The following is a 72,089-nucleotide window of genomic DNA, read 5'->3' as shown; positions in this document are numbered from 1 at the left end:
GACATCAGTATATTTAAGATGATTCTGAGTTCTGATATAATACATGTTAGCCCAAACACCCCTAATTCCACAAATCACTAAATATTATGGAAAAGTAGCTGACAGCAAATTTGACAATCACTACGGAGTTTTGAATGTGTTGGCACAAATTGTCCTGATTCGAATTGATTCTTGTGGTACTCTATATGGCAAGCAGATTGTATATTTATGCTTTCCTTATTCGAAGAGGTTGCATGACTCACTCAAGCTCACTTACAGCTGCCAACTGCGGAAACTAGACTCTAACTCACACTAACTCATGTCTTCAGATTGAAACTTTCAGGAAGTCATTACAGAAGACACTGTTTTCTGATGTCTCTTGTCTGTCTTTTTCTCCTTCCCTCTCCACCCCTGCCCCCAACCCTCTCTTCTCCCCACATTGCAATATTTTTTACTTCTCCACAAAGCAGTTAGGTTAGTGCCTGGAATCCAGAGCACATGCTGTATTTGTTAATGAATAAAAGTAAGACTTTTCATATTGGCTTGAAAAAATAGGACTCTGGGTCTCCTTTATGAAAAAGTTGTGGTCATTTACCTTTTCAGAAAAAAAAAAAAATCCACTCAAAACTTTTCCTTGATTAAAAAATTTTTTTTTCTAATAATTACCTCACTTGCATGTGAACAACAGGATATATTTCTGTTCACAATAACAGAGGCCCATGTGCCTCTCATTCCATTTCTGTCAGTCATGCTGCCCAAAACCAGACAGAAGTCAGGTAGTGATTGGCCGTTGTACAAGGTACACTCAGCAATCCCATGTACTTTGACGCTAGCATCACGGCAGCAGGCCTTCAAAATTGGCCCTGTCACTTTAAATATAACAGGCAATAAATCATCCCTCTGAGACAGCCCCTAAGGAAAACAGGGGAAAAATAGAAATAGCATTTAAAAGCCCTTTTCTATTACAGTGCCTCTAGGGAGCTTTTAAAATGGGAGCTTTTTAAAAGTGAATTTTATGCTTTTGGGGGCTTTTAAAAGTGTTTCTAGAATCAACCTTGAAATTCTATGACCAATTCTTCCATCAGATCCGTTAATTTAGGTCTTTGTTACGCTAGTCTTGTCATATGTGCTCAGCTTGTTTCCTCAATGCTTTCCATACTCTATGTATTTCCTGCTCCAGCCTCTTTGTCCTTCGGCCAGTATTTCTTGTTTGGTCTTCCTTTCTTCCTTTTCTTTTTTCTTTCATCAAATACACTTCTAGTTCCCTCTCCTCTAGGATAACCTTTGGTCTCTTTGTAACTCGGACACAGATAATCCTAACTAGACGACCATGTGGATGATGCAGAACTTTTCCAGTTGGCAGGATGGAGCCACGATCCTCCACCTATAGCAGAATTTTCCAAGGCACAACTGAACCCCATTCATCCCTTCCTCATAAGCCTCCTCCCCTCTTATGCCTGTGGCTCTTTCTAGTTGATAAGAGAAGAACATCAAGATAACAAAGAAATCTGACTTCATTTGGTAAAGAATCTTAATCAAATCCCGACAGGAATACATAGGAAATATACATAGAAGCATAGCATTATAATGAAGGGTCAGGGTTTACATTAAGAATAAGTGATCCATGGGACACCTGGGTGGCTCAGTCATTAAGTGTCTGCCTTCGGCTCAGGCCATGATCCTTGGGTCCTGGGATCGAGTCCCGTGTCAGACTCCCTGCTCAGTGGGGAGTCTGCTTCTCCCTCTCCCACTCCCTTGTGCTCTCTCTTTCTCACTCTCTCTCTCTGAAATAAAATAAATAAAATCTTAAAAAAAAAATAAGTGATCCAAAATCACAGCCTCATCCTGGTGTAACCAGTACTCAGTTACAACGACTCAAGCAAGTCCATGCAGCATGATGGCCCAATAAAACAGTATGGATCCCTGGCCTTTATCAATCTTATAAATTAAAAATCTGTACTGAATAAGACACAGTTCATCTTAATATTGAAAAACATACACGCTCAAGTAACAACTGACACTAATATGATATGCCTTCTTAGACCCTCTGCTATATGAAGAAAGGGAGGAGAAATCCAACTCAATACTGAGCTGGTACCTTTTGATAAATTGGGGAGGCTGAAGTATGACGTGAAAAGCAGTGAGAAAAGATTATTCTGACACCTTTTGGATTTATAGACTTCCCAGGCTCCTTAATGACCATTCATCTCACCTGGCCAGCCAGAGTCACTCCAGCCACCCTCTGGGTGAGTGCTTATTACCTACAAAGCAGCAATCAAATTATTGTAGGGAATTTACTGAGTGAGATAAATAAAAGCTGCCTCAGTCAGTGTTTCTCACAGTGCTTTCTCTGGAACATAAGTCTCAGGAGAAGCTCTAAAAATGTCCCCCAGACCATAAGTGTGGTCAACACTACATGCCCTAACACCTCTACAGAGTCCTCTAGCGTAGTAAAAGCCCTGAGAAGTGCTACCAGAAAGAAAGCTGCTTAGTTTTGTTTCCCTCAGCATTTAACCAGAGTCCATGGCATTCTTACTTTAACTAAAATTGATCATTCTTTGAAAACTTTAGAAAACCTAGACTAGGCCCTTGCCTAGGAGAAGATCTCATCCAGGAGACTATTTTGGAATTTGAAACTTGGTAATGATCATTAAACCAAGTGATTAGATGAAGAAAAACAGTTAAGAAGGAATGCTGCAGGTTTGAATTAATGATTTCCCCCACTAAAAGAGAGAGAAATGTACCAGCAGATCACAGTCATTAAAGATGACCCATCAGTGGACAGCATTACATACTGGGGAACCAATGTTGGAGAAAAATCAAAGAGGTGGAGGTCATGTTTTATTTCACTTGTAGCCCTTTTCAAATTCAGTCCTAACCAAACCTGATTAAAGTAAATCCCTTTTTTACAGCCTGTGGAGTCCATAAGATTATGGTGTTAATGGAAGTGTGATTCGATCCGTCAGTAATGGTGCATGTCGGGACCCTGGCGCCTCTGACAACTCCATTTTTTAAGACGTATTTATTGTTTTGTTTTTTTTTTTTTTCTCCCTTCTGTTCTCTGCATTGCGGGGTTTAATTGAACAGTTTAAAGTGATTCTTCTTCAAGGCCCATTAATTGATTTTATTTGTGTATTCTCTAGGGGTCAAGGAAAAGGGGGAAAAAAACAATAAAATTACAGCTCTGGCTTTCACTGTCATACTCTCCCTGGCAATTCATAGCTCTAATTTTTTTGTTTCTTTTCTCTGCCTCCATCTTTTTTCTTATGGTTTTCACAAAGTGCGATTTTATAGGTTTGTTTTGCTGCATATCACGAGTTTATTCAATCCTGATAGGGGTACACCCTGAAGAAAATAATAAAATGCACCCAGATTTGATATACCATGTGATATCTAGGAGTTCTTCAAGATAAATCCTAACGAAAGGGGACGTTTTCATTGAAACAGTCATTAAACCTTATAGGCTTACGGTGCAACAAAGCACCATACATCTTCTTTCTGTCATAATAGGACAGTCTCTTGAACTTGAGGTCATGACCTATGTATACATATATGCACAGTGTTCATATTTACTCACAGAACCCACCACTAGACCTGAATGGCTCTAGGTCTGTTAAGTAGGAATGAAGTATGATATATGGATTGCAAAATAGTATACTCAGAAAGTGGACATAGTAGATCGAAACTGCAATTCTGCCAAGGGCAGAAGCTATAACAACACGTCATAACATCATACCTCAAGAGACTTTGCCCTATTATGACACAATGTTTTATATCACACAAAATGACCTGTACCATTTTGGATGTCTCTATCAAAGAGTAGCTAATCCTTACACTGATGCTATGAAGTAAGTATTACTAGCACCATTTAATCATCAAAGTGTGAGACTCAGAGATATTAAGTAATCTGCCAAAGATATAGATGGGGTTTAAATATGGATCTCATTTGCTCCAATGCCTGTATTTTCCCATTATTTGTATATACAATTGTCTTGGAAGCTTCTTTGCAATGGCTTTTATTTCATTAAAAATGGAAGTATAATAAAGCCATATAGAGAGATGGCTTTATTTTTTTTCACACTGCCTCCCCAGCACAGGTCATAAACAAACACCAGTTGAATGCCTGAATAAGATGCCTATCCCATCACTATCATATTGCTTCTGCTTTGAGTCTCACTCCAAGACCAGTCCTTTGTGGGAATCATTCCTACAAGGCTGGCATAGAAGACAGGAAAGTGACAGGACAAGTAAACACCAACCCATACCCCAAAATTTGATGGACAACCTACCTCCAAGCCTCTTGGCCATCTGTGTGTTCCTTCCCCCATAGGCTTCTCTCTGCTCAATTCCCATCTGTTTATCCTAGTTCTTTGGATGACATTCTAAAAGATTCTTCAGCTTAGGTCTTTCATTAAAATGTAGGTCAAATTTATCTTCAACATAGACTAGTAAGAATATGCCATTGGCTTCTGGTTCCCAATTATCTTCCCCTGAACATTTTGAGATTGAGTGTTTAAGACTGACTGACATTGAGAGAAAGGTGGGGTTTGGGGAAGACGGGGTTATATAGGAGATAATATATAGGAAGACTTTTTTATTTTTTACTTGTTTTAGTTTTTCGGTAGGGAAAAGGGAAAGTGAAAAGTTCTAAAATCACTTCCAGAATATCAACAGAACATCTTCAAATAAGAGGAATGTATATTTGCGAATGTACTGGTAAACTGGAAACCTCAGAAGCACAGCCCTCATGTTGAAGGGGCGCACTCTATGCTCTTGATGGTCCTATAGTCCAGACAAAACACTGTCTTCTTTCTCATCTCTACACTTCCAAGTCCCTTCTCTCTTTCCTCTGCCTAGGACATCATCTTCCTGGAAACCCTTTATATCCATTCACCTTTGACAACTTCCACGAACTTATGAGACTCTTGTTATCACCTCCACAATTTTGTCTGTTTTCTAATAGATATTGGCAGTGAAATCCTTCAAAGGGCCAGGCAAGCAAGTGGTGCTAAGAACTCAACCCCCCCTGAAGCCAGGTGTGATGAATAGGGATTGTTGGAAGGGGTGTTTACATAATCTTGAAGGGGTAGTGCCAGGTGATGACCACCACGGAGGGAAAGAAAGCAGGTTTGCTTTTTGCAAATTGCTGCAACAAAAGAGAACATATTTGCAAATATGTTCTCCTCCTATGAAATGGACAGACTGTTGTACAGAAAGATCCATGCTCCTGGACGTGTGCTCTTTTCCGGTTCTCTGTAACCTGCCAATGCCCCCATCAAAATACATATCACATTCTACCATAAGCTATGGTTTGCCTGGATCTCCCCTCAAAATGGAATCAAGTCATGTTCATCACTATATTCCTAGTGATGAACTGGTATATAAGAGATGCTTAAATATCTGGTATATAAGAGATGCTCCATAAATACATTCTAGCACAAATAAAAGAATGAATAAGAAGAAATTCCTTTCTAAGCACTACTATACATTGTGAAGAAAACACAATTCTTGGTGATAGTGGGGCAAAAAACCCAGTGAGGGTCAAGAACTGGCCTAATATGGAGCTATGGATGAATTTTGAACTTTTATTATTAAGGTTAAATGAAACTCCTGGTGACAGAAAAACAGCGTTTACGTGGGAATTTATTTCAAATTCCAAAGGACGAGTTTACAAAAGAAGCTTTAGAAAGCAACCTGCACTGCTCATGTGCAAATATCCATCAGTACAGAGGGCTGATAAGCACAAATGAACATTCACCTCCATGGGGTAGCCCTAAGGATCCTGATCCGGAGATAACTAGCTCTTGCATGTTCTTCACTCTTGGAAGTGCCTATCACAGTTGTTCCACACTTGAAACAACTGTTTTGAGTGTGTGTGTGTGTGTGTGTGTGTGTGTGTGTGTACAGTGGATTGGAGGGAGGAGAAAACTGTGTCATCAAAAGGTCTTTTACAAAATGTACATATTTTACTTGGGAGAATGTAAATATTGAACCAATACATTTTTCTCATTAATACATTAGCAGAGAGTACCATCTTCATTTTCATCAGAATGCTAAATTGTCAGGTGGTTAGAGTAGAGCAGATTCTTTTCAACATGAGGGTAATAGAGAAAATGCTGCCTTCCACTTCTGAGGCTGCCTACAAACTCACTTTGAATCGAAGATTCAAACTTTGCACACACCATCTGTCTTTATTTTTATTTTTCTAATTGTCTCCTGAGATACTAATATGATAGTAGAAGATAACCTTCCTAGAAGAAATCCGACCCCAGGAAAAGCGCTTACAGGCATACACATGCATACAAAAATAACCAAACTCGTTTTCATCTAAGAAGAAAGGTTCTCTACTGGCATTACTTTGACCTGATACTATGATCAGTTTCCACTGAAACCTTCCCTTATTACAGAAGTATGTAATCTCTGCAGCCTAGATTTTCAGTGGCAAAGGAATTTGGATAACAGATTATTTACGTGCATTTACTGGTAATGTCAGTAAACATAATCTTCTTCCTGTCTTGTACCTCGTCTCCCTAAATGGTCAAGTTTACAAGCAGACCGAGCATCTAAACTTTCTTCTCCAGATTAAAGAATTCCTTTCATATATTCATTAACATCCAATTTTGTTCTAAAACCCTATGTGAGGGTCCACTTTCATCTGCTCAAATTGATCAGCCTTCATTTTAGCTTCCAATTAAGTAATTTCAACCCAACTACATCTATTCAATGCAACAAAACCAAGCATTCATTTTTCCAGTACTTTCTGCCATACAAAAATGCAGCACAGTCTTTTAAACGAATATACTGTTATGAAATCATACATGCACACACTCAGCAAAATTAGACCTCCTTCATAATAGAGTGGATGCTAAGGTATCTGCATCCCAACTTCATTTTGCTGCTCTAAGTAAAAAGCAGGCAACATCACTAGTGGCTAAATCAATATCAACTCTATTAATAAGAGCAAAATGAACACGTGTCCCTGGATATTTCTCTTTCAGTCACTGTAGGTCCAAAGCTCTCTAGTTTTAGCTTTAGTCTTGGATGACCATCAAAGACATTGTGCTTGAAGAGGGTCACTGCCAAGCAAACATGTGTGGGACCAGATCAGAAGAAATTGCCCAACAGACTTGTGGGGCTTGTCAGGGCCTGGTGGAAGTCAGGCAGTTATATTTGCATTGCATAATTGGTGGAGCCCATCCCAACACTGCTGGAGCCTGCAGCTGCTCTCTGCTGAGAACTGATTCCACCTGATCTCTCTAATAGCATAATGAATTTAATCTTCTCCACATTCAACCGGAAACCAAAGAGCACAGTTTATGGCTAAACCTGCATTTGCGGAGAGATGACGAGAAACCTCTCTGGTGATAAGAATTAATTTAGAGAAGGGTGCTGAGAGAGTCACTCAATCCTTCATTTGGTTGAGGTACTTTCCCTCTTCCAGGGAGCAGGGGTTTGTATGGTCTGAATTTCCCCTTCTCTCCTCAAGAAGAACTCCAGGAGATGAGAAGCAGATGTAGAGATTGGTATGGGCTGAACTGCATCCCCCAAATGCAAATTCATATGTTGAAGCCTTACTCCCCTTACCTCAGAATATGGCTGTCATTGGAGACAGAGTCTTTAAAGAGGTCATGACGTGGAAATGAGGCTCTTGGAGAGAGTTGTAACCCAAACTAACTGGTCTCCTTAAAAGGAGAAATTTGGACACACAGAGACACCAGGGTTGCATGCATGGAGGAGAGACTACGTGGGCACACAGGAAGAAGGCACCCACCTACAAGGCAAAGAGAGAGGCCTTAGAAGAAACCAAACTTACTGACACCCTAATCTTGGGCTTCTAGTCTCCAGAACCATGAAAAAATAAATTGTGGGTGAGTAAGCCACCCAATCTGTGGTATTTTATTACGGCAGACCTAGCACACTAATACAGATACTATTATCTAGCATAACCCAAGGTAAGATTTTCTCTACAGAATCCCTTAGGTTTTCATAGAATAGAGCCAGGAGGAAGGGACACCTCTCTAACACAAGGCAACTGATTGCACCTAAAAGCGGGTCATTTTGTTAGGAAGTTCTGTGTACTGAGGCAGGATGATCCTCCTTATGACTGCCATGCCACTGTCCAAATTCTGTTTTCTTGGTTTAGAACCAAACCAAATGTCTTACTGGGCAGCTCTTCAATTACGTGAAGGCAGCCATAGTGCCTCCATGTGCCTTTCTTAAATCATCGCTTTCAAGTTGAACCTTTCTTAATACTTTCAAATACTCCCCACACGCCACTGTTCCGAGTGCATTATATAGAATGTCTGTCCTCCTTTAAATCCCTTCCACTGGGTCATTGCTTCTTTTCAAATAAGATATGCCTGAAGTTATTAACTCAGATGTTATCCAGCAGTGTGAAGGGCTTTAGGATTATTCTTCTGTTTTCACCACCATATTTCAGAATCCTTTCCATTAGGAAAGGATGAAACACAGAGATCTTTAAGTCCCAGAATGGAACGGACATGTGGTAAAGGTCCTGAGGGGACCATGACAACTTCCAAATGTGACAAAAGGGAACTGAGGGCTACTGACTAACTTTCCATCAGCTGAATATGTTTAGAACACATTATTTTAAATATTGTTAGGATATACTCCCAGTAGTATATTTTATTGATATATAGTTTGATGTGTGAGATATATATATATATACATATCCAGGTTCAAGTAGCTTTACTCATATGGGTTCATATTACTGTAAAAATATGAACATATTGGGGTGCCTGGATGGGTCAGTCAGTTAAGCATCTACCTTCGGCTCAAGTCATGATCTCAGGGTCCTGGGATCGAGCCCTGCGTCAGGCTCCCTGCTTAGTGAGGAGTCTGCTTCTCCATCTCCCTCTGCTGCTCTCTCTCAAATAAATAAAATCTTTAAACTTATATAAAGTATTTTTCCCAAAGATTCAGAAATCCCAAAATCAAAAACAAAAGCCTCAGTATTACAATGGTGTCCACAGGAGTGAACAAGTTTCCATAGCACACTAAAGAGTAAGATTACTGTAAATAGCCATTAAAGTTCAAAATGCCACTCAGTTGAATCTGCAATTTGCAGCTTAGGAGGAAATGGTCAGAAATGATGGCGCCCCCAGGCATTAGTGCATGAACAGAGTTACAAAAATAGAATAACAGTGTATATTTTCGGTTTCAATTTGCTGATCTATGTATACTGTAAAGCACTATCCAACTTCAAAGACTTTTCATGCTTGCCCAACAGGTGTTGAAAACAGAACATAATTAAAACCTTTCTTCCCTAAACACTACATGCCTCCTTAAAATGTTGAACATAAAATCCACCCAACACGGAAATAGGATACAGGTATACTGCCGTCTATTGTATCAATTTTCAACAGTTTTCCTATTATATAAACATATCAAAAATACTTGGAGGCTAAGGCAGGGCTATAAAAATGGCACATGCAAGAGAATTTGAGAGCTAGCTTAGAGGCACAGTAAATAACAGAAACATTAGTTATTTCAGTTACTGGAAAAAGGGTAACCAATGTCTTATTCTCCCATAGCAACTATTTTCTCTATTCCATTCTTGGCATAATAATCTCTCTAGAAAATTACGAGCCCTGATATACTTGAGGAACTTCCTCAAAAATGTACTAACAATATGGAAATACCTTTCAAATTCCATCCTAAAGAGAGGGGTCTGCTTTGCTATTGTTGTTCACTACTGCACAAGACTCCCCTTAATCCCAAATTATTTTGCATTTAGCATTTGAGCTGCCAGAAGGTAATGTCAAAAAAGACAGACCGCTTAATGGAAAAGAAAAGTTAATGAACTAACAAGGGAGCCATAATCACTCCACAAATCAAGGGTAAGATGGAATGGCTTCCAAGGGGAAATGGATGTATCAAAATGTTTTTCCTAGAAACTCAAAGCACTTCTGTTTTAAAGTCTAAATTTTAGGGGGCAAAGATGTAATGTCTGATTATCACATTACTACTGATAACCTTGGAACCATAATATCCCATTGTTTTCCTGACTAGAGGAAAAGTGACAGAAAAAAAGAAGAAAGGAGATCTAGTCTTTTCCATCAGGCGAATGGCTTTTCTACCATATGGCATTAGCTGATACAAAAATGATGCCAGTGACGGGGGTCCATTGTGTGGGCCTTTGGATGAAGCATGCGTGCCTGCCTGACACACCTGTCACACAGCCCAAACACCCAAGATGGCATATGTACATCTAAATTAGAACAATTTAACCGTCATTAGCCCCTACCTATGTTGATGACGGGTACAAAGACTTACTTACAGTTTGGGGGTGGGTGGTGATGGGGCCTTGATTTTAGACTTGGTGGAATTTCTGTGAGTAGACCAAGTACTGCTCTGTCATACCTCCATGCTGTCAGGCTTTATGCCCAGAACTCCATTTATTTGGACACTTGGAACCTGAAGTCAAGGATACCTCATGCTCTAGTGTTTTCAGTAGAAAAATAGGATGAACTGTCAATTGACTGATTTTTTTATAAAAATGAACAGTCTAGGATTTATGGGGCAAATAAATATTGTTCCAGGAGAGCTGGCAAGCGTGAGTAAGAGCACAAACTGCTGGTATGCTATCTGCGACCTCCCACACACATACTGTGAGCTGCAACTCAATAAGTGGATGATTATAGAGGTTATAAGAAAAGTAGAAATAAATACAACGAAGTTTAAAGAACACCTGGTATGAAAGATACCTTGGTTTCCAGCAGAAACCTTCGTCTCTTGGGAAGCAATTTAAGAGTAGTGGTTAAGAGGGCAGGCTCTGAAGATAGCTGGCCTGGGCTTATAATTGGTTCATAGCGTGGGACTGGACCTGGTCATGAAAACTCGCTAAGCCTCAGTTTCCTTGTATATACAAAAAGTTTACACTGTTGCCTGCCTTGTAAGGTTATAGAGAAGAAACAAATGAATTACTCCTCCTAAAGCCCTTATTATATATAGTGCCTGACTCATGATATGTGCTTAATAAATGCTAGATGTTAATATTACCTTTAATATAGTGCATATGATCTGGCATATTCTGATTTACAATGCCACTATTTTCTTGTCCCCAATACTACCTATTTTAATTGAAAGCAGAAATGCAGCAGCTTCTCAAGTTGGAGCCCATGCAGAAGAGTTATAGAATATACTATACTTTGAGATTTATTAATACTCCCGGTGAACATATTTCTTTGCAAAAAGATAATCATGTTCATGGAATGGTCTAAACATTGCTTTATTTCCAGAGATGAATGAATTGGATCTTACATATATTTTTGAAAACGGTACACACACAAAAAGGATAGTTAAGCTAATCTGATTTATTTACTTTCATTAACCTTTTATGTGTGGTCCCAATGGAGTCATGCTTTGTCCTAGGTCTGTGTGAAAATTGCATTGCTGACTTGAACTTTCAGAAAAGGAGAAAGCATTCTGTTAAGAAAATGTGAGTTAAGTCATTAGCTTAAGTGCTGTGAAGAAATTTACACAGATTCATATACACATCAATTAACTTAATAAAGCATATTAAGAAAACCACATCTAGTGATCTAGTTTTAGCCAATAGCTCAAAAGCACCATAAGTTCAGTGTCCCAAATTATATTGCTTCCCACCGGTGTCTAGCACACACTCTGCTCCAATGTAAATGCTCCATACTAACTGATAAATTGAGGAGTTATCTGTGTGTGTATGATATTTAGATTCCATTTACAAAGTTCACTCCATTATATTTAGGATATGTTCCACTAATTACAGCTCCTATTCTGATGAAATACCTTATGCCAGACCCTTTAAAGATACTATTCCTAATCTGTCTTTACATATGAAGAAATTTAAAGCTCAAATGTGTCAGAGCTGGTTGAGTTCAAGCCTAGTAAGTGCTAGAATCAGACCTGATCAACATTCCAATCTCTGTTCATCCTGTGATACTTTCCACCTCGTTCACATGTCAGCTCCTCTGTGCCTAGATATGTGGTATGAGTTCAGACATAATTATCCCTTCTATGTTCTCTTTTTATCCCTATGAGAAAATTAGTTATGCAACAGGGAGCACTAATTATTCCCTTTCATACCCCCCAATCAAATAAAGATTTATGCTAGTATGCAGCAAGGATAATTCTCCTTTAATGAAATAAGCTTTTTATATTCAATGAGTTCCAAGGAATAAATTTACTATTTCATATACATTTGGTTTTACTATTTGCATAGTCCTTCATTCAGCAATGTTAGCTTCACCAAAACAGCTAAACCTTGCTCACCCATGCTGTCTCAGTATCTACTGTGAAAGACAAAGGTTTTCAGCTACAATGGGTGTTTGTTTTTATAATCTTTTATCACTCTAAGGAATATTATTAATAAATCACTATTTCTCTATGTTGGAAGAAGGCCAGCATTCTTTTGGATGTGCACAGGTAAACATTCTTGGGTTTAAGATGTAAGTAAGGAGGGCTTTACCCACCCTTTTAATTATAAGGAAATGTGGAATTTAGTGGTGCAGAAAACCCATTTGCAGTCTTGCCCAAAGGGGATTCTTTTAGGTTATTTTGTTAAACCTGGATCAGACAGTAAAATCTCATTCATTTTTGGTCACAGCAAGGCCAGACTGAAGTCTGTTTTCTGAAAATAGTCACATAGTTAAAATTCTAATGGTAATAGTAACATTCAATGAAACTACAACTTTTCTGGAAAAGTGTCTCACCTTAAAATATGAAACATAGCAATAGTTTCTCAGTATAAGAATTAATGAACTAGTGATCCCCCATAAAATAAACTAGGTTTCCAAGTGATTGGCTTCATTTAAATAATCAACATATATATTTCAGGAAAAAAAAAACTTGCCATTACTGAAAAATTAAATAATGAGTTCAACAACAGTAAGAGTAATTATTATATTTTCAATTTATTGGTAGGTTACTGTGTGTCCAATCCTCTGCTGCGTAATTTACACTTATTAACTCAGTTATCTATACTTCAATTCTATAAGGCAAATACTTCTCATACCCTCAAATTATGCTGTTTCATATTAAAACAGACTAGAATTAGCAAGGAAGAGCAACCTGACTAAGGTCTAAGGGTTAGTTTGTGACACTCAAATGGGACTGACTCCGGGGCATAAACTCTTAACCTTCATGCATATTCAGTGGTATAGGTCAGTGGGTCGGTTTCCAAACTCCAATGTGAGGACAGGTGCTAATTCTTAAACTTTGAGCAGTCTTCAAGGTAAATGAGAAAAATAAGCATTAGAAGGAAACATTTCAAAAAGCTGACTTTTTCAGTTACGAAGGAATATATTTTTCCATGTTTTTTGAAAGAATCATAATTGCACATGGTAATCTAGTTTTATTTTGCTTTTATATATCCTTATTTGGAAAAATTAAAATGTTGGCAAATAAGCACTATTCTTACACATTAAAAAATAAAACACACTTTTAGGAGTTGAAGGAAAAAAAAAAAACTTTCAAGCCATTTCTGTGTACTGGATAGGTTTGAGCTGTTGCCTGAATGAGGACTCCCTTACTTGGATGCTCAAGGGTGACGGTGTTAAAGATCAGCAAGAAGAGTAGATGGAGAAAGGTAACCATGTGAATAATGGCAGGGATGTGGGAAATACTGAGAGGAAGCAGAAACAGTAAAAATTGTTATGAGCCTAAATGATTTGGAAAATTCAGAGAAATAGAAAACTCTGGGGGAGACGGTGCTATATTATATGGGGACATGGTGAGTTGACTATTAACTTGCTCCTGAACATGTTGAGTTTGTGGTGATGGATTCAGAAGGGGAAATAATCTGGCAAGCAATACAAGGAAAACTGCCGGTTTCCAGATCAGATAAAAACTGCATTCTTCAAGGTAAGAAATGTGGTCAGTCTCTATAATAGGTTTAAGGGTGGAAAATGGTTAATCTCTCATGCTTGACACCTGTTCCTGTGATTCATCTCCCCCTTGGAGATTTATCTTAAGTGAATATTGCCACTACTGCATTGGCTTGGAGTGGGGCCATCCTTTCTTGAACATCCTCACCTGAGCCTATCCCTTCTCTTAATTTTCCAATTCAGAATTGAGATCAGGTTGGTATATTCCCCAATGGTTAAAGGCTCAGAGTAACAAAATGGAAATTAACACAAAGTATGTAACATATAATTAGGTCAGTGACTTTTAACCTCCTTGGGTACCTCTGAGAATTTGATGAACCTCCCCATAAATACACAATTTCGCACTGCCATGGAGAAACTCCTCCAACATACCTAGATTCCTCAAATCTCAAACCCAGGAGAGAAAAAGAGACGTGAGAGATGTAGGAAGGAACTCTTTCTCTGGTTGGTTAAGGCCCATTTTCATCTGCAGATGATTGGCCTGGGGAATATACATTCCCTTCAGTGATATTTAACCTGTCTCCCTCCTCTGACGTAGGGGTCGAATCTTAGTTTATGTCTCCCAAAGGTCAACCATATAAAATGCAACACAATAAATTCAACATGGGTACAAGAGATACACATGTGCAGTACAAGAGTGTACTTCCATCACAGAAATAACCTTAATAAAACAGGGCTTAGTAACCCCACAATCCCAAATGCCGTATCAACTCAGGACGCATTGAAACTAAACACCAATCCACAAATCTACTTCCAGAACCCTGACTAGTACTATATTTCTATACTGAAATTTTTTTATGGAGGGAACAAGAAAGAATAGATTATACTGACAAACACATACAGAGCAAAGATGTCTTTAAATCCCTCCTTCCCCACATCTCTCTTCCCAAAGCTTCATGCATCCCGGCATTTGCTTGAATTTGTTCAAAACATTAGTCTCTGCCCCTTTTGTCTTTCTCATTTCTCAGTGTACTCTCTTTCTTCACTTATGTTGCCTCCTCCAGGCTCACCCTTGTTCTTTCCTTGGTGGGTCTCTCCGTGCCCTATCCTAAGGAGAAATATCTATTTCCCTCTGAAGACAAGCAGCTGTAAGAGCTGCACACAAGACTCTTTGGAGGAGTGGACAGAGGACACATTAGTCAAGCTGAGATCTATGAAAAAAGAAATTATATTTGTTTTTTGCATTCAATTGTAGTCTGAATGCCTCCCACAGTGCCTGACGCTTTATTTTTCAGTATATTTGTTGAAGGAATCGAGAAGTTCTGTTTGGATTTCAGTTAGAGTTCAGCATTAGAAATCTTGACTTGCAGAAGTTCACTGAATGTCAAAATTCGAATGGGCCATATGCATAAGAATGAAACCTTAATAAGCTATAACTAAAGAAAAGTCATCAGAAGAACATCATAGAGGAAAAGAGAATACAGTGTCCCAGAAGTGGATCTTGGAGAGAGGAAGGAAAAAAAGAAAATGAGGAATTAGCAAATGAAAGATCATTTTAAAAGAGAGAGAGAGAGACCATAGGAGAAACAAGAATGCATCATCATGAATCCATGAGAGAGAGTTACAGAAGAAAAATTCAAGGTCAACAACACATCACTGAGGAGAACCCAAATAGCATAATCCCTCACATCAGTGTGCAATTTAATCATCAGGAAGAATTTTCTTTTGACCTTCTTAATCAAAGTTTCTTGATCTGGTGTGCTTGCAAAAAGGTTGGTAGCATCACTAAATTAGTATCTGAAACTCTGGCTGATGAAGGAAAAACAATGAAAAATAACCTGGATTTGCTCATAGTCCTGAGGACTAAATGGAATACTCCATTTTATTTCATGTATATATGTGATTCTAGGCTATTTTTGGAAATAATTCATATCCAGGTTAGCCTGGAAAAGTTGTTTTATAAGAAAGGAACAAAACTGTAGAAAGTAAAAAACTCTTCCAATTGTTAATCTACATTTTAATAAATAGTATTGTGAATTATGCTTATAAAGTTCAAGTATTCAAGCTGTTGGGGACAAATCTCATTACTAGTAATAACCTATATTATGAACTAATCATTGAAATTTCAATTGAACTTATGATTTTAAAAGTAGACTATTTCAACCGAAGAATTTTGTTTCAATACCCCCATCTTTAAATGATTAACTATTTTCCTTTTCTTAAAAAATCTTATTTCTAAAAGAATGCTTAAGTAACCAAAGACATTAGATATTTGCAGCTCATTTTATATAATCACATGGCTGATGTTCCAATTATTGTAATATGGACATACAGAGAGACATATGAGCATAGGGCAAGAAGAAGTGAAGGGCTGAACTGTATGTTTGTGTGTGAGACAGAGGGGGTATTTGTTGATGGGAAGCAGGAAAGAATTCAAGAAGTTCTATCCTACCAGGCTCTACAAGGAGTGGAGAACAATCTCTCTTATTCCCCTTTTCTTCCTTTATTTTGAACCACCCTCAGCTACAACTTTAAAATTAGTGGGGCCCTTTGGTTATTAACACATATTTTTTCAGAGACACCTAACCAGGGTATTCTCAAATGAATGCTCACAGTAGTAATTGGGAAGTAACCCAATATATAAGAATCAAAATCTTTATCTCAGTCGTCACTTGCTGAGAACAGGTGAAAAGAATTCTTAGTGATTGAAGAAACCCTAAAAGGGAAACCTTTAAAAATCCCTCATTCACTTCAGCTAAGCTTCAGAGTGTGTTCACTTAACCTTGATCATTACACAATACTCACACCCCTACCAACCCCTCAATCTCCTACCTAGAGTGAGTGTCTGGTTGGTATCGCGCGCGCGCGTGCGTGCGCGCGCGCGCGTGTGTGTGTGTGTGTGTGTGTGTGTGTGTATAGTTGCAGCCTCTTGCAAGTTCTTAAGGGAGACTGCGTGACGGTGTATAGATCGATCAATGAATCTACAACTACTCAATAACAGAAAACCAACCCAAATAACACATGGATTTTCAATAATAGGTCACTGGAATTATATCCTTATAACAACTATGTACCAAGTAGATACAGTGTTCATGGACCCTAACAGTCTTAGACAACTCTCTTAAAACTATCGTGTTTATTTTTTGGAGTATTTTACAAAACTGGCCTATGAATTTCTTATCAAGCAAGTAGAAAAGTATTCTAAAAAGATAAATGAAAAAAATCTTTCCGAAGTACATTAGAGAGTTGCTATGGATATCATGGATTAGTGTTCAAATTGCATTTGATGTTCTTTATAGCATACCTTCCTGAAACACTAAGATGTAAAAGCTAAAAATTGTATTTCCCAGACTTCTTTGTAGGTATATGTTTAGATGTTATTTGTATTGTCTAGTTGGAACATTTCAGTTTGATTTGGAAAGGAAAGGAGACTTGAGGCATTTGGTTACTTGGCAGCAGCATTAGTAGGGGTCATAGGTGCTGTGAAGCAGGGTGAGGAACATCCTCTATTTGAGACACTCTTCCATCAGACTCCACCATGGAGCAGTCAGCAGTAATGGAAACTTCCTTAATGTAGCAGCTTATGGAGTCATAGAAGAGGCACTGCTTCCTTTGGGATGATGGTTTAATGCTAAGTCTTTGGGGGTTCCTTATGTCAATCCAGTCTAAAACCCATTTCTGTAACCCATGCATGGGTTCCATAATTTTTTATTTTCCTATGATAAAGTACTTCTTGTTTAAAGAAGCTAGAGTGGATTCTATTCTCTACAACTGAATTTGGATCAATATAATAATGTTTAAAAAGTTCTGGGTAGCTCAGTCTGTTGTCTGCCTTTGGCTCAAGTCATGCTCTGGATCCCAGGGTCCTGAGATCCAGAATGACCTGCTTCAAGCTCCCTGCTCAGCGGGGAATCTGTTTCTCTGCCCCTCCTCTGCCCCTCCCTCCTACTCACATGGGAGCTCACTTTCTCTATCTCAAATAAATAAATAAATAAATAAATACATAAATAAATAAATACATACATAAAATCTTTTTAAAAAATCCTACATTCAGATTAAAATTACTAATCCATTCTTTAATACTTTCTCTTCTGTTTCTATTATCTTACACATTGGTGAAAAAGTGGCCCTTTCTATTCAGCTACTGGTTGGCTTATTTGGGGAATCAACTTGTAATAGTCTTCTGGGACTAGGTAAAGTAATATCCTGCCTAAACTGGTAATCTGGCCATTTAATCAATGTACAAAGTTTTAAGGTATGTAGACTTCAGTTTCTCCTCCAATTTTAACTTTTACTTATTTTTTTGAAGAAACTAATATTAAGGTCAGAGTACATGAAAATTAAAAGAAAAAGACTTTGCAGTTGAATATATACTGAGTTGGAAAAATGTTCTTCATGTATTGTTCCTTATAAAAAGCAGGCTACCAAATATATATGTAGAAGGATTCCATTTCTGTAAATAAAATGCTTATTTATCAAAAGAGACTGAAAAATACAACAAAATATTATTAACACTGGATATCATTAGGTGGTGGGATTATAGGTAGTTTTATTATTTTTTTAAAGATTTTATTTATTTATTTTGACAGAGAGAGACAGTGAGAGGGAACACAAGCAGAGGGAGTGGGAGAGGGAGAAGCAGGCTTCTCGCTGAGCAGGGAGCCTGATGTGAGGCTTGATCCCAGGACCTGGGGATCATGACCTGAGCCGAAGGCAGACACTTAATGACAGAGCCACCCAGGCGCCCCTATAGGTAGTTTTAATTGGCCCATTTTGCCCTAATAATAATTCTTCTCACTCAAAAATACTTCTGATAAAAGGTGATCCAATATTTTGTCTTTAGTGTAGTAGTCACAGATGTACTTAATCTATTTTATATTCAATATGAAATGATGGAATGGAAGCATCCCTGGCTACTGTCACCAGGGCATTGTTTAATGATGTGACTTAGGAAGAGACAAGGCACTACAGAAACAGGGGATCCATTTTTCAGTTCAGATCTAGGCAGGAAGAGTCATTCCACCAAAAAGGCTTGAAAAATACCCTTTCAGTATCACTATCTGAATACAGAATGCAATTATCACTGAGAACAGAAAGAAAGACTTTGGACTCCACAGATGAGAGAATGGGCCAAAAGACTTACATGGCTTTTCTGTATGAATGAGCTTGTGTAGCCCAATACTAAAGACATATTCTGAAAAAGTGAATAATAAAAGGTTTGAACTTTATATGGAACCCTGAGGAAAGACACAAGCATCACAGTACTTCAGTGGACTGCCTGAGAATCTGCAATTGGATATGATCAAAAAAGCACACAGATAAGGATCTAGATCAAGCAAGAAAAAATTCTCATGTCTCATCTGGTTGTCATTTTTTACTTGTCTCTGAAAGACAAAACAAGACAGTGTCAGAGTCCAAGGCTTTTCTGCCTCTGATGTTGTATACACAATTTTAGAGTAAATAGTGTTTCAAATTCTTCTAACAGTCATTCTCAAAAAATTATTTTGAGATTTTCATGGGACTTCAAGATGAGTATCTGTCTTGGCATTTTCAACATAAAAATAATTAGAATCATTAGTCATTTTCTATTAGAGTCAAAATTTTGCTGTTTGAACTAAGCAAAATGAGGCAAAGAAAGAGTAACTACTTCAAATGTTGTTATAAGAAGGGTTACTTTTGTCTAGGTGTGTTACCTATTACAAGCGCATTAATTCAAGCACATTGTGTTTCTTGGTACTCTGTGATCCATACAGTGTATTTTGAGGCAACTGGTCAAGAGAAGACAGAGGGATGTTAACAGTGGGAATTAATACACAAAAGGGACTGAAATACTGAGCCAAAAATTATAAATTTCACAGTCTTTCTAAATAAGCTAGTCAGCTGTACTTTTGTCACAGAAAGTAGAGGTTATCCTAAAAATTAAAAACAAGCCAATAATATAGACAGAAAAGGTTTGACAAGAACTAGAACAATATTTCCTCTCATTTACAATTAGAGTGTGACTTTTTAGTAGAAAAGTGATGAATTTTGGTAGGAAGGGTGGAAGGTTTCAAAACTTTGAGGCACTATGGCTTTGTATATATATATATATATATATAGAAGGAAGACTTAAGAACGTGGAACTTTGGAACCTCCTGAGACTTTGGGGGCATCTCTTCCTAGGACTGGCTTTTTCTTAGAAATCCCTTTCAACTCTAATGAGTTTGAGGGCACAGGAGGAGCCCAAAAAAGAAACTAAGAGTTGGCTTCCCATAAAAGGAATTTATTCCTTTTATATTTAGGTTATACAGTGAAGGTTGTAAGGGTATAAGGGAGGCAGGGATTCAAGGCACTCTTTTACCTAGAAATAATATAGAGCAAATAATTGAAATTTCCTTCAAATTATATTTGTCAAAAACTTGTATGGGGCTAAATAGGCATAGAAGGCTGAGAAGTCCCCAGCAGAGCTGCCCAAATCGAGCTTCTCGCTTATAGTCCCAAATAAAGTGTCACAAAGCATTACTTCATTCTAAGTGGCTTTCTCCTTCAGGTCTCTTACCATGTTCTCAGAATACAGACAGCACTCCCCAATGTGATCCTATGCTTACATGCCCTGTGTAGTGTTTACCTCTTGTGTTTCAGCTGGGCTTGGAACAAGCCAGTGACAAAAGCATCGAGCACAGCATCAACCTGCAAAACTAGGTTTGAAAATATAAATGACTCACATTTTTTTCAGGGAAATATTTTATCACCTTACTTCAACAACTGACATTAATGAGATCATAAATAATTCAAGATACAACTCTAGGAGACAGAGACATCTACCTTCAGAAAGCCTGAAACAATAACGACAAAATAACAGATAACTTCTAGAATAGGAATAACAGTAATAAAAACAACAGCAAAGGAAAGAACAATACTAATTATATTAACCCCCTTCAGGAGCTATTCTACTGCCCACTGTGGTAGTACTTTGGTTTTCTCATGACTCGCCTAGTACATCTAATCCATTTCATTCATTTAAAAGCATTTCCTATTTTCATATTATCCATTCATATTGTTCCTTCAAAAGTCCATACAATTTTCCTTGTTATCTGCTTGATACTTCCTTGATATGCTAATTTAATCCTAAGCTTTTTCTTTATTTATTTATTTTGCCTGCAGGAACTCTGAAAAATGAAAAGATATTCCTTTGGTACTAGTGTTCCTATAACCATGTCATCCTGATGCTAGTCCCCAGAGGAGCTTTCCAGACTAGGCATCCCACAGCACTCTGATGGAGCGAAACATCTTAAGAGTTGTAAACTTCTGACTCTTCATCACCTTCCCCCATCTCATATATTTTATGCTTACACCTATGTTCACTTTATTTTTCCTCTGTTTAGTATGTTCTGTAGCTTTCATTTTTGGCTATAAGTAGACAAATATTCTCATGTTTTACCTCTGTATAGCCCCCACATGACCACCTGGAAAGTGACACATTCCCAAGTTTTTACTTGAGAATGCCTCCGTCTTTCCTCATATTGTCCTGTCTCTCAGCCCCCCATGCCCTTCCCTCACTCCCTCCAGTTCACTCATGCTTTATTGATTGAGAGGGGAGACCCTCTCCCTTCATTGCTACTTCATCCCTTGTGCTGAGAGTAACCCACTCCCAGTCAGCTGGGACCTTCCAGATGAAACTTTCTAAAGACGACTGTGGTCTCAGTCCTGAGTTGTCTGGGGACTGCAGAGCTGGATGGGACTGGTCCCAGCCTTGATGGTGGCAGCCAAATCAAGTTTCCCTAAATAAGGTGTGATGGAAACCGAGGCTGATTTTGGTGGGAGCAAGGACTGCACAGGCTAGTAAGAATGCAAGAGGGAAACTAACTAGTTAAGCCAACCTCACATGACTGACAGAAAAGCACAGTGAGAAAGATAATATTCCCAGAATAAGTTTATGAAGGAGTCATCCCCAGACAGATAATGTAATAAAATATAGACAAGAAGAGATGCATCAGAAGGTGGAGGACTAGACAGAGGGTGAGCGTGAGTTTGCCATGCTTGTTATCTGAGGACTCCGATCAGGGAGAGAGGCAGATAAAGTGCTCATCACAGTGGCGAGGGACACTAACAAATAGAGATTCAGGCAGTGGGAAATGAGTGAAGGGGAAGACTGGCAGCTTACTGAGGTAGTGATCACCTGCCAACTACTGCGGATATATGTATCATCTCAGTTTGTCCTCAAACATCCCCCTACAAGGCAGGCACTATTACTAGGTGCATTTTACAGAGGGGAACCCTAAGGTTTAAAGAGGTTAAAGAACTACTGTGACCACCCTGTAATGGGTGGAAACAGGGCTTGAACCCAGGCTGTCTGACTCTAGAATCCGTACTTTCAGCCACTACCGTGCTATATGCAACAGTGATGATTGTGCTAAGTCAACTTGAGTGAGAATAAAAGTAGCTGAAGGGAGAGCAGTACAATATGAGCAGCAGAAAGAGTAGCAGGAGTGCTGAGTCCTGTTTCTCTGGCTTTCTGATCATTGTTGAGTATTTGCTTGAGCGCAAGGTCAATCTCAAATGATTGACAGAAAAGTGTGGTGAGAAAACCACTCCCTTATAAGTTACAGAGAAGCCATTCCCCAACTGATAATGTGATAACATTTTTATTGTCCCTCCCCCCCCACATACTTTAGTGATCCAAAAAAAATGGATGTACTGATTTTATTACTTTCTTAAATGAGATATTATATTTGGGTAGCCTTCAATTACTTCATTAAGATGATTTTAAAACTGTGCATGTATGATTTTAAATCACACTTTCTAATCACAAAAAGAAAGAAAAATTGGAAATTGTTCAGATAGAAAAAATGTCAGAACAGACTACCCAGCATGGCCTTTCAGCTATGTGCTTGACATTATCTTTATGGATTATATTATAACTGTGAATATATCACTGCATTTCTAAAACTTTTAAGTGTGAACTCTTTCCCTTCTTTCCCCTTTCATTTACAAAGAAAATAATATGGTGTGTTAGTATAGGATGGACAGAAAAGATCTGTCCTTATATCAAATTGGCAAGCAGAACAAGAGACTAGAGGATAAATGGTAGCATCTTTTTCTTTTTTCCAAGTGCTATCTGTCTGATGTGTTTTTTTCTTAATCTCTCAGATTTGCTCTGTTGCTTCGTTGGCAAATTCTTGTTAACAAAACTACCCAAGTGGGGAATAGGATTAACAGGAGGGAGAATTGATGGGTCTTCTTTAATTATCGTCAGGAAAAAATAAGTACACACATAGTTCTGGAGTGATTCCTTTCTAAATAATTCTAACCATAATCAGTTAATTCCTTCTGGTTGAATGACATTCATTTAGTCATTCACCAAATATTAATTGTGTGACTCACAGCACAAGATAGTATAAGAATATGAAGATGAATATGATGTAGCTTTTGTATGAGGGAAGATAGCAGTCTCGTAGGAAAGAGAAAGAGAAGGCAACACAGGTGCAGGGGATATGAGTGAAATGTCAATTGGGGTGATTGAAGCAGAATTACAAGAAAGTGCTATGAATTCAGAACATGGTATGACACGGTGCAATATTATGAGAGAAAAAGTAAGGCTTTATGGGGGAACTAATTTTTTGAGTGGGACTTTGACGAGTGGGTTGAATTTGGATATGAGGTTATATCTAGGTGTAGGGAATAGTGTGAGCAAAGGCACTGAGGCAAGAAAGTCTTTGATACGTTTGAGGAACAACAGGCTATGTAGTTTGGTCTGAGAATCCAGTGTGGAAAAAATGAAGGCAAATATGAGGTGAGGTCTGATGGGATAAGACCCTAACATTTCTTGGACCTGGAAGTGCAGAAAGATAATTCACTCTCTAACTTAGGCAACCCAAAGCTAAGGCTGTTCACATTATAGTGCACGTGACAACCTCTGAATGCTTGGTTTCCCCTGCTGCCTTTCCAGGAAGACTTCATCAATTCAAACATTTATTCTAGAATTTTATTTTTCAGGAACATTTTCTAATGACAGTAATAGTGGTTATAGAAAGTACCTTGAGCTGTGATTTTTATTTGTTTCCATCCACGTCATTTAACTAATTTCAACATCTACCTCAGTATCTTTCACTATTACCAGCAGGATGAATTAGTCTGTGTTTCTAAAATATACAGGAACACTCAGCTACCAAATGGGAAGGTTTCTGACTTTATGGAACTGGGTTCAGAATATTCAAACATCCTTGTCTGGTCACTCAGAAGACGGAAGGAAACAAGTACAGAACCAAAACACCTGGTGGATGGCTAAAGTTTGATACTTAAAATCACGGGTTAATTTTAACTAGAAGAGACCTTAAAGATAGTCCAGTCCAATGGTATAGCCTTCATTGACTCTTGTCTCTTCAAGGGTCTACTAGGGTAGTCAAGAGAGTCATAGATCTATTCTAATATTTCGAAGCTAGTAGAAATTAAGCACTTATCTTCATATGGTCCTACAGAATCACCAAAATAGCAATCATCCTATCCTGTATGGTCTTTCCTACTGTTTTTAATATATATCCTATAAAAAAAATCATTGATGAATAAAAACAGGAAAGTAAATTACTCACTGCAATTTGATAAACCAAATATTTCCAGATAAAGTCCATGGGAATAAATAAAATAAGTTATCGTGTTGAATATGCCAGACTTCCGTGTAATCAAACTGCCAAATTATATAAATGGAGAAACAGACTAAAATAAATAGAGACATCTGCCAAAGATCATATGGTCATTTAGTAACTTAGGTGGCATCAGAACCCAGATCTTATAAATGCCAAATCAATGTTCTTTCTGCAATAGCACCATACTAGGTGGACTTCTCAAAAAGATCCCAGAGTGTAACACAGGAGAATTTAGATCTAGAGAGCATAAATTAAAAAAGCTAAGATGATCTCAGCTTATTCTTTTTGATTTGTAAAGAATCCCACTCATGAAAACTGCATGATAATGAGAGACATGAAATAATATATTTGATTTATTGTTGCCTTGAAACAAAGTCTTCAAAGTGCCTGACATGTCTTAAGAGTTTGGTTAATTTACTTGTAATACCTTTGCTAATGCGCTATTTACTTTCCAGCATACCACTGATACCCACAGGGGAAGCAAGTTTACCCATTTGGCAACTATTAAAGTTGAGGCCCCAGAAAGCTGTGTCAGTAGTGACACCAGGACTGGGTCATAGGATTCCTTTCACTTCATTCCCAATCTATGTTTTGTTTTGTTTTGTTTTGTTTTTGGAAATCAGTTTCATCAGTTTGACTGCAAGCTGTTCTTGGGAATGACAGGGGACAGTGGAAGAAAGAGAGGGGAGACATGAGAGAATTATAAAGTTATGTAAGGATTTTCAATGCGCTGTACTTTGCTTTGATAGCTTTCCTCCTTCAATCTGAATAATTAAGAATTGCCTGTGAAACACTCACCAATTCCCAGAGGACTTGTGATTAATTCATTAGCAGCCAAAGGTGTTGGGAACCATAATATGCCATATCAACTCTGATGAATATCAAGAGAGAAGGATAATGTATATCCCAGTTAGTGCAGACTTCATTGGAACTGACGGAAGAGGCCTGTGCCCTTTACTCTTATTGTTATTCTGATCTGAATGTCATTAAGGAGAGTCTAGTTCACATCGACAGGTGGCTATGAATTCTAACTCCTGTCAATTCCAATAAGGGTTTCAGATAGGGACCACGTACCACATATCTCTACTGGAATGAAAATACGGATTTTCCCCTTATTTTTGAGGCATTTTGACAACTTTCTTTAATCTTTCTGCATCACCTTATGTATGTACTTGTGCAGCAGCTTGGTATGCCTGTTAGGGGAGGATGAGGAATAGTTTGGACCTTTATATAGGCTAAGGGAATTGTATTCATGGCCATTAGTAACTATTGTTACCTTCAGATACAGTTCCACTGATAGGCATTTATAACTGTCTGAAAACTGACCAGGCATCTATGGAACTAGATGATCAAAGAATGATTAGATGTCAGAAGGTAAGAATATTATTTTGATGGAATCTTCAAAATTAAAATAAACAACACCTGAAATTAATATAACACTGTATGTTAAGTGTACTGGAATTTAAATTTTAAAAAATTAAGATAAACAAGATTTTATGAAATAAAACTTACTTAATAATTCCTATACATATATATGTATTTTAAAGATTTTGTTAATTTATTTGAGAGAGAGAGCAGGAGCAGGGGGGAAAGGGAGAAGCCGGCTCCCTGCTAAGCTGGGAGCCTGACATGGGACTCAGTCCCCGGACCCTGGGACCATGACCTGAGCCAAAGGCAGATGCTTAACCAACTGAGCTGCCCAGGAGCCCCTAATAATTCCAATATATTTTAAGATGACATAATAGGAATAGAAAATAAGAAGATGCCACTAAATTATATATTTCTAAAAGAAGCACAAGACAGATTTTCTGGAGGAGGAAGGACTACTGACCTTTAAAATATGCTGAAAAAGTAATAATCTAGAGTTTGTCATCTACTCTTCCAATTAAAAGCTCAGAAGGAGGATAAACAATCTCAACTTCAATTTACTTCTTTAAAAACCCAGTCTTTAAAATAGTAATTAGCAAGTTTTATGTATTTGGGTTGCTCAATACATTCCCAAATGCACAACATACATTATAGAGGCATGTATTTGGTCTTCATCACAATGTCTAAGTAAATAAATTTTCACCAACAGGAGAATGTGGTATCTGTTACTGTGGTGAATGTCCAGGAATCAGGAATTTTTAAGTGTGGGTAACTATGTGTGAATTGCCCATGCTGCACTCATGAGATATATTAGTTACAATAACATATTTTGGAAAAGTAACTATCTACTAAGAAGCAATGGCTATACAGTGAGAACGAGGTTTTCTAAAACAAACTCCCAGATATCTTTGCCAATGAGCACATCTCATAGACAGGGAAATCCTGACTCTTCTTTTTCATTTAAAAACTCACCAAACTGCCCCAGACAAGTTAAGGGCTAGCTATCAGAATCAAAGTATTTACTTCAACTCTATTATAATATCTATCATCCCCTTTAACAGCTGCTTTGTTCTAGGAAAAAGTGAAGCTTTCTTGGGCTAATGTAATTTTTATTAATGTGATTTTTCTTCTTCTTGGCAAAGGCATCGAGAGACCCAAAGCAGCGCCATTAGTATACTTACTTGCACTGGCAACATAGTTTCAATTTTAATAATTAATATCTACTCAGCTAGATTGTAAAACCCAACTAAAACCAAGGATGTAATATGGTTTCTTTATTGATGTCCTAAAAAACAAATTTAAATAAAATGAGTAGTGCTTTCTTGGCAAAAGTCAAGAAAATATATAACTGAGAGTGGGCTTGCTTGAGACTAGTAATAAAGTATAGCATGATAAATAACATGGCTTGATACATGTACTAGTGCTCCATCGACGTAAGGGATTAAGAGTTTGGGCCTGGGAGTTAGATGACCTGTGTTCAATCATATTTCCACTATTAATAAACCACGCGACCTTGGACAGATTACATCACTTCAGCGACCCTCAATTTCCACACCTATAAAGTGGGAGTAATGATAGGATTTGGTACACTGAGTTGAGAAAATTATGTGTGATGAAATATATAAAGTACTTAGCAGAGCACTTAATCTTTGGTACTCCTTAAATATTACATTGTCAGTAATATTCACTAATTTACATAGAGATCACATATTCTAAACAAGTGGGCAGTGAAGAAATGTTCAAAGTAGTTAACTTAAGGTTCTGGAAATGTTAAAGTCATTTAGAAAAGAATTGCAAGGTTTTAAGTTGATACATGCAAAACCAGCTCAGATTTATAAAACACATATAGATGCACAAAATAATTAACTATAAAATCTTCAAATGAGAACATCAGACTATGTAGACTGTGCTCAGTTATTCTTGCAATCTTTAGGTAATTTCCTTTGAAAATACTCTACTCCCCGTACCAGCTAGTAATGGAGCTTCTCTTGCACACATAGACACCAAGGCTGAAGTACCGCAGAGATGCTGGGCATGGTTCAGTCTGCAAAAACCTTGTTTTCCAACAGCTGATACTAAGATGGCCTCCAAATTGAAGAGCTGATACTAAATATCTGGAGCACATTCCATAAAAATATAAGAACTCAGGCCCAGAAAGTCATTGAATGTACCTATAAATATTTTGTCTTTGGCTGTAAGTCCCACTACTTGGAAACACATTAAAACTTTAATGTGTAGTCATCTGATGTGTCCACATACCATTACACTTTGGTGACTTTAACTTGACCAAGAACGAACGAACAGTACTAATAAGAGGAATGTTGTGTGATACCTGCAAATTCTTAGGAACAGACCTAAGTAACTAGGAGGTAGATTTTAAAAAAAAGAAAGTAGTCTTTTGGATTATAGTTTCCAAATATACGGTGGTAGTTTGAGGCAAAGGGCAGTAATTTCATGCAGAGAGGTAAAAATGGTAGAAAGCATCAGTAATCATTCACAAAGATAAATTCTCCCCCCACCCCCAAAATAGTACAGCATGATCTTCCTGACTTGATGTTTTATGACAGACCTCAGGGATTATGTCATTTTACTTTTTTGGGGGGCGGAGAGGTGAGGGGAGTTTCTAAAAAGCATATCTTTGTTCCTTTGCAGAAATAACTCATGCTCTTGAACAAAATCAAACATCTCCCATCCTGCTATAAAGTAAATACTGACGTAAGACAAAAAGGCAGTATCTGGAGACTCTAAATGCTTCATACTTTGATTAAAAATGCTTTTGTCAATTACAGATTGATTTTGTAGCTCATTACAGTGATGGATGTCGGGGCTGGCGGAGGTGGTATTTTACCACTTGGCCTGAGGGTGTACTCTGTTAAGAGAAGGTAAAATTACAATTATTTTCCAGCACTCATCTGTGTGTCTACACTGACCCAATGGGTACTACTGGGAGAATCTGAAAGAACAACATCGTGTGGAATGACGAGAAGAACAGTACATCTGCTCGTCTAGAAGGAAAACATTTTAAACAAATATTTCCCAACAGCCTGCTGAGATTCCTGCCACATGATAAGGTAATACCGAACCACATCAACTGGGTTTTGAAGTAAGCCAGAGTGTTTAACAGAGGTTGCAGCCAGGAATATGCAAATGTCTCTGTGTGTATAACTATGAATATTAAAACTATACATATTTTATATAATATATGTAGGCACATTCATCCATACATATAAATACAAATGTACTTTTTTCTCCCCTTAAATATCAGAGGTTGTTAGGATCTGTGGGGAAATTAGAGGATATGGGGAAGAACTGCAGGGGAAGAAATCAATATTCAGTAGTGACTGAGAAATGAAAAAAGGAAATTCATCTCAGTTTGTAATATATTCACATCATGCTCTGAAGTGACCCATATTTCTGGAGTCACTGTGTGGTTTCTTACTCTGCTATCCCTGGTTTCTTCACAGGGCATCCTCTGCTGGTAACCTATGCACGACTACATCTCTATAACAGCTACATGGCCAAAGCGGTCATATCCGTCAGGCCTCAAACATGCAAAGCTTGTATGTTGTGTACCTATCACCTATTCCAAAAGTACAGTGACTTAGCCTCCAATTAAAATTTTAAGACAATCAATGCTCGGTATTAGGGAAGAAGGGATTATGTGAGCTTGATATCAGCAAGACTTGGGATTAGGAGAAGAAAAAAAAATCATTTCAAATTGAAGATTAGGAGGCTTGGTTACACTATGACAATAGCAATATTGGCCATATATCTACACAATTGCTTTTTGTAATAGTCCACCATGAACACAAACCTATTTATAGCCTACTGTCATGGTGATATATCTCTTTTCTCCTAGTTGCTTAGAATCCCAATACTGTGAAATGGAACCATGGTGACAAAAAAATAATACTTCATATAATGAAATGTCAAGAAATTTAAGTTAAAGTAAGGTAACAAAACATAGGTTTGAGGCATAAAACCTGATCTATGCTTATAATCCAAGCGGGAATGGACAGTGGAACATCATTAGAACATCTGGATCGTTTTAGAAACTGATTATGTTTGCCATCAAGGACCAAATCGAAATCTCATTTTTCTTACCTATTTTATTATAGTGGTGGTATCAAAATAGAAGGAGCAGGCGCTCACAAAGTCTGAAAAAGGTATGAGCTAAGTACCAAAGCTCTTTTTTATTTTTATTTTTTTTAAAGATTTTATTTATTTATTTGACAGAGGGAGAAATAGCGAGAGCAGGAACACAAGCAGGGGGAGTGGGAGAGGGAGAAGCAGGCTCCCCGCCGAGCAGGGAGCCGGATGAGGGACTCAATCCCAGGACCCTGGGATCACGACCTGAGCCAAAGGCAGACGCTTAACAACTGAGCCACCCAGGCACCCCCCCAAAGCTTTAAAAAAAAAAAAAAAAAAGCAGACAAAATACTATCTAAAGATATCTGGGACATCTAGGATGTAAAAAACAAACAAACAAACAAACAAACAAAACTTATTTAGATATTTAAAACTAACTAGAATTCTAATCATGGCAATGAGATTTTAGATGGCTTATTTTTGTCCCAAGGGGCCAAAATTGAAGTAGAAATGATGCTGTACATGTAGTCTTTGCCATAAACAATTCCAGACAAGTCCTGCTGATGGGATAAAATTTCAGAGGGGGGAAGAAAACGAAAGAAAAAAACACTGTCAGCAGAAGAAAATGCTTAGGGAAGCAATGATAGCAGCCATCTTAATGGTCCAAGGCCTCTGGCTCCAAGGATTGCATAGTCTCTGCCCCATAGGCAAAGATGATTTTAAGTATTATTTGCAGGCAAGAAGCAGATATCATTTAGAAAAAAAATGAATACCTGTCCTATGGTCCTAGTGTTATTCAACTCCTAGGTTGCTAAAGCCAACAGTCTATCTACCCTTTCTGCAGAGAAGGAAGGAAACATGGGTGTAGACACTAGTGATACTGCCCAGTATTTGTTCTTCCATATACTGTGGTATTGTCAGACCATTTAAAGATCTCATTGCCTCCTCTCTCTTTGGCTAATATTGCCATGACAACTCTACCACACTTTTACACTCCTCTCTCCCAAGGCTCTGCTTCTAAACAACTGAAAGCACGTGCCTGAGTGCATCAGGAGTACAGAGAGAAATACAAATGTTCTTCTGCTTTACACTTGGTTATAGATGGAGCTAGGAGGACCCTGTACTCTGTCTTTGTAGCAAGAAAACCATGAGAACATACCAGATGGGTAAATTTTGAGTTGGTCTTTTTATTTCTCAAATGGTTATAATATCAAAAGATAATCCAGGACACCATTTTGAACTCATGTCCTAGTACCTAGGAAACTGTCTGCTGCTTGACTTTATAATAGCATTTGTCATGCCACATTTATTTTCTGTTTATTGGTCTCTCTCCACTTTATTCTCCATGAGCTCTGTGAAAAGACTATTTTTGGTTTTGTACTTACAACACCTACTGTATTACCTGGGTCACAGGAAATGCACAATGAATGCTAAATTCATGAATTTATATCTGTTTGAATGTCAGTCCCTAACTTTCTTACCACCTAAGCATCTACATAATCAACTAAACCAGGAATTTAAATCTTATTAAAAATCTTATTTAAAGCATATGTATTTTTAATTTTAGATTTTCAAGGGGCGCCTGGGTGGCTGTCGGTTAAGGGTCTGCCTTCAGCTAAGATCATGATCTCAGGGTCCTGGGATCGAGTCCCTCATCAGGCTCCTTGCTCAGTGAGGAGCCTGCTTCTCCTTCTGTCCCTCCCCCCACTCATGCTCTTTCTCTCTCTCTCTCTCAAATAAAATCTTTAAAAAAAGATTTTCAAGACATTATAGACATGTAACATAAAGAAAAATTAGAAACGATAGAAATTTAAACAAAGAAAGCATATTAATGATGTTGATAATAATGACAAGAATGTAAAAATAGCAGCCAAAATTATGTACAGCGGTGCACAGTAGCTCAGACACAAGTCGGAGGAAAACCAAGTTTATAGTGGAAAATGACAATTCTAAAACTCCTGCCATTCTTATACTACACACAAATCCAAGACAATTGCCTCAGGACCAGATTTATGCCTCACTAAACTAAGCCTGTCACAGAACCTCCTCTGCAATAGTCCGTCCAGTTGCAGTAATGGCCGCACGAGTAATGAAAAGACTCAGATTAGAGTTGAATACACCTGTGTAATTACTACCTACCATAAGCTCACACAAACCATTTTGCTTCCCCTGGATGTGCCCTAAAGCCTGATTCAGAAGACAAGTTGGCAACCCTTACAAGTGAATGGCATCTCTCTACTCAATAAAATGCTTACTTGTCAGCAACGCTGAGTATTTGTTGGGTAATTTCAAACTTTAAGACAATCTGACCTCACCTGACAGAAGATTTTGATTATATGAACTACCCAACTAAGTGTACTAGCAAACTAGTGAGGGAACACACAATTCCGTGGAAAGGTATTAGGGATCTCATTTAATGGCTTTTAAAAATGTAACAGAATGATCAGAAAGTCAGCCAAACCCAATGTACAAATTCACGCTAACGTACTAGGATTTGTAATTTGCCTCCACTTTGAGTCTAATTCTAGCATAATATCAATTCAGAAGGAAAATGGAAAGTAGGACTAACACTAGCTGACCACGATCGAATAGCTACAACCCAGTGTGAACACCCTATTTGTTTACATGGACAGTGGAGTGTAGCATATAGAATGGAGTCTGGATCAGAATGCTGGCTTCCACCACCCACACATTACGAGAAGTTGTGAAAAGTTACCATTTTCCACCTCAGTGTTGTCATCTGTAAAACAGGGAAGAAAGTCACTTTCTCAGGGGCTTCTTCTGTGCCTCAAGCAATGTTCGCCTTGTTAGCGATAGGCTGAGGACAGCACCGGTGGAGGCTCTCCCAGGGCAGACAGGAAGGGGTGCAATAAAAGTCACAAATGCAAGGAATTGTAAAACATAATAAAATCATTATTTTTATATTTTATTATTTATTATAACCTCTTTATTATAACCATGTGCTTGGCAATTCTAAACAACCCCCCCCCAAAAAGAATACTCCTGTCTTTCTATTTGTAGAAAGATAGAATAGTCTCAGCATTGCTCTCATTTGGAGATGCAAGATCCCTTTCATAGGAGTAACCCCCCAGCTATCACTAAACTGCCGTGCACCAGTCTTTGGCTTTAGTTTCTCTCACTGCCAACCCTAGTTGCAAACATTTACTTCCTGGTTTACAGAGATATAAAGAGGATAGACATAGTAATGTTATCTTTGTGTATTATTTTCCACTGCTAAAATGAAATGTACTATATATGTAGAGTACGTTTTAAGTTACAAATAACAAAGGCAAAATAGGATTACATTCCCCCCATGGAACTCGTGACAGAAATAAGGGCACCTCCATTTATTTTGTCTAATACTCTCCTCTCCCATCATTGCCTTGTTAATTATTCTCAAGATCACTTACTTTTTACTTGGTATTTTTTAAGTTGATGAGATCATTAAATTTATCAGCTATCCAAATACATTCGATGTTTATTAAGACTCCATGCTGCCTTTGAACTGGAAGTAGGGGAGGAAAAGAACTCCCTTTTAAAGAAATTAAAGTAATAATGCAAAATGGGTACCACTTTATTTTAAGTACCCATTAAGTAGAGCATAAGAGATAGAGTCAAAATGGAAATCTCAGAGAAATAAACATGTGAAACACATGCTGTTCTTCACACACAAGCACGGAGACATTACTCCAGCAATCAGCCCACTCAGAATATGTGTCAAAAACATTCCAAAGGGGAGTATTTTAAAGATGTATTTTCTATTATTAAATATGGGGTCTCGTTGAAATCTCAATTTGTGTGAAGGAGTCATTTAAGTGATTGAGAAAATGCTTTCATTTATTGATGATCAATCTTAATTCATTTTTACCATTAAGTGACACAAGACTTTGGGTTGAGGATGACACAAAGTACTTTACACAAAATGATGTGATTCATGACATTTTTATTCCCTGTAAATTGGGTCGACACAAATTTTCTTAAACTGTGCATATTACTCTTGGTGTCTTGGAAGAGCTGCTGGTTGCTTCCTAAATCTTCAAAATTTGCTTCATTTAAATATGTTGGCCAGTTGCTGGAGTTAATGATGATGAATGAAATCAGGATTAAATTTTTAATAAACTGGATTGGTTCCAGCCTAGGCTTAGCCCAGCTATGTACATGCTAGGATCTGAGTTGCCTGAGAAGGTTCCTGCATTAAAAATATTCTCCTATTAGGTACTAAAGTATCCAAAACTTTATTTAGAGTTATTGCTTTAAACCATTGGTTTCATAAAATCACATTAAAATATGCATCAGGGAAACTGTAGAGTAGCCCCCCTTATCTTCGGTTTTGCTTTCCACAGCTTCAGTTATCCACAGTCAGCCACGGCCCAGAAGTCAGAAGGACGACAGTAGTCTAACACTACATCATAATACCTATGTCATTCACTTCACCTCATCTCAATATATAGGCATTTTATCATCTCACATCTTCAAAAGAAGGATAAAAATAGTACAGTAAGATATTGGAGAGACTGCATTCATGTGATTACATATTATATTTATTACAGTATATTCTCATAATTGTTCTATTTTATTATTAGTTATGGGTGTTAATCTCTTATTGCACCTAATTTATAAATTAAGCTTTATCATAGGCATGGATGTTTAGGAAAAGATATAATATATATAGGGTTCAGTACTATCTGCAGTTTCAAGCATCCACTGGGGGTCTTGGAATGTATGCCCCCATGGGTAAGGGGGACTACTATAATGAGGTAGCACTTTAGTAGCTATTACGTTTGTTTATTAACTTCTCACACCACATTGTGGTTTTGTCAAGTGGGGGATGCTGAAAACCATGCGGTACTGCTTAAGTCCTAAGTGGGAGTCCTGGAGGACTGACTTAGACCCACGAACAAAGGCTATGTGATGAAGAAGAATCACACCCACAGGAGGCTGCATCTACCTCAGCATCTGAGAGTGGCCTAGTTGCTGAACTAACAAATAAGAAATAGTTTCATCAACGGTCGTCTTTTCCTCCCTTGGTCTTTTCATTTTGCTTTTCTTTTAGATATTAACAACACAGGTGACCTAAATGGGATGAAGATTCACTTGCATAAAAGAGAACACTTAAATTCTGTCACAGCCTTGCACAGGGCCTAATTACAGACCTCTGTAAATGCAAGATATCTGATGACTGAAAGTTTAGGCCAAAAGACGACCCTCAACTTCTGTAATTTATGAAATGGACCTGGGACATTTGACCTGGTCAAAATAATCAAGGTCTGATGGCAAGAGACCTGTCTCATGTACATTTATTTGTTTCTTTTAGAAGAATGGTTAAAATTTAAAACAATTTAACAACAACAAAAACAACAAACCAATATCAACATATTTAAAAGTTGTAGAAACTGGGGCACCTGGCTGGCTCAGTCGGTTAAGCATCTGCCTTCGGCTCAGGTCATGATCACGGGGTCCTGGGATAGAGCCCCACATCGGGCTCCCTGCTCTGCGGGAGGCCTGCTTCTCCCTCCCCCACTCCCCCTGCTTGTGTTCCTGCTCTCGCTCTCTCTCTCTCTCTGTCAAGTAAATAAATAAAATCTTAAAAAAAAAAAAAAGTTGCAGAAATTTTTTTTTCCCCCAGGAAGACATCTTCATGTATTTACAAGATTTTAGATTTATATCTGGAAACACGCTTCCAAATGACCTCCATTTAACTAAAACAATCATTTTATTTGTTAGACATTTGTTGAGATGATGACTTCATGCAAAACAAAACCAACTAACAAAAATAATGTACTACTGTAGAAAAGAAGGCATTTCAAATCCCGTAGTGATCACAGGTGGGGTGTTTTGCATGTAGTAACTATAGATGGATTTAATGGTTATAGATTATTTGCTGATTTCTTAACTGATCCTCTTTGAGCATAGGTGGAAACATGCCTAGAGCCTTGGTTAAAGACCCTGTGGCTACCGTGTGGAGCAAATCTGAAAGCAGTTTCTCGGGAAGCTATGTGGCCAGTGCAGAAGCTCCCCGGAATTAGCAAGGCTAAGAGTGGAGAATCTGTAGAAAATACCCTGTTTGGTATTCTGTGTCCTACTGGGGATTTAAAGTAAACTAGGAGGTTAGCAACCAGGAGCAACAACCAATTCTGCTCTTGTGGAGCATACTTATTTCTAACAAACTTAGATATGTCTTTCTTCAATGAGACTCTAAGGTGAAGCAACAAGAGTGGGGATAGGCACACGATGTTTGTCATGTGGCTACTATTTTCTCTGTTGTCCTTGATGTGGTTCTAAATAAAGACTCTGGTCTGTCAACTGCCCACCCCAGCCTTTTCCCTTAAGTAAAGAGCACTCAATAAATGTGGTCATATAAAAGAATAATTTATGATGCTCAGAATTAAAAACAAATACCAAACCAAGACTGGAATTAAGTCAAAGCCAAGTTTGATATATAACAGGTTACGGACATAGGAGACATGATTATAAATCAAACACCTATGTGTATATTACTATGTTAATTTTATTTACTTAAGGCACTTTTTTCTTTTCAAAACAGTGAACTGTCTCAATTCTTCAAAACCAGTGAGAAGATATTAATTAAATCCGATAATTACTTAGTGAATATATCTTACTAGGAAAAAAGAACATTTGAGGGGATATAACCTCGTTTCAGATAAGAGAGTTCAAAATAATCAAGGTCTGATGGCAAGAGACATGCGGCATATATTTCTATTTTTGCTTCACAATATCTGTTAGATATATAAACTATTTTCTCTAACAAGTCTCCAGACACACAAAAAAGGGCATTTAAAAATGATATTCTATTCCTTATGCTCCTGAAGCCTGATGGCATCTGAACAAAGTTCTAGGAGAACTGACATGGAGTATAAAATCAGAAATTTTTATATTTGTACTAAACTCATGTTTTGAAAGTTTTCATTACAGGATATCATACACAAATGCTCCAAAGATCATAGTTGTACGGCTTCATGCATTTCTATAAACTTGTTATACCTATGTAAATACTACTAGGTCTGGAAAAAAAACACCACCCTAACTTACTACCTCATGTTCCCTTCCAGTCATTATGCCCCGCTTCTGATTTCTATCAGCATAGCTTAATTTGTCTTTTATATACTAAAATAAATGGAATCTGGGGTTTTTTTGTTCAATATCATGTTGCAAAATTTATTCATATTATTGCATGTACTTCTAGATCATCCTCAGTGCTGCATATTATTCTATAGTGTAAATATAACCCAATTTATTAAAGAATACATTTTAAATTTATATATTTGGCAAAAGAGCCCCAGAATTTTGAAGGGGGGCCTAAACACCTGAATATAATACAAATACATAAATGCTTTAAAAGTTAAAATCCCATTTTTAAACACAAGAGGGTTAGGGAGAAGACACAAATGTACCTCCTTTCAATCCAACCATATTAAAAATGGGGTGGGGGGCACCTAGGTGACTCAGTTGGTTAAGCGACTGTCTTCAGCTCCGGTCATGACCCTGGAGTCCCGGGATTGGGTCCCGCATCAGGCTCCCAGCTCAGCGGGGAGCCTGCTTCTCCCTCTGACCCTCCCCCCTCTCATGCTGTCTCTCTCTCTCTCTCTCTCATTCTCTCTCAGATAAATAAATAAAATCTTTTAAAAAAGTATTCAATACTTAACACCAATTAAGAGACTTTAATTAATATCTGTAAATACTCCGAAATGAGTTTTAAGTGTGATAAGCCATATCAAGTTTTCTTTGCTAAATAAATGAGCAATGACATGGATATTAGTGAAATTGATAAATATTAATTGATAATTAAGTTGTTGGTGATAATAAAAAAAAGTTAAGAATTATGATGTCAACCTCAGCAGAGGAAACCCATCAGAAGCAGTTAATGTATATATTAGGTATGTCCTTAAAAATTAAAAACAGCCTTGGTCTGTAAGAAGTCATAATAACTTGACTTAATGACCAACAAAGTATTTCCAAAGCAGAGATGCTGCTTTAATTTAGTTTATTATATAAGGAAAGCTCATGTATAATCAGGAGTTGAATTTCCATATTACGAATATGCTAAAAATTCTTAAAAACCATTATCTTGAAAAACTTATAAAAGGTCCCATGATAATCTTGTTTACAGTATTAATTTTCTAAAGAAATCTTTTTTCTTTAATGCCCTGATCACAAATTTCAAACTAGAGTTCTGAATTAATGAAATGTGAGAAACGCATTTGGCAAACCTTACATATTTCCTCTAGATCTTTATGAGGTTTGGGAAATTTTATGAAAAAAAAAAAAAAGCCTGTTGACTCCCCACATGCACCATATCTAAATGTCTGGGCTCCACTGAGACTTCTCTGACTACTTCTGCAGAATGTCCCTCCATTTCCCACTCTTCACCTTGCCACACCTTGTACATATCCTGCTGCCTTAATTGCCTTTGATATTTCCTGCCTTTATTCTATAACGTATCTCCATAAAATCATCCTTCCCCTATTATATTTTCACAGAGAAGATGAAAAATGAGTCTCTGCCAGTAATCATCCACCTCACAACTATTAGACCAGATTCAAGAGTCTAAAGTATTTCCAAGAGCTGAGTGTCATTATCACAAACACACAACTGACACTGTAAATTCAGCAAATGCAGAGAGCTTATATTGATTCAATTTTGTATTGAGGTTTCATGCCAATGGCATTGCCTCTCAACAGCAACAAAATGCCCAACTTCACGTAGCTAATGAAGAACTTGGTCATATGGGGTACGTTTGTCAATACAGGAAACCCTCTGTACCCATTAAGCACAGCAGTGAGGGAAAGAATAAATAGTTGCCTCCCTAGCGTTACTAGACTTCAAGGGGGTAGTACAAAAAAATCAGTTTTATCAATGCGACAGCTAATGACTTGAGGGGATTTCCAGGAGAAGTAAATATTTCCTATGGGTGAAGAATTCAATCCAAGTACTGGAAATTTACCATATATAAAATACCATGGACAAACAACAACAAAAATGTCAACCTCATTTACTGTTGCTTACAGTATGGTGAGGTTTATATTTTGGTGTAATTCTCACCAAAAATATGGTTGAAAAAAATGTGTGACAGTAGGGAAACGATTTCTAATTCTAAAGCATGACACTTCTGAACTTCAATCTTGCGATGTGATGATTTCTGATGAAGCTAATTTGTGCATTTTAATTACGGCATTTACTGGAAGTGCTTGTTGAGAAGAGAGGAAAAGGAAGCTCAAGAGTCTTCCGTGGAAGTGTGTCCAGAACGAAATTGCTTTGGCAGCAACAATCAGCTAATGAAGGGAGTCGAAAATGAAAAAAGAGATATCCAACTAGAAGCATATTTCATAATCACAGAAGGCTTTTAGGTAATGTCCTGGCCATAAAATGTTCCAGAAGTAGCAAAGGGAAACTTATTGCTCTTTGTTTAGTCTTCTGAAGCTCAGCTTATGTGAAAAAGAAAAGTCGTTGGTTTGGGGATGGGGAAAAAAGATACCATCTCACCTCTGCCAACGTTTAAAATATATCTAGGAGAAGAACAATGACTCTTCAGAATGTCTTCAACTCAGCTTGAAGCTGCCACTAATGGCATGGCAAAGAGAAACAGAAAAAGGCATCGGTGTTACTGAACCTGGGACTTTGCTAACCTCCTGCTTCTAATGAGAAGAACAAGTGGAGCCAGGGTCCAGCCAGATAAGCCTGAGTCAGGTAGGAGGAGGGAGGAGGGGGAGTGAAAGAGGAAAGAGGCCAAAGCAGTGAATGACTGGGTCTAAAAATCGCTCTGGTGGTTGGAGAGAGTCTTGGCTGAGGAGTTTTGAAGAGTTACATACCCTGCTGTAAATGCACTGAATTTGGAGCCTGAGTTTCACGTTCAGTTTCCACCTGTATTCCGGAATCCATGTCCCATTCCTTCATCACCTTCTCCTACAGTAACTCTCCCCCTCTTGCACTGTCCATCTCTCAGGGGTTCTGACAGCTACTTCCTTCTGCCCACAGTTGCTCTCATCTCAAAAGATGGAATATGAGTTATTCCCTCTGAATCCTGAAATCCTCCACAGGCAGGAATCTAAGGCAGTGGACAGGGCTGAGGTCTGGGGTGCCTGAACTAGTTAGGGGTGTTGAGGAGTGGAGCGGAATGAGGAACGGTGGGTGCACAGCCCACAAGCTGTACAGAATGGAGCCAAGATGATTCTAGGGACAAAGGGGCCAGTGAACCACATGCAGACAGTGCCACTAAAGCATAAGAATATAAAAAGAGGACAGAATGAAACAGGATAAAATGCTCTGGAGCTCAGGGTAGGAAGGAAAGCCCAGAGAATTCTGAAACTTTTCCAATTTTCCATAGGCACATGTCTTTTTCTAAGATGCTACTGCTCCAAACGTATGCCGGGTGTACTTGAACTGCCATCTCATTTCTGCCATTCCCTTTATCACCAAACTTTAGAAAAACAATTTACAGACGGTTCTCTTTCAATTTTGTCACTAATCTGGAAACCTTCATAAACTTGTGTCTTTTCACTTTTCCTTTGAGATTGCATTTTTCAGTCATTGATAGTTGTGATATACATAGTAGCCAAATTATGTGATCCTTTCTTAGCTTTCATGCTCTTTAACATATTTTTTTGCAACATTCAGTTTGTTGCCTCCTTCCTCAGATCTTCTCATGAAAACCTTTACTACCTTGATTTTCTATATATCTCTCTGTTCACTCATTCTTAACCTTTACAAAAGAAAGAACCAAAGTTGGGGGGAGCGGTAAGCAAAGCACACATCTATTATGAGTTTGCATTTGGACCTAAAATGATTAGTGCATATTCTTCTATGTTGAACTAGATCACCAACTGCTCTGTTGAGAGTAACCTTAGGGAGTCTAGAGTTAAAACAGAGAAGTCCATTAGGAAGCCCTTGCAGTACGAGAGGTAAGTGCCGATAGCAGCTCAAATAAAGATGGCAGCAGTAACAATAGAGAAAGGTGGTCAAATTCTGGATATACTTTGAAGACAGAGCCGCGAGATATGGTGGTATCTCTCACAGGTTGTATGGGGCGGGGGGCAAGAGATCCTAAATTTGGGGTTATACAACTGGAAGGGATTTACCACCAACTATGATACAGAGCCAGATGGAAGGAGAAGATCAAAGGAGAAGAGGAGTAGTTCAGGTTTTGGTATTTTAACTCTGAGGTATTCATTAGATATTCTAGCAGGATACTGACTAGGTAGTGAAATATATAAATCTGAACTTCAGGAAGAAGTCTAGAATGGGGATTGTAATTTGGGGTTCATTGGTTTTTAGATGGGGTACATGAGCCAGACATGAAAGATCTTGGAAGAGTTATTTTATATTATACCAATAAATATTTATTAAGCATCTACTATATGCCAATCTCTGTGCTAGGCACCCTCAGATATATTATCCCACAGAATCCTCACACAAACCCTGTGACAAAGTTTTGCATAAGAAATGAGGAAATGGCACCTTGAAAAGGTGGAAATAAGTTTTCTAAACAACAAACCCAGTAGGCTGTAAAGCCAGGATTTAAACCAGAGCTTGTTCTACCACCTTATTCATATCACTCGGGGGATATTTATACAAACTTAAAGCCATTGGCTCATAAATTCTGGGTATTTGCCCCTCAGATATTTGCTTCATGGCACGGGGACTAAATCTACCCCCGTGTAGCCTCAAGACTCTGTAGAGGGCAAGCCTCCCAAATATTCTGCCTCCAGTGTGCCTGAGCACCCCATGACACGGATAAGGGGCCTCTTCCCATTTTATGTAAATAGCTTGCCTGTTTCAAAGTGCTATAAAGTGCATCAGGAGACACTAATTTCCCTCAGCTGCACCCACTCAGGCTCATGTCAGACTTACAAGGAGCTCATGGCCTCTGAGGCTTTGGTGCCTCAATATTTCTGCAAATGTCCCCTCATCAGCCTCTTGAGCATTGGATGTTGTTTTTTTTTCCTCCCTTTATTTCCTTTTGTTGTTGTTGTTGTTTTTATTTTGTTTTGTTTTGTTTTTTGCTTCCTTGAACTGAACAGGAAGCACTGTCATTAAAAGAAGCAGATAAAACCTGAAATGATGAAGACAGATGAGAAGGGTGTAGGGAGGAGGAGCATAAGCAGCTTGACCTTAGTATCAGGACGAAGGAAGGCAATTCCGGGTAGCTCCTTGTGGAAGACAGAGCTGCCATTTTGATGTCTTTTTAAGTCTTCACTTTTGGTTTTTTACCGTTAATATTTGTGATCATGGAGCTAGAATATGAATTTTGGACTCTCCCATTCAGTCTACCATTTAACGTCTCTGACCTAGAGGGACATCTGCTTTCTCCTCTGAACTTGTGAAAATTAACTTCCTCAAGTCTAAGGTAGCCTTCAGTCTGCCTTCCCCTCTTTCTCATCATTCCTAATTCACTATTATATACAAACCCCTGAGCCTGGTATAATTTCCTAAATGTTGTCTATATGTCCATCTTTTCTCCCACTAGCTTCAAGTTCAAGGACAGGACCCACTTTAAGTTCTCTGTGTCCCCCAAAACCTAGCCCAATACTGGGCCCTTAAGAAGCATTTCAATCATACCTGCTGACTTGTTATATCTCAACACTTTCTGTGGGTACTGACATGGCCAGGGACTGTGGCTCATACAATCAACAAATATCCCAGACTGGGGGACACAGACTGACCACAGAGGGTACCCTCTGTAGCTCAAAGAAGAAGCAACAACCCTTCTGGCTTACTGGGCCTTTTCCTGAAGCCCGAAGGGCTGAGCTCTCCTTCACCAGGATTCTTATTTCAGTTCTTCCCCGACCTTGATATTCAGACCCACTTGCTTCTCGCACAACCTCTGCTGTCTGCCTGGTGCTAGAAGGAACTACCATTGTCAATTGTCCACTCCATATGTCACCGTTTCCTGGTGCTTTATATACATTTTTTTTTTCTCAAGTCATCCTCATGATAAACCCTTACTTGCAGATGAAGAAACAGGCTTGGAGAAAATAAACCATTTCCCAAGATCCCACAGAGAAGAAGTGGTAAGTTGAGAAACAGAATCCAGGTCTGCTGCCTCTGAGCCACTCCCCTCTCCTGAATCCACACTGCCTCAGTTACCTAAGCTGATGTAACAAAAAGCGAACCCCACTTCCCTTGCATTCTAGTTCTGTGATACGCTCTCCGTAACTGGCTTCAGTCATACTTTTCTGAGCTTTCCTTCTATATTTGATTCCTGTTTGACATCATATTCCCCTCATCCCCTTCCTCCACTTGCCCCTCCAATAGTGGGGTTTACCAGAGTTCTCAGAGTCCTTATCTCTTTTTGTCTCATGGGAAGGTCACCCTTGGTAATGCCATGTTCTACCAGAATTGCAACTGCCACCTATAAGCTGATGATTCCCAACTTTGTGTCTCTGGTCCTGCCCTGTCTCATGACTTCCACACCTTCCTACTACACCCCTCACTTGGATGGTTCACAAACCTCTCAAACTACAAATATCCACAACTAAATTCAATGTCTTTTCTCTCCAAAAGTAAGTATTCCTTCCTCTAGTGTTGTAAATTTCCATCAAAACCATCTGCATGCACCCAATTACCCTAGCCAGGAAATCTAGAAGTGACCCCATGCCCGCCTCTTTCTCACCAATCCATTCAGTGACCAAGTCCTCACTACATGATTCCGCAAATGTCTCTGACCTTTTTTTCTTCTTTCTTCATCCCTACTACCATTCCCTTCTTTTAGAACCACATCATCTCTACAGATTAGTTTCTCTGGCTTTAGTCTTTTCCCTCAATCTGGTTTTCTCCATATGCCATCAGCATTACATCTGTAAAAGCAATCTAATACGGTGTCCCCTGTCTTAAGAGATCCATTGACTGCCATGCGACAGGACACAGACAGGATGCTCAGAATCCCCCCACCCCCTGCTCTGCTAATCCTCCACCATTCATTGCAGTGACAGCACTTTTCTGTTTTGTTTTGTTTTGTTTTCTCTTTTTTCCCCCATTGAATGAATGCTGGCACAATTTGTCTTTGTACCTTCAACTCTCCATTTTTTTTCTTTCTTTTTTTTTTTTTTTTTTTTGCCTGGACTGCCTCCTCCTACTCTACACTCTTGGAAAAATCTTAAAACATCCTTAAAAGTCCAGCTCCAATTTCATTTCTGTGAAGGTTTCCCTGACCCATCTGAGTGGAATTAATTACTCTCTCCCTTTCGTTTCTATAATAATTCTTTTTTCATACAGCCGCGCTAGCATGCAGTGCATTCTGCCAGAGTTAATTTCTGAGAGGTCTGATTCTCCAGCTAGATTGCTAGCTTCTTGAAGGCAACAGCTGCAGCTCATTCATCTCTGAAGCCCATGCATTCAGCACAGTGCTGGGCATGTAATAGGCCCTCAGAAAATGTTTGCTGAATTAAACTTAATTTAAATGATACATAATGGAGAAAATAATATTTCATATATAGAATTGGCAAAACTCACTTTACAGACAACTGTTTAGAGTCATATCTATTCCAAAAATGAGATGCTTCAACAATCACAGTGCAAAAGGAAATAATTAGGTCTGCCACACACACAAACTTAAGTTCTATACTTCCAAAATGACTTCAAAAGAGAGAGATTTTGCACAGAACCATTTGTATTGAGCAGGATGTTGCTTTCCCTCCAGTAAGCATGACAAAAAAAAAAAAAAAAAGCCTCCAGAGTGTTAGTAATTTGTTCTTATGGAGCAAGGTGGCTGGCACTCCCTGCAGCAACTGTTAGGTGGGCTACAGACATCCTGACATATCTATAACCTATTAGACTTGCTTGTCCCTAGGGATGTCATTCTTAATATGTAGCTGGAGAGTGTTGCTTAGAAATCCGTAATGGAGACTGGCTTCGAGGTTTGCATGACTAATGATCTCCAGAGCCCTGATGCTTGCCACATCTGCCTTTCCTTGGGACCATATGCATTATTATACTTGCCAATCTGCAGCCTCAATGAAAGAACTCTGGCCAGGCAGGTGAGAGGCTTTGAAATGTTACTAAATTTCAAAAAATGACCTTCTAGCAGTAACTATCAAAGCATTAAAAATGAGATGGCACATGTGTAGAATCGTACATAAATGCAACACAAGTTATTTTATATAAGTAGAAATAATTTTTTAATTTAAAAGTCTGCCTTACATTTAATCTTGACTTTTGTAGTCAAGTTTGTATGTTTATCCCTATATTATCTCAGCTACTTCTGCATCCCCCATTTTTTGCTTCATATCTGTTTTTAGGTTTGGGGACTAGCATGAGTAATCAGACCTCCTAATCCCTAGCTGAGGGCTCTCTGCAAGGGCTCAGTCCTGCTCAATTTCACTGTCATCCTGGATATGATCAATTGTATCACAGTAATTTTTACCAGATTCTGGTCAGAGGGAGAGAAGAACAAAGCATTCCCTTTCAACGTCATGGACAGAGAATGCAGAAAATCCAGAACTGAACTCACATCTCTGGGTGCCCCATCTAGTGCTTTCACATACATTTTGAACAATGAAATAAGGATTATAAAAACATATGGCAGGGCCAATGGGATGAAACTTCAAAGGGGGTGTGTGTGAAGGGAAGGGGATGAGAGCTGAAAATAGACTTGATGAGGAAAGCAGTAAAAGCAAGCCGCTCTCAGGTGGCATTAGCCATAAAGAGCAGTCTTGCTGGTCAATCCACCAGTGGTACTGGAATGCTGGTAGAAGATGATTAAAGGGAGTTCCAGGTGTGCAAAGAACTCAAGTGGAGGACATAATAGATTTTAAATCCAAAAGTGAATTTGAAATCAGCTTTTTTTTTTAAGCACAGAGGGAATCTGATTGAACGGCCATCTCAGCTTGTAGCTCAGCCAGGAGTTCACAAGGCCCTGAGAAAACCGTCTGCCTACCTCTGCCCGGGCCTCTGAGGGTCTCACAGGCTCTGCAGCTGACAGAGGAGGCCGCTGGAATATGAAGAGTCCTGCCCAGGCTGTCAGCACTGGCCTGGTTAGGGAGCCTTGGGTTCATTCACTGTCTCTGCTTAAAGGGCCTTTGTGGGGAGTGGCAATTCGCAGGGTGAATTTCAATAGAATCTTTAAATCTCTTGGAGATTTTTCTCTTTTCTATGGAAATTTCCCACTGCCAAACACTTGTAGACTGACAGCCCCGTGGGTCTCTCTCTAATACAGCAGGTCCTTTCTTACTCCTTACTGTACCTAGGGCCTAGTTGCCTAAAGGTTTAGATATACATATGTATTTTAAATTTTATTTTGATGGATCTTTCTTTTCTAACTGGCACTGGTCTTAAATTAAAATGAATTGGACCCTGGCACCATGCAGAAATATTGTTTTTAGAGGTTTCTCAAAGTAGGATGTATTAAAGAAGACATATCAAGTTTCTAGGGCTTGCGTTGCCATAGTAACCAGTTCAGACCCAATTTAGAGAATGGGGTTGAGGGGTGAATAAGAGACCACCGAGACATGCTTTCTTTAGCCATAAAACCTCTGAGCGAATTAGGTACCCACTGTTTTTGTGGTTTTAAGATGTACAACAAACAGAAGATAGGTGGGTGAGCAGATTTGCGTGTACTTTTTTTTTTTTTTTTACTGAAGGAGGCAGAGGTGAATTACAAATGGAAACAAAAGTGTTCCAGTGTGTGGCAGGATTATCAAATATTAGAGTTTGGAAAACATGAGGAAACAAGGCTGAGAGAAGTGAAGTAACTAAGCCATCAAGAGATGGCACATCTGGGACAGAAAATAAATGACCTCAGCTTCTCCACCAAATCAAACAGTTGTGTCCCCAATGCAAAAGGAATACTATTTCTTTTCAGCAGCTACAACTTCTTTGAGGAATACTGACCCAATGGAACCGCCACCCCCGTTTAGAATGGAAATGTCAACGATAACAAATATAGTAATACTTAGGCACAATGAATTCTCTCTGAAGAAAGAAATAGAAATTCTGTAGGTGAAATCATTTGCTTAATTTTTCTTTCACCTTATGGATATGCCCTGTGCAATGGAAAATGTGCAAAGTTCCACATCATCCATTTCCTTCTCCTCGATGTAGCTATCTCATGGGCTCTGAAGCTGGCGAAAGTATATCTCAGCTAATTAGATCTGTATGATAATGGTGAAGAAATCCCTTTACCCTTTCCCACCAAGATGGAAGCCTGACCCCCACCAAATCCACAACAGAAATGTTCTGACTCTTTAACACCTTTACTTACTCACAACCTTCCATGGAGTTCTATGCTTGAACTTCATGTCTAGTCCAGTACTCTCAAACAGAAATATGTACCTAGTAACCAATGAGAGGCAGGTATATAATTTTAAATTTCCTAGTGACAACACTAAAAGTAAAAATATGCAAGTAAATTAATTTTCATGAGCCTATTTTATTTAACCTAATGCATATCAAGTATTATTTTAATATATAATCAACACAAAAATATCAATGAGATAGTGTAAATTTTCATAGGAAATTTGAGAAATCTGGCAGCATTTTGTAGTTACAACACATCTTTGACTAGCCATGTTTAAGTACTTAGTAGCCACATGTGGCAAACGGCTGCTGGATTGGGCAGCACAGATGGAGTATGTGAGGAGAGATGGTCTATGGATCCCCAGAGGAAGAAGAAAAAGGAAGGAACTTTTCTCCCTCCCTAAAAGTTCCTCCCCCTAACATAACCTTGTCTTCTCTCAACTTTTCTCTAGATGACCTACTTCAAATCACAGCAGAAGATAGTTTACCATGTCTTTCATAATTCCTATTCATCCAATTTTGTTTCTCTATACTTAAGTATATGCAGTGCAAAGCTAAAATTTAAATCTAGAATATAATATACACATACAAACACGCACATTATATATATACACATAGGTCTTCTTTTCTTATAAAACCTGGATTATTTTTCTGCTGTTTTTGCTTGCATAATCAGATAATTACCTTAGTTTCCACTCTAAATCTTCCCTGAAACAAGGTGGAGTATAAATAAATAATAACTTTATTTTTGTAACTCATTTTCCCCCTATAGTCACAGCATTAATGTAAAAACCATCTACCCAGTGAAATATTTCATCAGAATGTGGACAACCTGTTTTATCAGAGGGAATTTTTTTTTAGCCAAAACACCTCATGACCTTTTGTTATTGAGTCATATATTAATAATATGAAATGTTATAAACAGAAAATTTGAATCCGTGAATAACGAATGCCTAAAGCATTAGATTCAGGCTCACAATCTCAGCACCCCAGGCGTAAGTTTGAGAGAGGGAGTTTGTCTTCTGTGCGAATGCTGTTTTTCCCAATGCCCAATTCCCATTTTTTCTTCTGCTTCACATTTCAACACCTCCATATAACTGGATAATCTGATAAATCCACACCTGTTTATGTGTTAATGGAAAAAGTCTAGAAAAACCCATTTCTGGGCTCTATCTTTCTAGGTCCTAGGTGCCAAAGGATATTTCAACAGTGTTTGTTTGTTGTGGAGCCATTTTCTTCACTAACAGAGAAGAGATGCCAAATGAGAACTGCAGCTCAAAAAGAGAGAAAGGTTGCACTAAGATGGGTCAGAAATGGGAGCATCTGGGAGTCTTGTGTGAGCAGTGTGTGTGTGTGTGTGTGTGCATGTGGTCTCTTCATCAAACCTTCACCTCAATATCAAATGTAATTTCATATAGGATGTACACAAACTCTGAATCATGACATGTAACTCAGTGGCTTGGACCAGAGTCATTTATTTCCTTCACCTATCTTTTTTAAAGATTTTATTTATTTATTTGACAGAGAAAGAGAGAGCACAAGCAGGGGGAGGGGCAGAGAAGAGGGAGAAGCAGGCTCCCTGCTGAGCAAAGAGCCCAAATCTGGGCTCCATCCCAGGACCCTGGGATCATGACCTGAGCTGAAGGCAGACACTTAGCTGACTGAGCCACCCAGGCACCCTGCTTCATCTATCTTTCACACACACACGCACAAACACAGAAACTAAATAAAGGAATATTTTGTAACAACGCATGAATAATCCCCAGTTTGTAAAATAATTCTTATAAATACCATGATGGAGGTTGTTTATTTGCAAAGTGGCTCTATCCTTTCCCATAGAAGTAGTCTTTAAAAAGCATGACTGATAATAATGGTTAATCTCCACTGAGTTCCAACATACACAAGGAGTATTACCTCTTTTTGTCCTAACAATACTACACGGAAATTATCTCCATGTAACAGATGAGAAAAGTTAATGTTAAATGACTTACTCAAGGTTGTAAGACCCGAAATTGGCAGGATCAGAATTTGAGAGGAAGTCCGCATGTTTATATTTTGTCTGTCGAACCAGAGGCTTTCTTGGGGTTGCAGTTCTCCCCATAGCATCAGATTTAGCCCCCTCCTGTCGTATCACTGAGTTACAATGTTCATGGAAGCAGAAACTCTAAAGCCAGTTGTATCATACCGATTCCATATCAGACTCATTCTCTGTTCTAGGTGAAGCACAGAAGCACATCTACCTTTGGTGCCATCCTGACTGTACTTCCGTCACAGAGAAGGAAGGGGAAGAGCAAGGGAAGAAAGGGGATAGCTGTGGTGGGGAAGAAAGCCAATGTAGAATTCCAGTAGAATCAAAAATGAGAACATCTTCAGCTGTGATGGGAGGCAACCAGTCTACTGGGACGTAGGAACTAAGGAACTGTTCCTATTAAAGAGATCTTTGTAGGTAAACTGGCAGTTCATGAACTGGCAACTGCTTCTATTTCCTACTATAAGAAGGCACCAAATGATTTGCCATAGGCTTGAACTCACTACACTTGTTCATTCTGATCACTTCCGATTCAATAAAAATTGTAATGCAAATCTACAAAGTGTCAGCTATTCAGCCCAATTTGCTGCCACCATAGAATCCTTTCCCTTGGGCCTGGGAAGGACTGGGAACTCTAGTTATCCCCTGGCAGGAGTAAGCTTTTCCAAATTATACAGCCCTCCCTTCTGGCCATACTGCATTCTGGGAAGAATATCACAACCTTGATCACAGAGGTAGAGAGTGGGAAAAACAGGGGGCTACGTACTTTGAAAGGCTTCTGAATAATTAGTACACAAGCTCTCTGAAGCCACCCCCACTACTGCCTCTACACTTGCGGAAAACACTGAGATCATCCATCACTCCCTGCAGTAGCTAGGAGTCTATGTCTAGAACCACACTGCCTAAGTTCAAACCCAGTTAACGCAAACAGTGAATCATGGAACACTACATCAAAAACTAATGAAGTACTGTATGGTGACTAACACAACCTAATAAAAAAAATAAGCAAGTAATGAAACCTCTGTTTGTCTCCATTTCCTCTTTTTTTTAGAATATGTATAATATAATATATCCATAAAGTGATTAAGAGGTTAAGTAATTAACATAAATAAAGTACTTGGAATCGTGCCTAACACAAAGTTTGCTATTATTATTGTTATTACTTACACTGGAAAAATGAGGACTGCATAGACCAAAGGGCTTACCTTTCTTAAGAGTCCAGAATGGAATGCAGATTACCTTACTTGAAATTTAGTGTTCTTTTCATGACACCAGCTGACCCCCAAACTGAAGCTAATCAATGTTGTTTATTTTCTTAGTCTGTTTCTTAAATTCAATCTTATGCACTTAACAGAATCTTTAAAACAACATTGCTGGGAGGCAGATTACTGCACTAATTTAAGAGATTTAAACAAACACACTTTCTATTTCATAATATTTTAGGGGTTTTTTTTTACTTTTTTTTCTTAATTTTATTATGTTATGTTAGTCACCATAGAATACATCATTAGTTTTTGATGTGGTGATCCACAATCCATTGTTTTCATATAACACCCAGTGCTCCATGCAGTATGTGCCCTCCTTAATACCCATCACCGGGCTAACCAATCCCCCCTCCCCTCTAAAACCCGGTTTGTGTTTTAGGGTTTTTTTCATCCAGTAGCACGATCAAGAACATCAAACGAGAGAGAGACCTGCGTTGCTCAGCAGATACTATCATCCAGGACAGGAACCAGTTCTTTCTGCCTTTCAACCCACCTGTTTCTTCAAGCTATAAAAGCTGCCAATGGGGGAGCCGGTCCTCTGAACTCATATAAGCAATCATTTATTTATCCACAAACAGCAGAACATGGAAGGGGGACTTTGGGAGGAGTGAAATGAGGATTGTCAGACTAACCGTGACAAATGGGATGCAATTGTTCTCCACCAGGTTGGAGGCAAGGGGTCTTCCCTTTACTCCTCCCCTTCATCCCCACCGCTCCCACTCAGCTGGCACACAGAGAAGGTGGTTAACAGAGGAAAGGCCTGTGAATAAGCCATGAGAGCCGTACATTCAGAAACTGATGTCATTTCCCTAAATGCTGTTTGTAGAATGGTAATTATCTGCCAATATATGACAGCTGGCTCTTCGCACAGAGACACAGAGAGAGGGAAAAAGAGAGGAGAATAAAGGGTCCCTGCGCATTTACCAAAGGGCTGAAAGAGAGAAGGAAACATAATCAGAACAATAAAATGATTACCAGTGTGTGATGGGGTGAAAATTGCTTTGGGCATTTTTTCTTCAGAGAACCCAAGATTGAACGGGAAGAACAAAGCTAGAGTTTGATGACACACGCTGGAAGAGGAGGTGGTTGTGAGGCTGTGTTAGAAAAGAAAAATACACCAAGTCCCGGACTGTGACAGAAGAGCACACAAACCTTGTGTACACCCTGCCTCCCAAACAGGGACTGGTCAGTCCACCATAGTGGATACTTTGTCCAAGATTACTGCCCGCAGCTCATTCGGGTCTGAGGAATAATATAGCTGCTTCTTGCCTACCTCCCTGTTATGTGCTGGGATGGACACTTGTGTCAACTTGGCCATGCTCTCACACTCAATTATTTAGTCAAACAGTATGCCAGGTGTTGGTGTGCGGGTATTTTGTGGCTGTGATCAATATCTACAATCAGTGGGCTGTAAGCATAGGAGATTATTTTGGGTAATCCCAGTGGGCTTGACTCATTCAGTTGAAGGCCTTAAGAGCACAATTGAGGTTTTCCTGGGGAAGAAACTCCCTGTAGACTATAGCATCGGCTCATGACCTAGAGTTTCCAAACTGCCCCCCCAGGGGCTGCTCTATGGATTTCAGACTTGCAGACAGTTCTTATAACTGTATTACCAATCAATCAGTCAATCTTTCCCCTCCCCTTTAATGTATACACGCACACACACAGCCTACTGGTTGTTTCTCTAGTGTAACCCTGACAGACTTATCAAGTACACGTACAATGATTTGCTTAGCAAAGTGGGCATATAACAGGCTGAATTCGGGTTGAATTATAAACCCCCCCAAATTCATATATTGATCTCCTAATTCCCAGTAACTCAGAGTGTGATCTCATTTGGAAATAGGGTCATTACAAATATAATTTTTGTTAAGATGAAGCCCATTACGGTGAGCCCTTATATACCATATGAATGGTGTCCTTTTTTTTTTTAAGATTTTTTATTTATTTATTTGACAGAGAGAGACACAGGGAGAGAGGGAACACAAGGAGGGGAAGGGGGAGAGGGAGAAGCAGGCTTCCCACGGAGCAGGCAGCCAGATGCAGGGTTCGATCCCAGGACCCCGGGATCATGACCTGAGCCAAAGGCAGACGCTTAATGACTGAGCCACCCAGGTGCCCCACGAATGGTGTCCTTTTAAAGATGGGAAGTTTGGACACAGACATGCACACAAAGAGAATGCCATGTGAAGATAAAGGCAGAATTAAGAGTGATGTTTTCACAAGCCAAGGAATGCCAAAGATGGCCAGCAAACCACAAGAAGGTTGGTGAGAGGCATGGAACAGATTCTCTTTCGTAGCTCCCAGAAGGAAGCAACCCTGCACACACCTTGATCTTATACTTCTAGCCTCCAGGACTGTGAGACAATAACATCCTCTTGTTTAAGCCACTTGGTTTGTGGTACTTTCTTACAGCAGCCCTAGAAAACTAATACAGAGCATTACCAAGAAAATTAAGGGAACTCAATTGGGGAAAGTTAAGGAAAGGACAAAGTTAATTCTGAGTGAGAAGTACAGAAAGCTCCATTTCCTTAATGTCTTCGAAATACAAATTAATTCCTTTTAATACTTAACTATTTTACTGCCAACATCCACTCAGGATGAGATCTGGGTAAGGAAACCGACAGTTATGGAGATACACAAATGTTCCAGCATTTTATGAATACAGTCCTTCTGTTCATTCCTGCATTGTGGTCTCCTTTTGGAGACTGGATGTTATGGAACCACCCATAACCATTCATCCTTCTGTGCGTGACCTTGTGGAAGGTAGCTCTGCAATCCTTCTCTTACAGGAAGAGCTACCTATCACCACTTGGTGCCCTTTCCTCTCTTCTAGCAAATGAAGTTAATAAGAGATGTTGTAAAAGGGAAAGCAATAATTGTTTCCAAAGTTTCCACAGATAGTTTACGCTATGGCATAACTGGAACCCAAGTCTTTTGATGTCTCAACCAGTGATCTTTCCAAGGCATTGTTTCTATTCAGTTATTGAATTAGCAGTTCAGGTAACACCTCTCAAATTAATCATAACATATCAGATTTCAGAATAAGCATTCCTTCCCTAAATACATGTGTCTTCTCCAATACTCAGGAATGTGGCTTTGGATGAATCATGCATCTTTTCTAGGTAGGAGCTTCCTCATTTATAAAATAAAGGGAAAATTCACTGGATAATCCATTTTTGACATTCTGCAGAAACAGAATTAACATCAGTGTAGTGGGATGACCTAGATTCAAGTATAGCTACTGTCAGTTTCTACAGAATAGTGGTCAAGTTACTTAGCTTTAGTGGACTTTTTTTCCCCATTTGTAAAAATGGAAATGGGGGTGATATCTCTTTCACTGAGCCATTACAAGGATGAAATGAATAACATACATGGGAACACGTTATATACCCTAAAGTGTATTAAAGAAGCTAAAAGTAAAGTAGCAAGGTAACATTCTATAATATTACAACCGCCTTTTCCATCCCACGTGGTAGAGGATAAATGTTGCAGAGTTTCCTATTAGGTTTCAACAGACATGTTCAGAAAGTTCTATTTCGCCTGGGTGTATTAGTTCATTATGTTTTTTATCACTTGTTTATCTGATTCCTTCACCCCACAGTAAGCACTTATGACAATAAGCACTATTTGATCACCCTATATTTTAGCATCTGTCTGTCTTTTGAATGCATTAATATTTAAATAAAGACTGCAGTCTTGCTCAATTCCACCTTGGCCATAATAATTTGTAATGAAAAGTTTAAAGCCAAAAAAAAAAAAAAAAGGTTGACTTAAGGTATCATTTAAATATAATAAATACAATATACATTTAAAATAAGTCCATTTCTAAAAACAGTTGACTATCACAAGCAAAAATACGTTAAGCCCTTTGAGTTTATTTACTATTAGCCTATTAATTTACATAATTCTCTCATGTCTAGCAGAATCCATTGATTATAAAGTAATTTACAGACATCAACTTTCCAGGCTGTAAAGGCTTCTGAAATTATCAGGAAGAGACAGTTTGTGCCGGAATTTTGTGGTGTAAAGCCGTCACAGTTTGAAATACAGTTATAGATTTCGGAATGTAAATGGTTGTCATCAGAATAAGATTACAAATTTCATGAGCTCCAAGAAACTTCGCTTATTTAACACTGACTCAATGATTTCACAGCCAGAGTGAGTTAAAACACTTCAGATTTTGAAAGAATATCCTCGTTAAATTTATTGAGCAGGATTTCAAAATGTCCAACATGTCTGCCAAGGAGTAACACAACGGGCTATATTGAGAACATGTAGAGTAGCCCAGTTTTTTCTCAAAGTTCGTCCTATTTTCCACAATTCTTGCAACATTTGCATACCATCTGCACAATTTAATATTCTCTTTTAAATACACATACTTTTACTTGACTATATTTTAATTGGAAAATATTATCATTATTATGCATGGAAGATAAGTACCATTTGTTATACATAAACAAACATGAAAATACTCTAAAACCAATATAATGGGATTATCATCAGCTTAGGTTCTGTTGAAAACTCTGAGCTTAAGGCCTATGCTGCACTTGTTGTTTTCCTTTTTTTAAGGGGAAACCATCTAAGTGTTTATAAAGGTGTTAAAGACTTATTAGCACCAAACCAAGATTCTGCTTGGTATAATCAGACAGTTGAAACAGTATGAAAAGAACGGCTCTTTCACCACGTGGTTCAGGCCTATTGTCATAGCATGGTCACGTGCCACTTGGGGAAAAGGTGGAGTTGTCCACTGCAACAGACTGAATGTTTGGGCCCCCTAGGTAACTAGGTCATGAAGGTAGAGACCACATGAATGAGATTAATGTCCTTATGACAAAGATCCCAAGAGAGGTCCCTCATGTAAGGGCTTCCACCATGTAAGGACTCTACAAGAAGGGGCACCTGGGTGGCTCAGTCAGTCAAGCGCCTAACTTCAGTTCAGGTCATGATCTCGGGGTCCTGGGATCAAGTCCCACATTGGGCTCCCTGCTCAGTGGAGGGTCTGTCCACCCCCCATTGTGCTTTTCTCTCTCTCATAAATAAAATCTTAAAAAAAAAAAAAAAAAAGGACACTGACCACCTCTGAGTCAGGAAGCAGACCCTCAGCAGACACTAAATCTGCCACTGCTTTGATCTTGGAGTGCTTCCAGAACTGTGAGAAATGTTTGTTGTTTAAGCCACCCAGTCTATGGTATTTCTGTTACAGCAGCCCAAATGGACTAAGACGCACACTAAGTATTTGAACTTTCACATGTTCAAGTATACATGTACTTAAAACATTTACACATTGTGTCAAACATCCAGGAAGTAAACTGGAGAGACAGACAAGCAGATTATTCATACCTAAAAATGAGAGTGGGATCATGATGGTATGTATACTAGAGTTTAGAAGAAGAAAGTCTTATCAGGGGGGAAAAAAAAAAAATCTTAGAGGCCATCTGTTTCAAAGATGGGCAAACTGAGACCTAAAAGTGTTAGATCTGTTGTTAGTCTTATTGGCGGTCATAGAGCTAAGAAGTGACTCAGGCAGAAGTGAAACCCAACTGTTCTCAATGCTAGGGTTGTTCTCTTCACCCAGACAATCCCATTTTATTCACTTATGATGGAAGCAGTTAATTTCATATGATTTTATACCTTTATTATCTACCTGAGAATATGAAAAGTCTTAAAACAGAGGCCCTATGAAGAAAACAAAAAGTCAAACATAACTATAAAATTTTTAAACATTGTATTGGAATAAGGGACTTAGTAATGGCTTAACAAGACAATGCTGGCTGATGACCTTCGATAAGAGAAAGATATAGGTCCCAAATTATTTTTTAAAGATTCTCCTGATCCTTCTAATGAATGGTTGATAATTTATACTCAAGTAAGTAATAACTTTTTAGCAACTTTATCCTTTTTGGAAGGATATCTACTTTAAAATATTACATGGGGTGCCTGGGTGGCTCAGTTGGTTAAACTTCTGACTCTTGGTTTTGGTCTGGCTCACATCACAGTCTCATGGGTCCTGAGATCAGCTAGACTAGTGTGGGCTCCATGCTCAAAGGGGAGTCAGCTTGAAGATTCTCTCCCTCTGCCCCTTCCCCAACTCCTGCACACGCTCTCTCTCTAAAATAAATAATCCTTAAAAAAAAATACTACGCGTCATCTGACATACTGTACAAGTACATTTCACAGGTTTTTTTTTTTTTTGTATGTCAACAGTTTATTAGATTTCTTCACCAGACACATATCTTTGATGGGATTTTGTTCTCATTTGATTTGCTTTATTCTGCAACTGTTCTGCTTCCATTTTTTAAAAAAAAAGTCTTATTTTTGTTTTTCCAGGTCATCCTCTGCTTATTCTTTATCTTCTTCTTAACCAGTGACCTATCAAATGGACACCGGCCAGAGCCATGACTACCACTGTCTACCTCATGGATTGTGGCTGGAACTGCAAAATTTATGATCTCTTATAGCAAAAAAGAGTTGTAACTGTAAAGCATTTTGCTAATACAGAGTGCTGCAGAAATGGTAACTGAGGGTAATGCTAGTGACAATGGTCACTGGCCAGGATTATCCCTTCATTTCTGGTTTTTTCTCACACAAATGCTAGTTGTACTGACAACTTCCTCCCCCTGCCCCTGAATCCAATGAATCTAAAACAGAATAGAAAGTAAGCCTATTTCTAGCAGTTCTAAACAAATAACTTTCCATGTCCAATTAGTTGGTTTAGAGAGCATCATCCCTTTTTAATAAATTAGCTCTGTTTTTCTATTTTACTTTATTTTACATTTGAATAAGGTAGGCTTACTGTATGACTACAAATGCATTCATGTTCTCTTCTGTGAGAGCACAATCTACACAATTGAACCTATTATCCTAAAAAGCACAGTCCTAGTCCAGCTGTAAACTATGATGTATGAAGAGTATGTATCAAATATTATGACCTATAGCCAAGGTACCAATCAAACTTTTGTAACAGCAGAGTTTGTATCAATGAAGGCTTATTAAATGTAAGGCGCTGAATTGTCTTCATGCCAGAGAGAAGACCATAGTTTACAGAAAAACAAAACAAAACAAAACAAAAAACCATTCTAATTTAACCTCTTTTACTGTGTTGCTGTGTGAATTGAGAGAATTACTCAGGAACTCTGTTCCTCTATATCTTTATCCCCCAACCTCAGAGAATACTTAACTAAGCTCAAGGCATTTGTATGTGTATGTGTGTGTGCAATTAATACATAAAAATATATATATAATATATACAGATACAAGTTAATACTCCTATCACTGTTGTTTGGGGTGAAAATCACCACTATACAATGTTTTGATGAATTACAAGCTATACTTTTCATCAAAAGCTTACTAAACTCCAGGGCTAAAATAAATGCACAATTACCTACACAGACACTAGAGTTTAGGATTCCAATAAGCTCTTATCATGTTTAAACAAAAGCACTGATTTAATATTTCAGGTTTTGATGTCAGAAGTGAATTACAGAATGGAATCATGGTTTTCTAAAAGTAATGGAATACTTTGATCACAAAAATAATATTTATTCTTTCATACTGAATATGGAATAGGACATCACAGGGGATCAATAAAATAATTATCCTTCATAAGAAGATAAAAACCATAATTTAAATGGACACACTCCCCCAGGCTAGGGGAATTTAGCTGGATCTAAAACCACATTAAAATCTTAGCATATAAAAATTCCATTAAAATGTACAATTACATTCTATAGAACAGATATTATTCAGATATTTACTAAAGTACAAGTTAAATTTCTGCTACCTGCATAAATTTAGACCTTCATAAATCACATATGTCATTTTATTTAACAAACAGTTTCATTATCTGCATTTTAGTTCTCAGTGGCTGTGTTAGAGAGCAAAATATGCCTATATTCACTACCGCCCGTACCACATCACCTTTTTTTTTGCCCATTTTTTTATTATTATGTTATGTTAATCACCATATATTACATCATTAGTTTTGATGTGGTGATCCATGCTTCATTGTTTTCGTATAACACCCAGCGCTCCATGCAGTATGTGCTCTCTTTAATACCCATCACCGGGCTAACCCATCCCCCCACCCCCCTCCCCTCTAGAACCCTCAGTTTGTTTCTCGGAGTCCAAAGTCTCTCATGGTTCGTCTCCCCCTCCGATTCCCCCCCTTCATTCTTCCCCTCCTACTATCTTCTTCTTTTTTTTAAACATATAATATATTATTTGTTACAGAGGTACAGGTCTGTGATTCAACAGTCTTACACAATTCACAGCGTTCACCATAGCACATACCCTCCCTAATGTCTATCACCCAGCCACCCTGTCCCTCCCACCCCCCACCACTCCAGCAACCCTCAGTTTTTTTCCTGAAATTAAGAATTCCTCATATCAGCTGGCGGCATCACAATTCCAGACTTCAAGCTCTATTACAAAGCTCTAATCATCAAGACAGTATGGTACTGGCACAAAAACAGACACATAGATCAATGGAACAGAATAGAGAGCCCACATCACCTCTTATGCCAGGAATTATCAGAGCACTTTGGTGGTCTTTTTTTTGTTTGTTTGATTCTTTGTTTGTTTGTTTATGCTACAGTTTTCTGTTTAAAGTGAATGACGAAACAAGTGTTTATGTATGAACTAGGAGAATGGGAGGAGAGAGTGTCTTGCAAATTCTTTGAAGTTTTATAATCCTCCCTACGTGATAAGGAAGCTCCTATGGCACCAGTTCTTATTAGCATTGACATTAAACTCTTTTATATCTGCAGCTAAATTTGGGGGTTTCTAGTGAGAATGTGTTCTTACTACAGAAGAAACTGCATCACTTATACTTAGTGCAATTTGTGAATTATGAGCCATCAAAAAGAACCTGAAAAACTAATGAGGCTAGTAACATGGGTTGTAATATATATATATATATATATATATATATATATATATAACATGTTTGGAGGAGTTTAATTGTTTACTGAATCTAGGTTACGTGAGTCACCTCCACTTTACAATTAAGTTGAAAGCTCTATAGTAAAGAAATAAGTATGTAATTAGTGAGTAAAGGATTTTTGAAACAAGGTGAGACATAGAGTTTCTTACTCTTGGTTTGAGTCAATTCTGTTAGAGAAAGACTCCAATGAAATCAGAAATGAAAAAGCCCACTGTGAGCAAAGAATGAAACAAGCCTTAACAGCCAATTCATAATGGTTTAGGCACACCCAATAGGCTAGAACCGAGGGCTCAGTTTGTGAGGCTGAGTTTCAGAGATTCTTCAGTCATCAAGACATTCGTTTTGTATTTTCTTACTAATAACCAGATACTGTGCGAGGTTCTCCGCCTACAATGTTGCAACGGAAAGACTGAGACCTCCTCCTTATAGTTTACAGCCTAGCAGAAGAGGCAGATAACAAAGAGGTAATCCTATCAGTAAATACTGAATATACTCACTAAGAGGTATTAAAATGAAAGTGGACATTTTTGTGCTGTGCTAAAAATTAATAAAAAGGACACATCCAAAGAGAGAGGTAAAAAAGAACACTTTGAAAAATGAATCTTTAATCTGAATCTTAAATGATTAAAAAGGAGGCAGTACACAAAAGCCAGAAGAGAACATTCCAGACAAAAAGTAAGAAATCACATGTTAGAGCCTAAGACGCGAAGAGTTGTGTATGTTTGAAAGACTTAAGGTTAGACAGTATGTGTGGCCCTTTAGCACCAATGCAGGAAGTGGTTTTACATAAGTTTGGATATGTAAGAGGCAAAATGCAAATGATGAAGGGATTTTATGCTATGGTCAAGAATTTGGATTTTTTTTTTTTTTTTTTTTTTTAAGGAAGCTACTGAAAGGTTTTAAACAGAAGAATGGACTAATAGCTCTGGATGTTTCACAAAGAACTAATGGTAGTTGGCTAAAGTGGAATCAGTGTGACCAGCAAACAGTCCAGGTTACTGGAAGTAACCAAGCCAGGAAGTGGTCCATTGAGACTGAAATTTACATTGCAGACAGAGGCCACTACTGAGTTTGTGCAGAGAGGTAACACACAAAATGTTTTTAAAGAAGGATAAGCAGGAAGGATAGTTGTTTATTAAATCCCAACTCTATGCCAGGAACTCTAAATAGTCTCATTAAATGCACGTGTTGTTCCCCTTTTATAAAAAAACAAAGGCAACTGAATCTCAGCTTGCTGAAATAATGTCTAAGTTCACATCGTACATGGTGGTGCTTATTTAATTCTACATTAATCATAAGTACAGCGAAGGCTAATACAAAAGGTCTAATTGTCTTTGCATTTGGAAGCCCACGACCTGCCCCTAATGAGTACTTTTACTTACTTTAGTTCACTGAACCTGCTCAACCAGGAAGTTATAAAAAAAAAAAAAAGCAAGCCTCGTTACACAGTTTTTGACTCAGAATGTTTGCTCACATCATTCAGTACCATTACATTTTTTTCAGAAACTGAATCTAACAAAAGGAAGGATATGAAGAAGAGGAATCAATGGGAAAATATTAAAGGAAAAAAAAATCACTTCTACCACCTAAATTAAGTCAAAACATCCAGAAATGTAAAATGTTTAAATAATAAAGAACCCCTTTAAAAAATCAGATTGGTTATGACTCTATCCATAATTATGTCAACAGAGGCACGGCATTATAGGGCATATTTGTAGAGCTGTGATATAAAATAGGGTTTGGGATAAGTTGAAGCATGACCTTTTCACTGAATCAAAACTACCAGGGGATAATTCCAAATTTGACACTTTGAAATTATTTAATAAGTAAGTTTCATAATCACTAAAGGCACCTTGTTTCCATGTTAAACTGCTCTTTACTCACAAAATGGTGTCTAGCTTTTTTTTTTTTTTTAAGATTTTATTTATTTGAGAGAGCGAGAGAGAGCACAAGCAGGGTGAAGGGCGGAGAGAGAAGCAGACTCCCCGTGAACAGGAAGCCCGATATGGAACTCGATCCTGGGAACTCCGCTATCATGACCTGAGCCGAAGGCGGACACTTAACCGACTGAGCCACCCAGGTGCCCCTGTGTCTAACATTTAAACCTGCAGTCCAACCCTTACTTAACTCTGAGTGACTGGCGGGAATAAGTGACCCCTTCTCTCATTTACAGTATCTTTCCTATGTGTTAGCAGTTACCCTACTTCTCTGTTATCTTTCTTCTAGTCTGAACATGCCCAGTTCCCTTAATGTTTCCATACAGATCTCATTTTCCAAGGCTTTTATCATTTTTGTTGCTCTCTTCTGAACTCATTCAAATTTATCTGTGATTCTCTTTCAACTGAGGAACAAATACTAAACACAGTTATCCAATTGAGGCTTAAAGACTGCTGGTAGAGCAAAATAATTACCTCTCATTGCATCCATGTTCTCCCTATTAATATACCCCAAAGCAGTGTCTGGGATTTTATATGGCACCATCATATTGTTGACTTATACCCAATTTATCATTCATTATAGCTTACATCTCCATCCCCATGGAACAGTTGTTTGTGTAGTTTACATTTGTTTTTATTGAATACCTTTTTATTGATTTCAGCCCCACGTCCTATTTGTCAAGACGGTTGTTTGCAATACTAACCTCCAATTTGCCTCCAATGGCACATGATCCACAAGTTCTTAACTGTGTAAATGATTAGCACATTTCTTGCTTTATCTCACCAACTCTGAGTACATAGCTGAATGTGTGTGTGTGTGTGTGTGTGTGTGTGTGTGTGTGTGTGTGTGTGTGTGTGTGTGTTTGGCAAGTTACACTAGGATTTAAAATCTCTCCCTCTTACTCCTTACTCTTCTAACCTCAAAAGCTATGATTTATTGAGTGCCAACTATATTGCCAAGATTGTTTTCATTAATAATTATAAAAATATGCTTGAGGTCTGATTAACCCAATTTACAGAAAGAAAAAAAAAAACCTAAGATACAGATGTCTAGCAATTTTTTCAGTGTATAAATAAGAAGGGGCAGAGCTGGAATTTGAACTGGTATTTGACCTCAAAACCAAGCATTTCCAGTACACAAGTAAATAAGGCAATTCAATTCATATGCAAATCTTGTTGTGTCAACAGGTTCTTCAATCGCTGTGCTATTACTAGACAGGATTGTATGAAAACCATGGCAGTGTCTTCACTCCGGGAAGTCTTTTAGAGGAATGATGATGGTGCTAGGAATGATGAGGCCATTGTTCCTGGGGAAAAGAGACGACACCAGCAACAAAATTATTGTTTACTATGTGAAAGCTCCAGTATCTGAGAGCCTACTGAATAGAGTTGATCATAGGTTGTTCTCCCACCCCTTTTTCTAAATTAAAGAAAGCAACCCAACTAAGGCAATATGATAATTAACTTGACTTCTATTTGTTCCCTTATTTCAAAGTAATTGAATCCAAACACTATCCATCCAAATCACTGGCCTAAGTCAATGGTTGCTAAATGAGGTGCTAAGGCTCTTTTGGGTATTTTAAATGTTCCTAAGGGATGCTGTAGATTTTACTATACCAGAATTAAGAAAGCACGATGTTTATTTAATTAAGGCTTTATGAGCAACTGTGTGACTTGCCCACATCAGCAACTTAGCCTCAATCTTTTCAAACCCAAAGTGCGCATATGCTCCTTAACTGGTGAATGCAGAATTCAACTGCTTCAGGGAAAGCGTACAAAGACCCGTTTGAAAAATGGGCTTCTTCATAAGTTAATATAAATATGTCTTTTTCTAGGATCAAATTGTAAGGGACAAGAGCAAATGATGGATAATGATGATAGAATTTTATTAGTATTGGGAAGTTTAGGTAATTTAAAATAATTAGCAAGAATAAATGAACTTGCTATTCTAAGACAGTTGCCCACCAGTATGCTTTCCTTAGGACCTACATATACTTCATCCTTTCCTTGAACACATTGTTGCTGGCAGAGAATGTATCAAAGGTTTGGTTTCCAATAGACAGGTAAGAAAATTACTAAATATAGCTACTCTAGTGAACAAGTTTTGAAGATTGAGTTATGAGTTCTGATTTTGTTAAAAGTATGCATCTGTTTTTGATGGAATATAAAGACCCTCCTGAGTTCAAGAACACTGCCAAGGCACTTGATAAGTAGGAGGAGGCCAAAGAGGAAATCCTATACCATGAAGAAGTTGGGTGGTTTAGGCTGAATGTGTGAGACGAGGGCTGCTCTGCAAGGACATGTTCCTTGAGGGGCTAAATGAAGGTTATGGGCAGATGCAGCCTTTGTAGTTGGGAATGGTGCTATTTCCCAAAGATGTGAGAGTAGTGTACACATGAAGTGAGAGAATCAAAAACCAAAAAGCACAACAGAAGGGAAAATAAAGGAATCATTTCCCTTTTAAGAGGAAGGAACACTTCCAAATTCATTCTATGAGGCCAGCATTACCCTGACACCAAAATCAGAGACACTACAAAAAGTGAAAACTACAGGCCAGTATCTCTGATAACGACAGATTTTTATATATCCTCATCCTGTTTTATAAACATCCTCAAATATTAGCAAACCAAATCCAACCATATCATTCAGCACAACCAGGTGGAATTTACTTCTAGGATGGTTCAATATTCACAAATCAATCAACGTGATACATCATGTCCATGAGAGAAAGGATAAAAACCATATGATTGGGTGGCTGGATGATGGACATTGGGGAGGGTATGTGCTACGATGAGCGCTGTGAATTGTGTGAGACTGGTAAATCACAGACCTGTACCCCTCAAACAAAGAATACATTATATGTTAATAAAAAATATAATTAAAAAAAAAACCATATGATCATCTCGAGAGATGCAGAAAAAGCATTTGACAAATTATCCCTTCGAGATTGAAACTCTCAACAAAGTAGGTTTAGAGAGAACATGCTTCACATAGTAGAGTCCATTTATGAAAAACCCACAGCTACCATCATACTCAATGGGGAAAAACTGAGAGCTTTTCCTCGAAGACTGGGAACAAGACAAGGATGTCCACTCTCACCACTTTTATTCAACAGAGTACTGGAAGTCCTAGCCTCAGCAATAGGACAAGAAAAAGAAATAATAAAAGGCATACACATTGTAAGGAAGAAGTGAAACTTTCACTATTTGCAGATGACATATTATATATAGAAAACCTGGAAGATTCCACCAAAAAATTGCTGGAACTGATAAATTTGGTAAAGTAGCAGGATACAAAATCAATATACAGAAATCTTTGCATTTCTTTTTGTTTGTTTGTTTTATTTATTTGATAGAAAGAGACACAGTGAGAGAGGGAACACAAGCAGGGGGAGTGGGAGAGGGAGAAGCAGGCTCCCCGCTCTGCGGGGAGCCAGATGTGGGGCTCAATCCCAGGACTCTGGGATCATGATCCAAGCCAAAGGCAGATGCTTAATGACTGAGCCACCCAGGTGCCCCCAGAAATCTTTGCATTTCTATACACTAATAATGAAGTAGCCAAAAGAGAAATTAAGAAAACGATCCCATTTGCATTTATACAAAAATAATAAAATACCTGGGAATAAATTTAACCAAGGAGGTGAAAGAACTATAATCTGACACCTAAAAAGCTGTGATGAAAGCAACTGAAGATGACATAAACAAATGGAAAGACATTTCATGCTTGTGGATTGGAAGAACAAATGTTAAAATATCCATACTACCCAAGTCAATCTGCACATTTAATGCAATCCCTATCAAAATACCAACAGCACTTTTCACAGAACTAGAACAAATAATCCTAAAATTTGTATGGAACTACAAAAGACCATGAATAGCCAAAAACAATCTTGAAAAAGAAGGACAAAATTGGAGGTATCACAATCCCAGATTTCAAGATTCACTACAAAGCTGTAGTAATCAAAACAGTATGGAACTAGCACAAAAATAGACACAGATAAATGGAACAGAACAGAAAGCCCAGAAATTAACCCACAATTTATGTGGTCAATTAATCTATGACAAAGGAGGCAAGAATATGCAATGGGAAAAAGATGGTCTCTTGAAAAAATGGTGTTGGGATAACTGGACAACTATATACAAAAGAATGAATAGGACCACCTCCTTGTACCATACACCAAAATAAACTCAAAATGGATTAATGATCTAAATGAGAGACCCAAAACCATAAAATTCCTAGAAGAAAACATAGGTAGCAATTTCTTCGATATCAGCCTCAGCAGCATTTTTCTAGATATCTCTTTTTTGGAAAGAAAATAAAAAATAAACTACTGGGACTATACTAAAATTGTGTTTTTTTTAATTTAAATTCAGTTAATTAACATATAATGTATTATTTGTTTCAGGGGTACAGGTCTGTGATTCATCAGTCTTACATAATACCTAGTGCTTATTACAACCCTTACCAAAATAAAAAGGTTTTTACACAGCAAAGGAAACCATCAAGAAAACAAAAAGGCAATCCATGGAATGGGAGAAGATATTTACAAAGGCATATCTGATAAGGGGTTAATATCCAAAATATATAAAGAAATTATACAACTCAATGCCAAAATAACTCCATAAATAGTCCAATTAAAAATGGGCAGAGAACCTGAATAGACAGTTTTTTAAAGAAGACATACAGATGGCCAATGAACACATGAAAAGATGTTCAGCATCACTAATCTCAGGGAAATGCACATCAAAAATACAAACAGCTATCACCTTACACCTGTCAGAATGACTAGAATCAAAAAGACAAGAAACAACAAATGTTGATGAAGATGTGGAAAAAAGGAACCCTCAAACACTGTTAATAGCAATGCATGCCGGCGCAGCCACCGTGGAAAACAGCATGGAGCTTCCTCAAAAAATTAAAAACAGAAATATCATATGATCCAGTAATTCCACAACTGGGTATTTACCCAAAGAAAATGAGAACAGTAATTTGAAAAAAAAATACCTTCATTCCTATGTTTATTGCAGCATTATTTACAATAAATAAGACACGGAAGCAACCCAAATACCCATCAATAGATGAATGGATAAAGAAGATTTATATATATATATATATATGGCATATTACTCAGCTATAAAAAGCATGAAATTTTCCCATTTGCAACATGGGTGGATCTAGAGGGTATAATGCTAAGTGAAATAAGTCAGTCAAATAAAGACAAATACCATATGATTTCACTCATATATGGAATTTAAGAAACAAAATAAATGAACAACAACAACAAAAAAGAGACAAACGAACAAAAAAACAGACTCTTAAATACAGAGAACAAATTGATGGCTGCCAGAGGGGAGGTGGGTGGGGGAATGAGTGAAATCAGTAAAGGGGATTAAAAGTGCACTTATTGTGATGATCACTGAGTGATGAACAGAATTGTTGAATCACTATATCATACACCTGAAACTAAAAGAACACTGTATGTTAACTATACTGGAATTAAGTAAATAAAGAAAAATAAAACAATCATTTCCCTTTTATTTCTTCTATAAACACCTCCAGCATCGATTCTTATCTTACTACATGAAGTTTGTTCTCATCAGTAGTAAGCTAATTTTTTAAAAACTCAAAGCAGAAGATAAAACCTTCCTAGTATTGACAATTTTCACTTACATTAAACATGGTAAAATAGGTTCACACTAGGCAGACTATAGTATTCTTTCTGGGATTAAAAACAGTTCTTCACCTAAACACATTTGATAGCACTGAGATTTGATTTTAATTCTATTATTCTGTTTGCATAACCTTTTCCATAGTTCCATCTCTCCTTCTTTCCCCTCTTTTAACACAGATTCTCTCAGGGAGAGATTTTTGTTTGCCTGGTTGGTTGGCTTATTTTCTTTTTTGGTTATGTGTATCACAAAGATTGTTAAGGGACCAAAGTTGTTATAAACATCTTCTTAAACCTTTAAAATGGAATAGATTAATCCAGGCAATACCTATTATAAATGCCAAAAGTGGTTCTTTTGACACCATGCATATATTATGTGACAGGACTATCAGAGAGAGCAGGGACTGTTGAGTGAAGGGAGAAAGAATAATCCATGTTAGGTTGAAGTCCAGGATAATCCAGGTAGCCTCAATTAGATTAACAGGTTTGTGATAAATTAGAAGGGTCAGATTAAAAGGCAGGGTCAAACTTGACTACATATAAGGGCCATTTAGTTAATGAGTTAGAATTAAGAGTTTCAATTACTGACTAAAAAATATCAGGAAAAATTAAGCAAAGAAAAAACCAAAATTAAACATCTCAGCTACTTCATTTTGAGTCTTATGGGGGAAAACCAAGCCAAACATACCAAAAAACACCCTTAAAATTTAAAGTCAGATTTAATTTATAAAAATATATTGTTGGGATTTTCAGCAATAAACTTGTTTCCAAATACAGGCTTATTTCTCACATAATTCTGTTCAATGGTAAATCGGTATTACTATTTTATTTGGCTTTTGTTTAGATTTTCAAGTGTACTGGGAATTAGAAAGTATTTTCTGTCTCCTAACTTGGGACAACAAAACATTAAATGGTGATTTTTATTCTGTTGACAAGAAAAATCTACTTCATGGTTTTATAAATTGCTTGAAGGCAAAGATAATTGTATAATTTCCTTATCTGAGCCAATGCTAATAATTTATTAAACATTATTTTTAATTTGAATACAAGTGGAAGGCATCATAGAAAAGGAAGTATTGTGAAATATTCAGAAGGAAATTCTAATTGCGTGAAAAGTGGAAAATCACTGGACCATTTCTGGATTTTTTTTTTTGAGCTCAAGAGAAAACAGATTCAACAGAGCATTTACTATCTCATACTCCTCATACTCAGCTCTTCTGTTTTCCATTTAAATTAAAGATTTATTTTCTACTTGGAAAATTGTTTTTTTTTTATTATTAACAGGCAATATGCTGATGAAGTGCATTTCATTATTAACCATCTACTATCAGAAATGATAAAACATTTTCATTATTAGGCCATTTATTTTTGGTGATAAAAACTTTGTTCTCATTTTGTAGCCAATTACACATTCCACTCATGCATTGGCATGTTTAACTGATTGCATCAAATCATGCTATGCAAGAAAATTAATACACATTCCATTAACAGGAGTGACTATTTAAAGATCAGTCCTGACCATCTTATCAAAACTCTTGGTAGTTACAAAAAGAACAGATTCTTTTTCTTTTAAGAAGGGGATGTCAATAGATAGAAACAGATGAAGTAGAATATCAGAATGCCACCAAAATGACATTTAGCAAAACAAAAGTTGGATTTAATTCAATATTGTGCAGATCTTCAAATAACAATAATTGCTAAGCATACAGTGACTTACGGACGTATATTATAAAATGGGTTCAATCTAAACAGATTTTATTACACCCATTTCTGATAGGTAGCATTAGCAAGCACCAACTGCCATAAATTACCTTGGATATTACAGTACTGCTATGTAGAATCAGTTGTTGAAGGATATTCTTCAAAATGAGAGTTTGTACTAGCTCAGTTAACTGCCATGATGGCAAATGCATATTTAATTCTAAAGTATTTAAAAAAAAAAGATGCACATAGAAATAAAGTATTTCTCAGGAATTTGAATTGTTTATTTATTGTTACTTCCAATAACATTTCATTTTCAGAGCCAGACAAGTGAAGTCTGTCCTTATTATTTCCCTGTGACCTAACTGATTTTCACTTAGACTGTAGGTCCTTCGGGACAGAGGTCTACTTTCTTCTGAGTTGTTTCTCTAAATTTCCTTCCCTGAAAAGCATCATAAAGAACGCTGAGTATTTGTTGAATTGAATCTAACAAATGTCTGGATTCATACCATCTTCCATTTACAGTGGAAGGTTAGGTTTGTTAAATAAAAAAACATGCATGTATGCCTAAAGAGCAATAAAATAATGTCTTTTGACATTTATTTCGGCATATTTCAGCTGCGTTTTTGTGGGACACATACAGCTGTCTTCCATGATCACCAACCATGTCCAGGTATGTAAATAAAAACATTATTTTTCCCTTACAAAAAGCACTTGTAATTCCTAAGGAAAGCTGAAATGCACTCTAGTCTGACAATTTGGTTCACTGTTAGTGGTAGTCTGTGGTTAGTTTGTACTTAGCAACTTCATGTTGGATATCAGCAATGGATATTCTTCACAAGAAACTGTTCAGTAAAAATGCCCAACCGTGTATCTTCAGTTGTCAGAACAAATAACTGGCAAAGAATAGAAAAGCATGAAAACACCCCAGTAAATACAGTTACGTATGTTTCCAGAAATAATCAAAACCAGGCAAAGGAAACCTGAATTTTTAGACCTAAATAGAAATTTGCTTCCTTGTCAGGTTTAGTGATAAAGAAGTCCTGCTCCTTTGTGGGTGTCTTGTTCTCGCTTGGGCCTGGAATTTAATAGGAGGTACGTTACACCTCTATAATCATTTCTTAAATCAGGCCATGCCTTTCCATGAAATAAACCACAAAAATTGAGCACTTTTCTCAGGACAATAATGGTAGCTGAGTTTCCTACAAAATCAGAACATTCTTAGTTCTTTTGGTATAAAAGCACAACTGATACTAGGCTTGCTCTGAAATAAAGTGCTCCGCCAGGGGAAGAAATGGTTGTCATGTGCATGCAAAACAGAATTCTGTCCATCATCCCCAAGGCACAGATGCAGCTACTTTGAAGATGATTTCAATGAAACTGAGTTCTTCGAGGGTGAGGATCTTATTTATTCAACTGGCATAAACACTGGCGCAGAGAGAGCACTCTCATTTTTATTAAATCAATAAAGAAGTGTAGTGAAGAAATTAGGTACGTTAATGTTTACTCTTTCTACAGCAGTATTACATAAGTGCCTCCAGCAGGCTTTAGGTGTTTGAGGTCTTAGAGACATCCCTGCTCCTTGTCTCTCCTCATCCTCCATACCTCATTCAGTACCAAGTCATAGGTAAACCTTCAACAGAGCAACTTCTTCTCTCCGTTCAGTCTGCCAACACCTTAAGTCCAAGCTACTATCATCTTTTGCCTATAATAGTCTTCTCTTTGGTCTCCTTATATCTATGCTGGTCCCCCCCCCCATTCATTTTCCACACAAAATCAGAGATTTTCAATTACAGATGAAATCATTAATCCCTCACCTTACCATCACACCTTTAAACCGCTCCATGGCTTCCCATGGCTCTTATGATAAAGAATCAAATCTTTGAAGCAGCCTAGAAGGCACCTTCTGTCTCTGCCTCCCTCTTCCTTCTTATCTTAGACCACACACCTCTATGGCTCTCGTGTCAGGCATGCTGGACATTCTTCTAGTGCAGAAACGCACCATGCTGGGCTGCTTAGCAAGAACCCACCAACCTCCTTCTCTGAGTCCAATGCTGCTCATCAGGATTTCAGCTGATCGTGCAATTCCTTAGGCAAACCTTTTCTGACCCCTCAGTCATACACTTTTCTATCAATTCTTACAGTACTACATTCCTCTTCTTCAGAGCACTTAACTCAATTTGAAATAATGAATTCATTAGTGTGATTATTTGATTAATGTCTGTTTTCCTCTTAGACTATAATTTTCATGATGGAAGAGAGTGTGGCTCATTTTGCTCATCACTATGTACCTGGAACATGGGAGAAAGTCCGGCATGTAACTCTAGCTCCTAAATAATGTTTCTTGGATGAATGAATAAGCCTCTGGGTCACTTTCACAGAAGTGAGGTTGGGCAGTAAACACACCACGTGCAGTTCCTTGCCTACTTTTGTGACCAGCACCATTTAAGAGAGGTTTTGGGGGGCTACTATATTTTATTAGGAGACATTAAATTTTTATGAGATAAATATAACATGGACCTTTATTAACCTAAATTGACTATATTGAAATCTATTTTTTTTTTGTACTTTTGCTAATACCTTTATAAAATCAGTTTCGCTACCCAGCTAAGCTCATTTACTGCAGCCCATATCTATTGGATATTGGAAATCTATTAGGAAAGATACTGGTATTTCTAAATAGCTTTCAACCACTTACTGGTTACATAATGATTTCTGCATTCATATAACACTTCTAATTCCAGACTGCCTTTATCATTATTGTGTTGCTTTATCTGAAAACAACTAATGAGGTGGATGGGCATGGATATTGTTATCCCCATTTTATTACTGGCAAAAAATGATAAAACATACTTTGGAGGACAGCTTGAGATACGAGTTTTTATTTGTTTGTTTTGGATTTTTGTTTTTGTTTCCCCCTACAGTGCAGTCTGACGGTCAGCTCACAAAGGTTGTTACACAACGGAACACTGGCATACAATGTTGCCACCTTGACTTATAGTGCTTTGAAGAAATTGAAGAATAAGGCAGTAGTAGGCAAGGCTACGTGCCCTTTTCAGAAGCTTAGGAAAAGCAACCAAGGAGCTAACTTGGTGTTAAATGAAATGAGGGCAGATTGTAGCACTGTAAGTCAAAGTTCTGAGCAAGAGGCTTATGGGAATTGAGGCCAGTGAAGAGCTGACATAACGAAGGGACACCGACCCTTGCTTCCAAGTACTAAAAATTCACTCTCCCATAAAACGAATCTCTTAATTTTAAAAGAATAGTTGCAATAGCAGTACAAGCCCTGGACTCATGGGTCCTATGGGTACCCATGTGTGTTGACTTGCTGCCTTCCACGCTGCCTCATGGTTAGAAACCTGAGCTCTGCAGTCATATGGTCAGAGTTCTGACCCCTGTTCCATCTGTTCCCAG

The sequence above is a fragment of the Zalophus californianus genome, chromosome 1 (genome assembly GCF_009762305.2).
Source record: "Zalophus californianus isolate mZalCal1 chromosome 1, mZalCal1.pri.v2, whole genome shotgun sequence".
Taxonomy (NCBI): Eukaryota; Metazoa; Chordata; class Mammalia; order Carnivora; family Otariidae; genus Zalophus; species Zalophus californianus.
This window is presented reverse-complemented; position numbering follows the sequence as displayed.